General features: G+C 50.1%; 2 protein-coding genes and 1 pseudogene across 4 annotated transcripts in view; 1 reads left to right on the forward strand and 2 right to left on the reverse strand.

The window, feature by feature from the left end:
• The window catches only part of LOC144097326 (tubulin beta-4 chain-like), an 11,523-nt gene extending 10,128 nt beyond the window's left edge, over positions 1 to 1,395 (reverse strand). Inside the window, exons 1-2 of one of the 2 annotated variants that reach the window (XM_077630063.1) lie at positions 1,096 to 1,395; positions 239 to 347 (exon numbers count right to left, since the gene is read on the reverse strand). In XM_077630063.1, the coding sequence (XP_077486189.1) occupies positions 239 to 347; positions 1,096 to 1,152 (166 nt within the window). In that variant the 5' untranslated portion in view covers positions 1,153 to 1,395. The remainder of the gene's footprint in view (positions 1 to 238; positions 348 to 1,095) is intronic. The other variant, XM_077630062.1, reaches the window with a different exon arrangement.
• A 6,333-nt stretch (positions 1,396 to 7,728) lies between these two features.
• LOC144097327 (tubulin beta-4 chain-like) lies at positions 7,729 to 23,042 on the reverse strand. 2 transcript variants are annotated; one of them, XM_077630065.1, is made up of 7 exons: positions 22,679 to 23,042; positions 21,823 to 21,931; positions 20,294 to 20,401; positions 12,286 to 12,530; positions 11,728 to 11,927; positions 8,103 to 8,539; positions 7,729 to 7,967 (listed from the first exon to the last, which is right to left on the reverse strand). In XM_077630065.1, the coding sequence occupies exons 1-7, from the start codon at positions 22,733 to 22,735 to the stop codon at positions 7,795 to 7,797; spliced, it is 1,329 nt and encodes a 442-aa protein (XP_077486191.1). In that variant the 5' UTR covers positions 22,736 to 23,042; the 3' UTR covers positions 7,729 to 7,794. The 2 variants fall into 2 exon arrangements, with proteins under 2 accessions (XP_077486191.1, XP_077486190.1); XM_077630064.1 differs by having other exon boundaries at positions 20,294 to 20,404.
• A 13,961-nt stretch (positions 23,043 to 37,003) lies between these two features.
• LOC144099584 (U2 spliceosomal RNA) lies at positions 37,004 to 37,153 on the forward strand (annotated as a pseudogene).
• The last annotated feature ends 34,000 nt before the right edge of the window (positions 37,154 to 71,153 follow it).

Consider the following 71,153-nt stretch of genomic DNA (forward strand, 5'->3'; position numbering starts at 1 on the left):
TCCAGATAACAGCTTAACACCACAAACAGCGCTGTTAAGACAGGACCGAGAATATGAGACACCCATACACACAGCATTCGGTATTGTCTTTCGCTTGCTGTTTTTGTTGAAGTCATCTGCCAACCAGCCCGGCAAATTTCCGTAATGCTTAGCAGCGCGAAACAGCCGCAAGGCAAGTTCAACGCGACGGGCAAGCTTCAAAGTGAAATTATCAACCGAAATACTGCCAGACGCGTACCGGAGGCCTCATTGTAGTAGACATTGATGCGCTCCAACTGGAGGTCCGAATCGCCATGGTACGCCCCGGTTGGATCGATGCCGTGCTCATCAGAAATCACTTCCCAAAACTGCAGACGGGAAAAGATACCAGTAATTAATCAGAGTGGCGTCACATCGCGCAGAGGCGACAGTCAAAGCATATTTACAGGCTGGAATTCACAGCGAAAGCAACATAACTGCTACAGTTACACTTGTCAACTGGTGTTTGTAGTCAACTCGTCATCTGCCATCGATTCCCACACATCATGTGTTTTGCTGATGGCGGAAAGCCGGCAGGACCTAAGACCACTTGAGGCCTTTGAATTACGTCATACGCAAAAACTAGGTCATACGAAAAAAAAATTCCGGCAAAGAATCTTCGCCGATCGCTTTGCGGCAGTCATTTGCCATGACACTTCCATGTCACCTCTCCGCCGAGACCGATTGCCTGGAATTTTCTTACAACCGGGAATAACGTCTGAGCTATATGACATAAAACAACAAAAATATTATAACGCTCTCAAAGTGCGAGCAGTAATTAAAAGGTCAGAGCGAGAACAGCGGTCAGGAATAAGAGATTCGATGCGCATTAGGGCACATTATTGTCCCACGCAAAGAGGCCACAACAAAGAACGAAAGCAGTACGTCTGCTAAAAGCCGCGACGGCTTCACAGGTAATTACTTTGGCCCGTATCCTGAAACGAGATTCTATAACGCGGCGTTTAGGACGAAACGTAATCGCCAACGTAAAACGCGCCGGGACAGGCACTGGGACCGAATGGCTATCGCGATCCTTTGAGCCGTGAAATAACCCACAAGATGGTAGAGGTGGCTTACCTTCGCCCCAATCTGGTTGCCACACTGGCCTGTCTGGATGTGTACTATCTCGCGCATGTTTGATGCCACTCCGAGACTCGGCTGTCAAGATGCCGACTGGCTGCCCGGGTCAAGGGTCCACTTATTCGTTGCCTTGCGCCGCATCAACGCTCACTTCTTCCTCAACAGTACATGCTCCTATGTGTACGCGTGTCAACTCAATAACTCCTAAGAAAGTGCCGCAGCCTGTTGCTGCCATAGTAAATGCGTTTCTGAGCTCATGTATAAGACCTTCAGTTCACGTACCGGATGCCGTGCAAAGGATATGCGCCGTACAACGCGTACTATTTCTCGTTTCGGAAGGCATCCGACCGAACGGGGTTCTCTCAACTGGCTGCAGGGGCAAACTCGACTACTTCTGCTTTCTTTTCTCGGTGCTCGAAATTAGTTTCACTCGAAGGAACCCCGCGTGCATTCTTGAGCATCTTTTTCCATTTTTGTAACTTTTCGACTCGTGCACGTGCGGTCGGTTCTAAAATTTGAATCAAACCGAAAGATTGCAAGACTTTGATTCATCATCATCATCATCATCAGCAGCAGCAGCAGCAGCAGCAGCCTGACTGGAGCCCCCAGAGGTTGGAGACCTTAGTCCATGGCCTTATTAGCTTTTCCAATCGGGTTTGCCTCGTCGATCAGTCTGCGCTGGTCATCCTGGTGTGTGCTCTCGTAACAGTGGCTTCCCATTAGGAGGGAGGGGTTGGGTGTGGGTATGGGAGGTTGGGTTGGGGGTTTGGGTGGGTCATTATCATCATCGTCGTCATCAGCCTGACTACACCCACTGCAAGGCAAAGGCTTCTCCCATGCCTCTCCTATTATCCCTGTCCTTTGCCAGCTGCTCCCACCTTATGCCTGCAAACTTAATCTCATTCGCCCACCTAACCTTCTGCCAAACGTTGCCAGGTTGAGACTGGGTGGTTATGTGCCAATATATGCCTGGTGAACTGCAAGCTATTTACACAGAAAATTTGCGCAGAATTTGTTCATTCTGGCAGTGATTTTACTAGGTATAATGTTCGATACTTTTGAAGGATCATGGAATGCTTTAGTAAATGAGGATTCACAATACGGGCCTCTTGCCGTTCCTTGGTCCGGGCGGCGTTCTGCTTTCGGTGCGTTAGGTATGCACACTGCCCGCAGAAAATTGTCTGATGTTGGTGAACGTAGCACGGCGACAGGCCGTGCGTATGCCTAATCCACTTACAGCAGCTTGCTCCGACCTCCAGCATCACAGGTGCTGATAACAGGATTAGACATGCGCATGACCTTTCACTGTGCGACGTTCACCAACATGGCAGCCAAAGATCCGGGGACCGCCGTCAGATAAAAGGATATCGGAATTTCTGCTGGTGCCCCGCCGCGGTGGCTCAGTGGTTAGGGCGCTCGACTACTGATCCAGAGTTCCCGGGTTCGAACCCGACCGCGGCGGCTGCGTTTTTATGAAGGAAAAACGCTAAGGCGCCCGTGTGCTGTGCGATGTCAGTGCACGTTAAAGATCCCCAGGTGGTCGAAATTATTCCGGAGCCCTCCTCTACGGCACCTCTCTCTTCCTTTCTTCTTTCACTCCCTCCTTTTACCCTTCCCTTACTGCGCGGTTCAATCGTTAGGGCGCTCGGCTACTGATCTGAAGTTCCCGGCTTCGAACCCGACCGCGGCGGCTGCGTTTTTATGGAGGCAAAACGCTAAGGCACTCGTGTGCTGTGCGATGTCGGTGCACGTTAAAGATCCCCAGGTGGTCAAAATTATTCCAGAGCCGTCCACTACGGCACCTATCACTTCCTTTCTTCTTTCACTCCCTCCTTTATCCCTTACGGCGCAGTTCAGATGTCCCAGATATGTGAAACAGATACTGCGCCATTTCCTTTCCCCAAAAACAAATTTTTAATTTTTGAAGCGAGAAGCTTCTCTGCGCCTGCTTTTCGAGCCGTCAGGAGGGGCCGCAAGTTTGACCTTTAATGTAGCTAGAGGTCACGGTGGCCGCAAGTTTCACCTTGAATGTAGGTAGAGGTCAAACCATGAGCATAACTGGTGGTAGCCAGGTTCGACACATGACCTCGGCTACAGCAGCGACACCAGCGGCTGCCACACCATCTATCTCGACTTTAACCTTTGACGTTGACCTCTGGTCCAGCGGGAAAAACGTCTGCCAGCATCGCATGCGCAGGTCATGAAAGTGGGTTCTGCAGATACGGCGAACTCGCCGCGGTGGCTCAATGGCTAGGGCGCTCGGCTACTGATCCGGAGTTCCCGAGTTCGAACCCGACCGCGGCGGCTGCGTTTTTATGGAGGCAAAACGCTAAGGCGCCCGTGTGCTGCGCGATGTCAGTGCACGTTAAAGATCCCCGGGTGGTCGAAATTATTCCGGAGCCCTTCACTTCGGCACCTTTCTTCCTTCCTTCTTTCACTCCCTCCTATTTCCCTTCCCTTAAGGCGCCGTTCAGGTGTCGAACGATATATGAGACAGATGCTGCTTCATTTCCTTTCCCCAAAAAACAATTATTATTATTATATTATACTGCGTCATTTTCATTCCCAAAAAAACAATTATTGTTATTATTAAAACGGCGGTGCACTTTGATGCGTTCAGGGGAACGCTAGGTGGGATGGATGCGACGCCTGCCGTGGAGACCGACACCAGAACCGCGCCCGTAAGGAAAGGAAAATTAAATAAAGGTGGCTTTAAGGAAACGAAATTATTCCTTTCTCACATATCTCAGTGGACGCCCGAACAGCGCCCGTAAAGGAAGGAAAATGGAATAAAGTTGGTTGAAGGAAACGAAATGACGCCTGTTTCACATATCTCGGTGGACACCCGAACCGCGCCGTAAGCGAATGAAGGTTGGCTTTAAGGAGCAGGTGCTGTAGTGTTTCCACTGCACCGCATCCGTCACACACATTAGGCCCCATTCTAACAGCCGGTTTTTCACTTCCTCCGTCACCTCCGTCGCCGCCGGAGCCGACGGAGGGGGGTGAATTTGCACCGGTTTCTCACCCAAACGGGCGACCGGTGCCGCTGGGCCCTGCTCTACGTTTCCGTCGAGCGGCGGCGACGGAGCCCCGCCCCACAAAAAACGCGCCAGTGACAGCCCGAGCTCGCCTCACAGGATCCACGGCTTGCTTGCTGCGAGCGAGAGATGGCGCTGGCGAGCGTCGCGGCTTCGGCGGCGGCAATGCGTTGGTGCGCGTGCTCCCCCAGGCTGAGCAAGCCATCGCCACAGGCTGGGCTGTCATCGTCATGAGCCTCCGGGACTTGAACGTTTCAGTGCAGTGGGGCCGTGCGGGGGCCCAAGGACCTGCGTATCCTAAGCTCATCTGTGTCTATTGAAGTTTTCACCGCCACCACCACCTCACTTTCAAGGAAGCGCGTACGGCCACAGTGCGCGCTCCTGAAGCGCTATTAAAATAAGAGGCACAAATATGTCACACGCCATAGCAGACGACACGGTTGTCTCCACACCAGGAGAGGGCGCGCGCATCGAGGCACCCTAAAGTGGACACCTGAACCGCGCCGCGAGAGGAGAGGGAGAGTTTTTTTATTCGTCCAACAGAAGGGCTATCTCGCGGTTCATGGGTTAGACCCCGAAGGCTGTGGCAGTCGCCTAAATCACAAGCCGGTAGCTCTTGGACCAAGCCGGAGTCTTTAGCCAGTCGAACGATTTCTTGTTGGGCACTTGAGTCCCAGCTTCGCAGAAGGGTCGAACAGTCGTTGCGGAGCGGAAGCGTCCCCGTCTCGCATGCCGCGAAAGGAAAATGAGCCGACGCTGAGGCAGCGATCGAACGCTAACACACCTAAAATAGGTCGTAGGCTCGAGTTTCATAGCTCATAGTGAACTAATTAGGGATATCTATACCGGGTCGACAGAGCTCAGTTTCATATTGTGGTGCTTGGGCATCACGCCGGCGCCTATTGTCTTTCCATTACGTAACCAATTTCCAACAAACAGCCTTGAGCCTCCCTTTCTAAATAAACAGCTCATTCGTTTATTATTTAACCACCTCGGTTACCACCTCGGTTACTGGGTTACGATCTGCGCTACGATCTGCGCTATAACGCATAACGCTGGCACCCGAAACGCGAAAAGCAGAGGCGAAACGCTAAGGCGCCCGTGTGCTGTGCGATGTCAGTGCACGTTCACTATCCCCAGGTGGTCGAAACTATTCCCGAGCCCTCCACTACGTACCTCTTTCTTAATTTCTTCTTTCACTCTCTCCTTTATACCGTTTGCTTAAGGCACAGTTCAGGTGACCGCCAATATTTGAGACAGATAATGCGCCATTTCCTTCCCCCCCTCAAAAAAATTTTTAAAAAACCAGTTAACGCTCTAAAACGCCATTGCTATGGAATCTGTTATTTTGGATTCTATCCGTGGAATCAGCATAGCTCGGAGGATCTAAAGCGCTCTAAAAGACAAGAAAACAAGCTTTAGTGAGCGTTTGTTTTTCCCACAGCGCGGTTGGTGTGTCCACCGGCAAACTCAGCCAGTTATGAATAATAATAATAATTGGTTTTTGGGGAAAGGAAATGGCGCAGTATGTCTCATATATCTTTGGACACCTGAACCGCGCCCTAAGGGAAGGGAGAAAGGAGGGAGTGAAAGAAAGGAAGAATAGGTGCCGTAGTGGAGGGCTCCGGAATAATTTCGACCACCTGGGGATCTTTAACATGCACTGACATCGCACAGCACACGGGCGCCTTAGCGTTTTTCCTCCATAAAAACGCAGCCGCCGCAGTCGGGTTCGAACCCGGGAACTCCGGATCAGTAGTCGAGCGCCCTGAACACAATAAAAATAAAACAAAAATAGCTATTTATATAACCCTGAGGCCTGTGAATATTAAAGTATATGGTATTTTTTTCATTCGTAGCTATTCACTTCTGTCATCGTTGCGTTCATAGATTTACAGTCCGGCTCTATGGTAGAAACGTTTGGAGACCCCTGATCTACATCACTGGGAGTCGGATCGCCAAAGCGGTTCACGGTTCTCAGTGCGCCATTGCTGCTTAGGAAACATGACTCAACGGCACTAGTTTCCCGCACAAGACATCGGCAGTCCTTAATTCTAAGGGCGGCTGAGAGCAATGGCTTCTTTATGCCATCTGTGACCCCGTTTGTCGCAAGGTAATTACGCTTCCACTTTCGCAAGGTGAGCTGGCCCGATATGTTTCTCTTCGCCGAAGTGATTGGTGGTCCATGATATCTGGTCGTCGCTAGTACACCTGCCGCTGCTGTAGTCATGTGCTCGATTGTTCTTTTGATTCAATTGATTGCTCGTCGTCGTTGCTATGAGTTCGTGGCCAGTGGCCGCACCGTTAAGATAGTATGCCCGGCAGCGTTTACAGGAAAATGAGACGGTCACCATTGGCCTGAGAATGTGTAGCAGAGGAGGCGTGGCAAAAAGAAGGGAGTTCAGCATGTGACGTGGGCAGTACTCGGGTTTTCCATATAACCCGGTTATCAGTAAGCAATGCTGCGTAGAAGCCGCGCACAGGTTGTGAGAGACTCCGTAGGGGAAGACCCCGGATCAATTTCAGAAAGGCGTCTCTGCGGGCAAGAAATCATATTGTTCCTCATAGAGTAACAAAACCCGCCGCTAGACGGCGTCATCAATCGCAAAGACATGCCGCGATAATGAAACATAGGGTATTTGAGAGGGGGGGGGAGGGGGGGGGAGGTACAACAAGGATGAAGTACTAAGAGGTATTCGCAAAAAAAAATGGTGCCAGAGCTTATTTTCGTGAATGCGGTTCTGAGCTTAAGAGCAGAAGTTCACTCGGGGCTAGAGATATATCAGAGACGTATTGGAAGATTATCACCAAGTGCCACTACAAACGAGGCAGTACAGGGGGATATGGGCTGGGCACCTTTCGAAATACGGGAAGCTCAAAGTAAAATAATATATGAATAACGCCTGACGAAATTGGACGATAACAGGTGGGCAGCTAAGGTATTTAAACATCTATACGGAAAGAGCGTTGCCGCACAATGGCGGCAGAGAACTAGGTATATTGCCACAGTAGAATCCATCCTGTGGCGCCATAGCGCGGCCGAACTGTTTTAGCTGGGACTTGCCGTGCCTTGGGTATTCGAGGGGCTAGAGGTTTGCCATCTTCCTCGCCCGAGATTCCTCCTGTCTTAAACGCCCAGCGCGCCTAATTAAACCCGTTCTCTGTGCTTCAACCTTTTATCGGTGACATCTTTGGTGGAGCAGCTGGGTAGCGTCCCATGTACTCTGACTACGAAGACACTCTTGACCCCTGTTCTCCACGCGTGCACTCAACACCCGTCCACAAGGCGAGCCGCCGTCTGCGAGGCCTACCACCGCAGTTCTGCCAACTGACAGCGCCGGCAAGGGCCATGACATCCACCACGGCTAGCCAGACAACTCAGCACCGGGAATGCCCCGCCATTCGTCCTTCACGCACCTCGGTCGCCGCCACGGTTCCACGGGGACAGGTTCGAGGGCGTTGAAGACTGGTTGGCGAGCTTTGACCGAGTGGCGGGTTTCAATGAGTGGGACGGCGAGCGCAAATTGCGCAACGTCTACTTTGGGCTATACAGGACTCAGCCAGACGTGCTTTGAGAAACACAAAAGAAGGATCCATGACAAACAAAAATTTATTCCACAGCGAATTAAAAAGCACTGTCTGCACACACAAAAAAAAACTAGGCCTCGGCCTCGGTCTCTTCGAACTCTCCCTCATCATCAGCTGTGGCCTCCTGGTACTGTTGGTATTCGGACACCAGGTCGTTCATGTTGCACTCTGCCTCTGTGAACTCCAACTCGTCCATGCCCTCTCCGGTGTACCAGTGCAGAAAGGCCTTGCGGCGGAACATAGCTGCGAAAAAAATATATGTATCAAGCAGGCGTGGTCACACTACATTCAATACGTCGATCCATACAATAGGCACAAACGGGCTTTAATAAAACGATTTGCTTTTGAGAACCACCTTCAAATCAAAGACGTAGTTACCGGTAAACTGTTCGGAGATTCGCTTGAAAAGCTCTTGAATGGCTGTGCTGTTCCCAATGAAAGTAGCCGACATCTTCAGACCTCGAGGCGGTATGTCACAGACTGCAGTCTTGACGTTGTTCGGTATCCATTCGACGAACGAGCCAGAGTGCTTGTTCTGGATGTGTAGCATCTGGTCATCCACTTCCCGCATGCTCATTCGGCCTCTGAAGACTGCAGCCACTGTCAAGTAACGGCCGTGACGGGGGTCGCAAGCAGCCATCATGTTTTTGGCATCGAACATCTGTTGCGTCAGTTCCGGCACCGTCAGAGCCCGGTACTGGAGGCCGCCCCGGGAAGTGAGCGGAGCAAAGCCAGGCATAAAGAAGTGGAGGCGCGGGAAGGGCACCATGTTCACGGCCAATTTGCGAAGATCAGCATTCAGCTGTCCAGGAAACCTGAAATAGCAGTGAAGAGGCTTTAAAATGTGTACATAAATGCATACATAGGAGAATTCCGATTGCGTAAGTAGGCCGAGATATATATTCGCATATTATAAAAGTCATTAAGAGGTTGATGCTCGTGCAGCAACATAACCATATAAAATGGCTTGATGTTGCACAGCGGGTTTTTTTAGAATACTGCATGGAATATTGCGGTATTCCGGTATTCAGAAATTTCGTGCAAACGATTTGGATGTGCTCGAGACCTATCACAAAAAATTGCACTGATTTTCTGCCTGTTCGGAGTCTATAGAATACTGGTCGGCCAATTATTCAATTATCCCGACAACACTGCTCAATTTAGGAGCTACTTCAACTGACTTTAAAGCTGCTTACGAGGCGCGAATGTCTTGAACCAAATTGCCTTAGACCACAGTCGCAATTTCATTTAATTTTTTTCCTTGACTTTTCCAAAGCGTTCGAGCGGGTTTCGCACCAGAAATTTATATACAAACAAAAGGATTTAATTGGCGATGGTCCCGTCCCACAATGGATCAGCAGTTTTTTGTCTGAACGTTACCAATTTGTCCAATTCGACGGAAATACCTCCGACATTATTCCCGTTTTATCTGGTGTCCCCCAAGGATCTGTACTGGCGCCTATTTTATTTTTGCTATTTATTAATGATATAACTAACGAAAATTAAGTACAAATGAGACTGTTTGTAGACGATTGCGTTCTTTATCATAAAATTAAACTTCAGTCTGACCATATCAAACTAAATAGCGCTTTGCATGAAGTTTTTCAGTGGTGCCATGATTGGAGTATTGTCATTAACCAAGACAAGACTGTTTCTATGTCCATCACAAAGAAAAAAATTCCGCTTAAGTTCACTTATGGTTCTGAGCACTGCGCTACGAACTGTTAGGGAATACCGATATCTGGGCATCCTTATCTCATCCGACCTGAAGTGGACAACGGACGTTCAGTATGTAGCAAATAAGGCAATGAACAAACTGCTTTTCCTCAAAGGTGCCTTGGAAAACTCCCGAAATAAAGCTTCTGGCATACACTACACTTATCCGCCCGCTATTAGAATATGCTAACATTACACAGTTCCCTTATACAAGTACTACTGTAGCCGCACTGGAAAGTGAGCAGCGAAAAGCTGCGCGATTTATCTATAACCAGTAAAGACGCACAGATTCACCTACTGAACTTTTGCATCGCGCAGGACTTCAGCCTTTATCTATCCGATCGAAACTGCACCGCTTGAAATTCTTCTAGTTTCCTCTGCACAATTCACTTAAGCTTAACTCTGAAGACTTCGTCAATATAAGCCACTCCAGAATCACCCGCCGTAAACATCCTGTCACACGTGATGATTTTTTTTTGTTGCAATAACACATTCTATTTTTCTTTTTTTCCGCGAGAAGTGCGCGAATGGAATGCACTTTACGCTTCAAATTGTAATGCAGCCAACAGTCCTCAAATTTTTGGAGCTTGCCGAGCTGTGTATATTGCCACAAAACTGACTAAATATTGTTAAAATGTTTGTGATATAAACTTTGTTCTGCATAACTGTTTACCTCGAATTTGTTAGTTCTTGTCTTGCTTTAACTAGACCCATCCTTTTCATTGTACAACTGCTTACTGTTCTATAAATGTTTTATCTGGAAGCTATGCATTTTTTGAAGTCCGCTCACCCCTGTAAAAACCCCGCTTGGCGTTGACAGTATATCGAAATAAAATAAAAATAAAAAATAAAATATAGATTATGACAAAGTGCAGTTTGAGCCATTTAAATTAATAAGAAAAGAACCACACCGGCACCACTACTGTATCGCGGGTATCAGTTAAAACGGCAAAAATAAGATGCGAAGCCATTCAGGCAACTGCGGATGCCTTCACGCGGCTGATGGGCGCCAACGCGGTCGCTCAACAACATAGCTAAGTTCCCCCCTTACCATCGAGGGGATCCAGCCTAGTTCGTCCACTTCCTGCATATATACGGCGTCTTTTAGAAAAATTCGCACCTTACGCGACAACCTGCCTTGTAGTCGTTGCTGCAAACCTTCGAAAATAAATGGCAAGCCCCTCACGATGTGTGAACCGTATGTCTCCTCGCATTATGCGCACGCGCTCTGCCACGCTGCTTTCTGAAAAAAAAAAATACTGTTCGACAACGATGCAGAACTCTTGCTGAAAACCCAACAGAATTTAGTGTAAGTGAATTATCAAGCAGATTTCTCGAATTCATTTGGAATGGACCAGCATAGTCCCTTCCAACCGTCGACATCCGATGAGATGACTGCGGCAACTTCATTGACCCTCTGCCCTGTAGCGTAGTACCCCATGGCAACGAAGTTAATAGTCGGAAAGACCCTTCTACGATTATAACTCCATGAATTGTAATCATAGGCATAGATACTGGATTTACGGCAGACCTTGCTAAAGTAATCTTGTACTACAATAATACCAGCCACGGTACGACAACTGCCTGCCGTCCACAGGCCAGCATACTGACGCAACGCTTACAACATAATCGTCAGCATGCTAGCCTTCTACGCTGACACTGAAGCACCTGTATAGATCTGTGCAGGTGTGCAAGATATGTAACACCATCGTGCTGCCCTTCGCCACGCGGAGTGATCGTACGGATGTAACGCTGCCAGGTTCCCGGTCATGCCGTAGTTTTCCTACTAGAAATTTGGTTATTTTACTGTCCAAAAAACAACTCGCTTTTCGGAGAATCTGCGTGCTTGCTAGCCTGACTACCGCCTCGCGGAGAACTGTAGTGAAGGGGTGTGCGCCTGTCCTGAGACATGCACGACTTACATAGTTGTCCCCATAACAGACTCTGGGTCTGTACACCTATGCAGCGGTTTGTTTTCGAATTTTGGACCGATGATAATATTGCGCTTGTGCTGCCGCAATGGCACAGTGGTTATGGCGCTCGGCTGCTGGGACGAAAGACGCGGATCTGATCCCGGCCGCGGAAGTCGAATTTCGATGGAGGCGAAATTCTGGAGGCCCGTGTGCTGCGCGATGTCAGTGCACGTCAAAGAACCCCAGGTGGTCGAAATTTCCGGAACCCTTCACTACGGCGTCTCTCGTAGCCTGAGTTGTTTTGGGACGTTAAACCCTCATTAACCAAACCAAACCATATTGCGCTTGTATACACGCGGAAGCTGAGCACTCACCGAAGGCATGTGGTCACACCAGACATAGTTGCGGAGACCAAGTGGTTGAGGTCTCCGTACGTTGGAGTAGTGAGCTTCAGCGTCCGGAAGCAGATGTCATAGAGCGCCTCGTTGTCGATGCAGAAGGTCTCGTCGGTGTTCTCCACAAGCTGATGCACAGAAAGGGTAGCATTGTAGGGCTCGACGACGGTGTCCGAAACCTACAGAAAACGGCAGAAGAACCGCGATTACCAGGTGCAGGCAAGCATTATTTCAAACTCTACGAAAACAAAAAGCAAAAAGATAACACATTTGATGTAAAGCTTCGGTCACCGTTACCGTGAACACGCGAGCGAATTCTGTTCGATGTTATTCTTATACTTTCTTGCGCGATTCGAGCGATCTTCACCGCTGTTAAGAAAACGAAAGTAGCACATGACGCGATACAACAACACGCGCCGCGAAAGCGTGTAAATGACGTGGTGCACAGGAAGGACATGAACCCCTGTTCGTGTTGACGCCGATCAGCGCTGTAGCACAACGACGACTAAATTTGTTCTGATGGGTATTGTCACACACCTTTGGAGAGGGCACTACACTGTAGGTGTTCATGATGCGATCGGGGTACTCTTCACGGATCTTCGAGATGAGCAGTGTGCCCATGCCAGATCCAGTACCTCCGCCCAGGGAGTGGGTCAGCTGGAATCCCTGCAGGCAGTCGCAGGACTCCGCTTCCTTGCGCACGACGTCGAGCACCGAGTCCACCAGTTCGGCCCCCTCGGTGTAGTGGCCCTTAGCCCAGTTGTTGCCCGCACCTCCCTGACCTGAACGGGGAACATTGTCAGAGGCGTACACTCGTGCAAACTCTATTATGAAGGAAATCAGTACTAGAATATGCAATTAAGGAAAGCCATGCACTGGGCGAAATGCACACAGCAGCCTGGAACGCGGAAATAACTAGACTTATGCTTTGTGGTGGACGTAGTGAGTAGAGGGATAAGCAACGCACAACACAGTTGAAGTTAACAGTTTGCGCAAGTTTACGATAATGTGGCGTGTGAAAGAGGTTGAAAATATATGTTCACGTCTGCAAACAATTCAACAAATCATGGCTTGTATTGTACTCGGCTACAGAACCCAATCTCTCCAGCGAGTCACTATGTAAACGGGTGGCAAATGACATGAACACCGGGGCGGGAGAACCGCCTCCTGTAATCATATCCTGTATTATATCTGTCTCTAATCTTTTGTTTTATGCCGGATTGTCCCCGCAGAGGGCCACCTCCCTTCCTTGTGTAATGCGCCACCTATCCGTTCTGCTGAGTGATGTGATGTTGTGTCAAAGGCGGATGGAAGCTTTTCTAGCGATTGCTACGCTAGGGTATAGCCGGCCCATTTCGGGTAAGCATGTCTAGTCACTATTGCTAATGAGCCACTAGTTGCACCGAGCCATAGGTGTTCCGCCGCTGCGCCGCTCCGCACCTTTCCTAAAAATTCGATTTTCAAGTTGCTCTTTCTGTTTTTCTTCTTTCCATCCCTCCTTTATCCCTTCCATTATGGGCCGGTTCTAGTGTCCACCGAGACATATGAGACAGTTACTGCGCCATTTCTTTTATTTATTTATTTTTTTTTATTTATCAATACTGCAATCCCCTCTGGGGATTTTAGCAGGGTGGGATACAATAAATACATAATGAAAACAATAACACAGACAAAGCATATAATACAAATTAGATCCATGGAGCGTATAAACAGTTAAAGACAACACATTTCTAAACAATACCTGAAATAAATGCCGTAGTGATGATTTTGAAATTTGATCATTGGTTAGTAGATTCCATTCAGTTACTGTTCGGGGAAAGAAAGAATACTTAAAACAGTTATTATGGGTGCTAAAGGCGGTTATTGTGCGACTGTGTCTCTGCCTTGTAGAATACCCAGATGAAAAACTAATTATTCCCGTGAGGTCGGTTTTATAATGACCGTTAATAAGTTGAAAGAGGAATTTTAGTCGTGATACACGGTTTCTTTGCGTTAATGGTGGCAGGTTTGCTTTCATTAGTAGTTCGGTTACTGATGTACGTCCAAAGCTATTATATATGAAGCGAACTGCTTTTCTTTGCACCATTTCCATCTTGGTGATGTTAGTCTTGGTGAAAGGGTCCCAAATTACACATGCATAGTCTAGTATCGGCAGAATTACACTTTTGTATGCGAGCAGACGGACAGAAGGGGTGGAAAGTCTCAAAGCCCTCCTCAAGAATAATAATTTGCGGTTAGCATTAGCTACTACATATTCAAGGTGCTTAGTCCAAGTGAGATCATTAGTGATCCAGAGTCCTAGATACTTGTAGTGTGTTACTTCGGAGAGAAATATGTCGTTAGTAGCATATGGATATTTAAGTTTGTGTTTCTTGCGTGTAATGGTCATAAAAACAGTTTTTTGAAAATTAATTGACATTTGCCAAGATATGCACCAGGCAACAACTTGTCCTAAGGCATTGTTCAGCAGTTCCTGGTCAGCGGCATTCTCTATTTCCGAGTACAATACACAGTCGTCAGCATAAAGTTTAACCTTAACGGGAATACCATGCAGTACATCATTAATAAACAAAAGAAACAAAAGAGGCCCAAGCACCGAGCCCTGCGGGACGCCAGAGCCAACTGAAAGTCGTTCTGAATGGTGGTCATTAAAAACCACAAATTGTTCTCTGTTTTTAAGATAAGCCGCAAGCCAATTAATTAGTTGAGAATTTTTCAGTATTGCGCCTAATTTGTGAAGTAACTTTTTATGAGACACCTTGTCGAAAGCCTTTGAAAAATCCATAAAAACAGCGTCTATTTGTTTCCCATTGTTAATTGCTTCAGCAAAGTCATGCACTGTTAGAACCAATTGGGTATTTGTAGAGTAGCCTTTTCGAAAACCATGTTGATGCTTCGTAAGTATATTATGTTTCTCCAAGAACTCTGAGATATGATTATGAATTATGTGTTCCAAAAGTTTACATACCGTAGATGTTAAAGAAATTGGGCGGTAATTTTGAATGCACTGTTTTTTTCCTGCCTTATGTAGTGGTTTCACTGTGGCAGTCCTCCAGTCGCTCGGCACTTGTCCCTCGCACAATTATCTCGTGAACAGAACGTGCAGGTATTTTGAGGTCCATTCTGCATACCGCTTTAAAAATGTGTTTGGAATGTTGTCCGGACCGCAAGACTTTTTAATGTCCAGATTTAAAAGCATGTTTAGTATTCCTGTTTCACTTATTTTAACATCGGGTATAGGTGACGTAGGTAATTCGAAAGACGGCATTACGCCATTATCTTTAGTAAAGACGGACTTAAAATGTTTATTAAATGCATTTGCTATTTCCTTGTCATCGCACACATCTTTACCATCAACATGAAACACATCACATTCCTTGGAAGTCGGAGAAATAGAACGCCAAAACTTTTCTGGAGCTGTAGTTATGAAACTGGGCAGTGATTCACCATAGTAGCGTTGTTTATCGGCATATACTTTATTTTTAAGGCGGGAGGAAATTTCGTCAATCTTGTTTTTGACCGCCTGTGCAGCATGGATTTTCAATCTTTTCTTAAGACGCTTCAATTGCCTTTGGAGTCGTAACGTCTCACGGGAGATCCAGGGGTTCCTGCCGTTTTTCTTTTTAGTTATCAGCGGGACAAAACGGTCAATGCACTCTTTTACTAATTTTTTAAACCTGCACCAAAGCGAATGCACATCATCTGTGCTATCTGAAAAGGCATCGAAGTTAAGCGAAAGTATGTCAATGATTGATACATCATCGGCTCGAGAAAAGTTTGAGTAAGATGGATATTTAGGCTTGCTATCCAAGACGGCACCAGCAATGGTGAGTAGGACAGCTTCGTGGTCTGAAATTCCAGGTACTATTTTGTAATTTGTGTCTGCGCCTATTGATCCGCTGACAAAAAAATAGGTCAAGGACTGACAGAGAACTGCCCTGAATTCTTGTGCTTTGTTCCACAATCTGCAATAAATCAAAGGAAAAAGCAATGTCCAACATTGCTTCACCTAAAGCGTCATGTTTTTCAAGTGAGAACGTCGACCAGTCTATATTAGGTAAATTAAAATCACCTGACAATATAATACGATCACCAAGTTTGACATTCGTGTACAAATATTGTTTGAGATCGTCTAGAACGGAAACGGTAGAACTAGGGGGCCTATACATTGCTGCAATAACATATCTAACATTTCCATAGTATGTTTTACAAAAAATACGCTCTACATTGGGTATATCAGACATTGGGAAAATTCGCAAGGTTGACTTAAAGAGTATGCTAACGCCTCCACCTCTACCATCACGGTCTTTTCTGTACGAACTGTAGCCAGTGGGTACAAACTCACTGTCAAATACTGTGTCGTTAAGCCAAGTCTCAGTCAAAACCGCAATTTCTGGATCGTGCAAAAGCAGAAGAGCCTCCAACTCAGCAGTCTTGCTTAGAACACTCCTACAATTAACATTTAATATTTTCAGGGTCCGAGGTTTATTGGTGAGAAGTCAGTTTGATTTCTTTCTAAGCCTGAAGCGAGAACCTTTCGCTTCGTCCCAACCAAATAGGACGTTATCAACGCTTAGTTTATCGAATAATAACTTTGCTTTGGCTCCTTCGTCTCTCTCTTCTTTACAGCTTTTCCATAACTGTTTACGTATTTCTCGAACTCGTTTTGAATAATCCTCAGCTATTGATATGCCGGAGTCTTTGAGCTTGTGACATGATTGTAATATGGACATTTTTTTCACGGAAATCGAGCAGTTTTAAAATGACAGGTCGCACCTTGCTTGCTTCCTTTTTACCCATTCTATGGCATCTTTCGACGCCACTTACCGTTAAACCCAGCTTTTCCTGAAAAACGCCGTTTGTTACTTTCTCTTCCAGTTCATGGTTAGACTCAATGCTGTCCTCCTCTATACCGTAAATGATAAGGTTATTTCTTCTACCTCTGTTTTCTAAGTCATCCATCTGGTTTCTAACTAAAGTAAGCTGCCCCTGAAGTTCTGATATGGTAGATTCCATATCTTTCACCTTCGTGGCTAAGACATTTAGGCCGGATAACTGTCTCTCAATACCGTCAATCCGCTCAGTTAAAGAGGAAAGCTTGTCTTCTATCTTGTTTTGTGATGCCTGTAGGCCCTCCATTGTTGAAGTAATCTTACCCTGGCCTGCTAGTAACTCCGATAGCATCTCTTTTTCAGTTGGACCAGGATTTGCTTCAATATCGCCACAAGACAACAGATCTTTCGATAATGTAATAACACAAGACAGAAAGCACTCAACGCTCAGTGGGCAGGGCAGCAGCACCAAAACCAAACAAAACAAGTGAGCCGCCGGCGCTCATTTGGTTCATTGGTGTTTACAACGTAGAAGCCGTTCATTTTTACGAAAGGAAACGCGCACAAGTGGCTCCCTGGGTCAGTGGACACCTCACTTTCGCTTTCTTGTAACGTGGCGGTGGCATCCAAGTGCAAAAACTTAGTTTGGATTAGTTCAGTTAATCCAGGGTATACAAAGCGAAAGGTGTCGGAGTTCACTGTGTTCTTCGGCGTTGACAATTTTCAAGACGGCATTGGCTTTGAACAAAGGAAGGGCGCATAACTGGCTGCCTGGGTATGCGGACGCCGCATTCGTGCTTTGACGCATGTGGCAGTGGTTAGAGAGAGATGTGGCCTGAATGCAATAGTGCTGACAGCGTTGTGTCTGACATGAGGCAGTGAAGCAATGGCTAGGCCGCAGCGTTCGTTTGGTTATCAATATCTCGCGATCAACCATTAATTCCATGCCACCTCCCAGGGTGACAAGGAGGGCGCGCTGCCTATACACTGTGGGGAACGCAATCAAAGCAGTCTTTTGCAGTAGACACCAACGCCACGTACATGAAAGCGAGATTTAGGTCTCCACTAACCCACGGAGCCGGTTGTGCGCCGCGGTGGCTCAGGGGTTAGGGCGCTCGGCTACTGATCCGGAGCTCTGGAGCACTAGGGCATATAATCAGGCTTGCGATGATTATATGCCCACTAGATGCATGCGAATGTCCGGACCCCGTAGAGTGTCTGTTACGGGTCCAAATGGACTTATTTTTGGAAATGTGGCGAAGAGTTTGAAGGATGCATCCCTCCCGCCATCGGTTGGCCCGGTATTGCACTATCTCCGGGATAAGCCTTGTCTTTAGCGCGTCTTTACTATCCTGTCTTTCTATACCATCTTTCAACTCTCCTACTATCTGCACGTGGTTACGATTGTGGCTCGGCTAGAGCCAGTGAGCAGGCCTGTGCGCTTTCATTTTCTTTCTTCCTGGCAACAACAGACAGACAGACAGACAGATCCGGAGCTCCTGGTTTAAACCCGACCGCGGCGGCTGCGTTTTTTATGGTAGAAAAACGCTAAGGCGTCCGTGTGCTGTGCGAGGTCAGTGCAAGTTAAAGATCCCCAGGAGGTCGAAATTATTCCGTAGCCCTCCACTACGGCACCTTTTTCTTCATTTCTTCTTTCACTCCCTCGTTTATTCCTTCCCTTACGACGCTGTTCAGGTCTCCAACGATATACGAGACGGATACTGCGCTATTTTCTTTCCCAAAAACCAATTATTATTTTATTATTACGCCTATCCTTTCGTGAAAATGAACGGCCTTTTCAAAGTGGTCAACGCCAATGAACTATGAACACCGTCGGCTGACTAGTTTTGTTTGGTTTATGAGGAAAGGAATTGGCTCAGTATCCGTCTCGCATATCTCGGTGGACACCCGAACCGCGCCGTAAAGGAAGGGGTAAAGGAGACAGGGAAAGAAGAAAGAGAAAACTCAAAATTGAAAGTTGGATTTTGAGGAAAGGCGTGGCACTGCGCAGCGGCGCAACACATGTGGCTCGGTGCTACTAGTGGCGCAAGCACAGTAGTGACTAGGGAGCGAAAGAGAGAGAGAAATATACGCGGTGTGGCGCGCGTTCTGGCGTTATGTGCTTCCTCGGAGCCCCGCCACGGCGAAATCGCAAGTTTGCGGCCAGTAAAGCTTTCGTTTTAAAACCCCCTTTGATTGTCTTCCGCACTTTGTAAATGCAGCGCGTCCACCCTGCCTCTGTCTCAGGTGGCAGTAGATGATCGCGAGAGGCTGATCGCCCAATGAACGCTGCGGCCTATTGCTGCAGTGCCGCGTGTCTACCACGAAGTTTTCAGTGCTAGTGTATGCAGCCCACTTCTCCACCATCGTCATGTACCTCGAAGGGCAAGCGAAGCCTCCACTGACCCGGGGAGCCAGTTTACGCACTTCCTTAAGCGTCTATAACGGTGTCCACGCCAATGAACACATTGAACGCAGACAGCTGCCCCGCCGCGGTGGCTCAGTGGTTAGGGCGCTCGACTACTGATCCGGAGTTCCCGGGTTCGAACCCGACCGCGGCGGCTGCGTTTTTATGGAGGAAAAACGTTAAGGCGCCCGTGTGCTGTGCGATGTCAGTGCACGTTAAAGATCCCCAGGTGGTCGAAATTATTCCGGAGCCCTCCACTACGGCACCTCTCTCTTCCTTTCTTCTTTCACTCCCTCCTTTATCCCTTCCCTTACGGCGCGGTTCAGGTGTCCAATGATATATGAGACAGATACTGCGCCATTTCCTTTCCCCAAAAACCAATTATTTAATTATTATTAGACAGCTTTTGCATTGTATATCCTCGATTAATGGAGCTAGCAATAATTGGTTTTTGGGGAAAGGAAATGGCGCAGTATCTGTCTCATATATCGGCGGACACCTGAACTGCGCCGTAAGGGAAGGTATAAAGGCAGGAGTGAAAGAAGAAAGGAAGAAAGAGGTGCCGTGATGGAGGGCTCCGGAATAATTTCGATCACCTGGGGATCTTTAACGTGCACTGACATCGCAAAGCGGCAGTGCGAGAAAAAAGAGAGGCTTCCTTCATGACTTTCAAGGATTGGCTACAAGTGCTACTTAATGAGTTACCAGTAAATCTGGAAAAAATAACATGTTCCATAGCTGTACATATATACAAGCTATCCTCAATTTGTTTACCTCAATACCGCACCTGTGGCCTAGTGGTTTGAGCAACCGCCTCGCATGCGGGGCCAGGGTTCGGTCCCCAGTGCCGCTGGGTACCCACCAGTGATATAATAGGCACAATCTTCCCCTTGCCTGATGCTCAGATTTTTTAGAGTGAAATGCTTCGGAAATCGGTCTCTGACCCCATCTTACGTTTTATTTTCATTTTATTTTTGAAATGGCGCATGTGTTGCCTCTGTCGTTGTATGCTCTTTTCACGGCGCACTATATTCTTGATGAACCGCCAAGCTTGCGTCTCAATCTTGGTGGACTAGGTTTCGCAAGGAATTGATGAGAATGCCCATAGATCAAACTCGAAGTACTTGATTCCGTGGCTGTATTAAACTGACTGCCACTCGGACTGGATTATAATCAGCGAGGATTCGCAGTGCGTACAGAGATGTGCATACAAATTTAGCCAGTTGTGCGCTTTTATGATTAGTCTATACTGTGCGCTCTTGTGGGTGTGTTTATGTAGTAGGTTTTAAGCCGAGCAGCCCCTTACCGAACACAAAGTTGTCCGGCCGGAAGAGTTGTCCAAAGGGTCCCGAGCGGACGGCGTCTATGGTTCCCGGCTCCAGGTCAACCAGGATGGCCCGAGGCACGTATTTACCTCCTCAAACAAAAAACAAATATCACTTAGGGGCAACAAACATACCGTACAGTTATTAAAAGTACCTGCGTCACAACAAAGCCAGTTAAAGAAGCAATGAAAATAGAGCGCGCCAACTGAAGATGTCAAAGCAAAATAAAAGCGGCACTACTAGGACCTTGCGCCACCTCACGGTTTTTAAATAGCAGATCCAATTATGTTTAATCAAAGATATCAATAACTTTCAGCAGAAAAACAGAAGGTGAAATGTTGATAGATAATTTGAGATGGATGAATAAGATGTTTCTACATTAACGTCCTGTTGCAACTCCTGTTGCGATTCTGTTCCGTATTAAGAAACTTACAGTGTAGTATATGGGATTAACTTTCCGAATACTGTACATGGGCTGTGATCAACGCAGTAGTGCAGGCCTCTGGATAAATTTTCACCACCTGGGATTGATTTACGCGCAATAAGATCGCAGAACACACGGCTCTTTAGAATCTCGCCTCCATAGAAATGCGTCTACCGAATCATGGATTTCATGATCGAGCCCCTTCCAAATGAAGCACAGCGGTGGTAATATTAGCAAACATAGAGTTAAAAACGCCTTACAAACTCACTGCAGCAAGAGGAAACGTTGGAGAGGGGAGACTTACTATGTCCTCGTCAAACCTGACGAGGGAATTCAGAACTCGGGTTCGAACCCGACCGCGGCGGTTGCGTTTTTATGGAGGCAAAACGCTAAGGCGCCTGTGTACTGTGCGATATCATTGCACGTTAAAGATCAACAGGTGGTCGAAATTCTTTGGAGCCCTCTACTACGGCACCTCTCTCTTCCTTTCTTCTTTCACTCCCTCCTTTATCCCTTCCCTTACGGCGCGGTTCAGGTGTCCGCCGATATATGAGACACACTGCGCCATTTCCTTTCCCCAAAAACCAATTATTATTATTCAGAACTCATTCTCGTTGTTAACATTCATTGCCTATGAGAAAAAAAGCCTTTGATAAAGATCCTTCAAACTAATCCCTGCGGGAATTCTGGCAATGCAACCTGAAAAGCTGCAATGGCCTAACATAACATGCCGCAAGCAGAAGAGGCCACTAGACGTTGCACTGTGATCTAACTAAAAATGCGCGATAGGTTGTACAATTTAAAGCTCAAACATCAAAGGCCTGCCGTTGAAGAAGCTCCATTGAGAATCCAGATAAGAGCTTAACACCACAAACAGCGCTGTTAAGACAGGAGCGAGAATATGAGACACCCATACACACAGCATTCGGTTTTGTCTTTCGCTTGCTGTTTTTGTTGAAGTCATCTGCCAACCAGCCCGGCAAATTTCCGTAATGCTTAGCAGCGCGAAACAGCCGCAAGGCAAGTTCAACGCGACGGGCAAGCTTCAAAGTGAAATTATCAACCGAAATACTGCAAGACGCGTACCGGAGGCCTCATTGTAGTAGACATTGATGCGCTCCAACTGGAGGTCCAAATCGCCATGGTACGCCCCGCTTGGATCGATGCCGTGCTCATCAGAAATCACTTCCCAAAACTGAAGACGGGAAAAGATACCAGTAATTAATCAGAGTGGCGTCACATCGCGCAGAGGCGACAGTCAAAGCATATTTACAGGCTGGAATTCACAGCGAAAGCAACATAACTGCTACAGTTACACTTGTCAACTGGTGTTTGTAGTCAACTCGTCATCTTCCATCGATTCCCACACATCATGTGTTTTGCTGATGGCGGAAAGCCGGCAGGACCTAAGACCACTTGAGGCCTTTGAATTACGTCATACGCAAAAACTAGGTCATACGAAAAAAAATTCCGGCAAAGAATCTTCGCCGATCGCTTTGCGGCAGTCATTTGCCATGACACTTCCATGTCACCTCTCCGCCGAGACCGATTGCCTGGAATTTTCTTACAACCGGGAATAACGTCTGAGCTATATGACATAAAACAACAAAAATATTATAACGCTCTCAAAGTGCGAGCAGTAATTAAAAGGTCAGAGCGAGAACAGCGGTCAGGAATAAGAGATTCGATGCGCATTAGGGCACATTATTGTCCCACGCAAAGAGGCCACAACAAAGAACGAAAGCAGTACGTCTGCTAAAAGCCGCGACTGCTTCACAGGTAATTACTTTCGCCCGTATCCTGAAACGAGATTCTATAACGCGGCGTTTAGGACGAAACGTAATCGCCAACGTAAAACGCGCCGGGACAGGCACTGGGACCGAATGGCTATCGCGATCCTTTGAGCCGTGAAATAACCCACAAGGTGGTAGAGGTGGCTTACCTTCGCCCCAATCTGGTTGCCACACTGGCCTGTCTGGATGTGTACTATCTCGCGCATGTTTGATGCCACTCCGAGACTCGGCTGTCAAGATGCCGACTGGCTGCCCGGGTCAAGGGTCCACTTATTCGTTGCCTTGCGCCGCATCAACGCTCACTTCTTCCTCAACAGTACATGCTCCTATGTGTACGCGTGTCAACTCAATAACTCCTAAGAAAGTGCCACAGCCTGTTGCTGCCATAGTAAATGCGTTTCTGAGCTCATATATAAGACCTTCAGTTCACGTACCGGATGCCGTGCAAAGGATATGCGCCGTACAACGCGTACTATTTCTCGTTTCGGAAGGCATCCGACCGAACGGGGTTCTCTCAACTGGCTGCAGGGGCAAACTCGGCTTCTTCTGCTTTCTTTTCTCGGTGCTCGAAATTAGTTTCACTCGAAGGAACCCCGCGTGCATTCTTGAGCATCTTTTTCCATTTTTGTAACTTTTCGACTCGTGCACGTGCGGTCGGTTCTAAAATTTGAATCAAACCGAAAGATTGCAAGACTTTGATTCATCATCATCAGCAGCAGCAGCAGCAGCAGCAGCAGCAGCAGCAGCAGCAGCAGCAGCAGCCTGACTGGAGCCCCCAGAGGTTGGAGACCTTAGTCCATGGCCTCATTAGCTTTTCCAATCGGGTTTGCCTCGTCGATCAGTCTGCGCTGGTCATCCTGGTGTGTGCTCTCGTAACAGCGGCTTCCCATTAGGAGGGAGGGGTTGGGTGTGGGTATGGGAGGTTGGGTTGGGGGTTTAGGTGGGTCATTATCATCATCGTCGTCATCAGCCTGACTACGCCCACTGCAAGGCAAAGGCTTCTCCCATGCCTCTCCAATTATCCCTGTCCTTTGCCAGCTGCTCCCACCTTATGCCTGCAAACTTAATCTCATTCGCCCACCTAACCTTCTGCCAAACGTTGCCAGGTTGAGACTGGGTGGTTATGTGCCAATATATGCCTGGTGAACTGCAAGCTATTTACACAGAAAATTTGCGCAGAATTTGTTCATTCTGGCAGTGATTTTACTAGGTATAATGTTCGATACTTTTGATGGATCATGGAATGCTTTAGTAAATGTGGATTCACAATACGGGCCTCCTGCCGTTCCTTGGTCCGGGCGGCGTTCTGCTTTCGGTGCGTTAGGTATGCACACTGCCCGCAGAAAATTGTCTGATGTTGGTGAACGTAGCACGGCGACAGGCCGTGCGTATGCCTAATCCACTTACACCAGCTTGCTCCGACCTCCAGCATCACAGGTGCTGATAACAGGATTAGACATGCGCATGACCTTTCACTGTGCGACGTTCACCAACATGGCAGCCAAAGATCCGGGGACCGCCGTCAGAAAAAAGGATATCGGAATTTCTGCTGGTGCCCCGCCGCGGTGGCTCAGTGGTTAGGGCGCTCGACTACTGATCCGGAGTTCCCAGGTTCGAATCCGACCGCGGCGGCTGCGTTTTTATGGAGGAAAAACGCTAAGGCGCCCGTGTGCTGTGCGATGTCAGTGCACGTTAAAGATCCCCAGGTGGTCGAAATTATTCCGGAGCCCTCCTCTACGGCACCTCTCTCTTCCTTTCTTCTTTCACTCCCTCCTTTTACCCTTCCCTTACTGCGCGGTTCAATCGTTAGGGCGCTCGGCTACTGATCTGAAGTTCCCGGCTTCGAACCCGACCGCGGCGGCTGCGTTTTTATGGAGGCAAAACGCTAAGGCACTCGTGTGCTGTGCGATGTCGGTGCACGTTAAAGATCCCCAGGTGGTCAAAATTATTCCAGAGCCGTCCACTACGGCACCTATCACTTCCTTTCTTCTTTCACTCCCTCCTTTATCCCTTACGGCGCAGTTCAGATGTCCCAGATATGTGAAACAGATACTGCGCCATTTCCTTTCCCCAAAAACAAATTTTCAATTTTTGAAGCGAGAAGCTTCTCTGCGCCTGCTTTTCGAGCCGTCAGGAGGGGCCGCAAGTTTGACCTTTAATGTAGCTAGAGGTCACGGTGGCCGCAAGTTTCACCTTGAATGTAGGTAGAGGTCAAACCATGAGCATAACTGGTGGTAGCCAGGTTCGACACATGACCTCGGCTACAGCAGCGACACCAGCGGCTGCCACACCATCTATCTCGACTTTAACCTTTGACGTTGACCTCTGGTCCAGCGGGAAAAACGTCTGCCAGCATCGCATGCGCAGGTCATGAAAGTGGGTTCTGCAGATACGGCGAACTCGCCGCGGTGGCTCAATGGCTAGGGCGCTCGGCTACTGATCCGGAGTTCCCGAGTTCGAACCCGACCGAGGCGGCTGCGTTTTTATGGAGGCAAAACGCTAAGGCGCCCGTATGCTGTGTGATGTCAGTGCACGTTAAAGATCCCCGGGTGGTCGAAATTATTCCGGAGCCCTTCACTTCGGCACCTTTCTTCCTTCCTTCTTTCACTCCCTCCTATTTCCCTTCCCTTAAGGCGCCGTTCAGGTGTCGAACGATATATGAGACAGATGCTGCTTCATTTCCTTTCCCCAAAAAACAATTATTATTATTATATTATACTGCGTCATTTTCATTCCCAAAAACCAATTATTGTTATTAAAACGGCGGTGCACCTTGATGCGTTCAGGGGAACGCTAGGTGGGATGGATGCGACGCCTGCCGTGGAGACAGACACCAGAACCGCGCCCGTAAGGAAAGGAAAATAAATAAAGGTGGCTTTAAGGAAACGAAATTATTCCTTTCTCACATATCTCAGGGACGCCCGAACAGCGCCCGTAAAGGAAGGAAAATGGAATAAAGTTGGTTTAAGGAAACGAAATGACGCCTGTTTCACATATCTCGGTGGACACCCGAACCGCGCCGTAAGCGAATGAAGGATGGCTTTAAGGAGCAGGTGCTGTAGTGTTTCCACTGCACCGCATCCGTCACACACATTAGGCCCCATTCTCACAGCCGGTTTTTCACTTCCTCTGTCACCTCCGTCGCCGCCGGAGCCGACGGAGGGGGAGCCGATGGAGGGGGATGAATTTGCACCGGTTTCTCACCCAAACGGGTGACCGGTGCCGCTGGGCCCTGCTCTACGTTTCCGTCGAGCGGCGGCGACGGAGCCCCGCCCCACAAAAAACGCGCCAGTGACAGCCCGAGCTCGCCTCACAGGATCCACGGCTTGCTTGCTGCGAGCGAGAGATGGCGCTGGCGAACGTCGCGGCTTCGGCGGCGGCAATGCGTTGGTGCGCGTGCTCCCCCTGGCTGAGCAAGCCATCGCCACAGGCTGGGCTGTCATCGTCATGAGCCTCCGGGACTTGAACGTTTCAGTGCAGTGGGGCCGTGCGGGGGCCCAAGGACCTGCGTATCCTAAGCTCACCTGTGTCTATTGAAGTTTTCACCGCCACCACCACCTTACTTTCAAGGAAGCGCGTACGGCCATAGTGCGCGCTCCTGAAGCGCGATTAAAATAAGAGGCACAAATATGTCACACGCCGTAGCAGACGACACGTTTGTTTCCACACCAGGAGAGGGCGCGCGCATCGAAGCACCCTAAAGTGGACACCTGAACCGCACCGCGAGAGGAGAGGGAGAGTTTTTTTATTCGTCCAACAGAAGGGCTATCTCGCGGTTCATGGGTTAGACCCCGAAGGCTGTGGCAGCCGCCTAAATTACAAGCCGGTAGCTCTTGGACCAAGCCGGAGTCTTTAGCCAGTCGAACGATTTCTTGTTGGGCACTTGAGTCCCAGCTTCGCAGAAGGGTCGAACAGTCGTTGCGGAGCGGAAGCGTCCCCGTCTCGCATGCCGCGAAAGGAAAATGAGCCGACGCTGAGGCAGCGATCGAACGCTAACACACCTAAAATAGGTCGTAGGCTCGAGTTTCATAGCTCATAGTGAACTAATTAGGGATATCTATACCGGGTCGACAGAGCTCAGTTTCATATTGTGGTGCTTGGGCATCACGCCGGCGCCTATTGTCTTTCCATTACGTAACCAATTTCCAACAAACAGCCTTGAGCCTCCCTTTCTAAATAAACAGCTCATTCGTTCATTATTTAACCACCTCGGTTACCACCTCGGTTACTGGGTTACGATCTGCGCTACGATCTGCGCTATAACGCATAACGCTGGCACCCGAAACGCGGAAAAGCAGAGGCGAAACGCTAAGGCGCCCGTGTGCTGTGCGATGTCAGAGCACGTTAACTATCCCCAGGTGGTCGAAACTTCTCCCGAGCCGTCCACTACGTACCTCTTTCTTAATTCTCTTCTTTCACTCTCCTTTATACCGTTTGCTTAAGGCACAGTTCAGGTGACCGCCAATATTTGAGACAGATAATGCGCCATTGTCCTTCCCCCCCTCAAAAAAATTTTAAAAAAACCAGTTAACGCTCTAAAACGCCATTGCTATGGAATCTGTTATTTTGGATTCTATCCGTGGAATCAGCATAGCTCGGAGGATCTAAAGCGCTCTAAAAGACAAGGAAACAAGCTATAGTGAGCGTTTGTTTTTCCCACAGCGCGGTTGGTGTGTCCACCGGCAAACTCAGCCAGTTATGAATAATAATAATAATTGGTTTTTGGGGAAAGGAAATGGCGCAGTATCTGTCTCATATATCTTTGGACACCTGAAACCGCGCCCCGTAAGGAAGGGATAAAGGAGGGAGTGAAAGAAAGGAAGAAATAGGGTGCCGTAGTGGAGGGCTCCGGAATAATTTCGACCACCTGGGGATCTTTAACGTGCACTGACATTGCACAGCACACGGGCGCCTTAGCGTTTTTCCTCCATAAAAACGCAGCCGCCGCGGTCGGGTTCGAACCCGGGAACTCCGGATCAGTAGTCGAGCGCCCTAACCACTGAGCCACCGCGGCGGGGGCCCAGTTATGAAATTGAAAATTGGTTGTGGGAGACATTAAATGGCGGAGTATCTGTATCACATAACGGCCGATACCTCAGCCGCGCAGTGAGGGAAGGGATAAAGGACGAGAGTGAAAGAAGAAAGGCAGGAAAACAGTTATGCGTCTTTCTTCAAATTCAGGGTAGCGTCTAGAATGCGAATAAGGCTAGAGGAGGACCCTTATTCGCGGTCTAATCTCTCACTCGTTTTTTTAGGCAACGAAATTCGCATTCCTGGCTAATATAAAAAAGTTAAATCGAAAATATTTTTTTGTCCGCATTAGATGTGCAGAGAACCCCAGGCCACTGACTCATTAACGGTATCACGTCACCTTTAAAGCTGAGCTTAACTTCACGCCGCCGCGGTGGCTAAGTGGTTAGGGCGCTCGGCTACTCATGCGGAGTTCCCGAGTTCGAACCTGACCGCGGCGGCTGATTTTCGATGGAGGCGAAACGCTAAGTCGCCCGTATGCTGTGCGATGTCAGTGCACGTTAAAGATCCCCATTTGGTCGAAATTATTCCGGAGACCTCCACTACGGCACCTCTTTCTTCTTTCACTCCCTCCTTTGTCCCTTCCTTTACGGCGCGGTTCTGGTGTCCGCCGATGTGAGACATACTCGGCCATTTCCTTTCCCCAACAACCAATTATGAATTATCATTTACGCACATGCTTTGTCGACTACTGATCCGGAGTTCCCGGGTTCGAACCCGACCCGCGGCGGCTGCGTTTTTATGGAGGAAAAACGCTAAGGCACCCGTATGCTGTGCGATGTCAGTGCACGTTAAAGATACCCATTTGGTCGAAATTATTCCTGAGACCTCCACTACGGCACCTCTTTCTTCTTTCACTCCTCCTTTGTCCCTTCCTCTACGGCGCGGTTCTGGTGTCCGCCGATGTGAGACAGATACTCGGCCATTTCCTTTCCCCAACAACCAATTATGAATTATCATTTACGCATCTGCTTTGTCGAACCGCAAACTGTCGTTTCATGTATGCAAAGCTTAAAGCGTAGGGGTTGGAAGGTGTGAATTTGGACGCTGTCTCTCGCCGATAAGTCGCAAGCTACCGCTCTGAAAGATGGTCCGAACATACACAGATACGAATATTTTTATTCAAACCACGCCGCTGACTCCAGCCACTGCTGTAAAAGCAAACTCTGGCGTGGTATCCAATCATTACACACTGAAGCGCTGGCCTATTTCCAAATGGGACAGCTCGGATGCTTGAATCGACGCCGACGGGCGTGCTTTAGGTGGAGTGCTCGTCCGGTCGCTCGTGTGCGCGAACAGCTTCTCGCAGAAGGCCGCGCACGAAGTCTCCTCCCGCACTGCGGAAGCGCCATAGAGCGGCGGCTGCACTGGCGGATTCAGCACTGAACTTCAGAGCTGCTCCTTGTTGTGAGTACCAATGTGCAGGGCCATTGTTGTTCTGCTCTTGCACGGTTGCTGGCGCACGCAGCATACCGGGATGGAGAAGAGGGAGGCGTCGTAGCTATCATTCTCGTACCCTTCGTGGGCTACGGGCCTGGTCGGAAGTTGGAAGTCGACTCGGCAATCCCAGCATTCGTCGATGGTCTGCACCCCAGGCGGCAGGACGTCCTGGAGCCGCCTTCTGCGCCGGGACATGTGGAGTTGCTGCATGGATAAGGAAGGGGAGTTGAACGGTATGCACGGAATAGGTTCGCGTTCACTCGTAGTTACTGTTCCCATGTCAAATGTGCGATGATCCAGTGCTGCATGTTCCGAGCGCGGACATTGTTCCAAAGGTCCCATCCTTCATTAAGAGGCAATGCTCCCGCTCACTCATAATGTTCTTTGCAAAAAAAAATGTGTGTGGTTTCACGTGCCTTGACCTACTCTTACGAGCGAAAGCTCTCCAGTGAAAAATTTTAAAAAATGAAAAATGAAAATTGCTTTTTTGGGAAAGGAAATCGAGCAGTATCTCACATATCGGCGGACATCTGAACCGCGCCGTAAGGAAGGGATAAAAGAGGGAGTGAAAGAAAAGAGGAAACAAGAGGTGACGTAGTGGAGGGCTCCGGAATAATTTCGACCACCTGGGGATCTTTAACGTGCACTTACATCGCACAGCCAGCACGCGGTCGCCTTTGCGTTTCGCCTCCATCGAAACGCGGCCGCCCGCGGTCGGGTTTGAACCCGGGAACTCCAGATCAATACCCGAGCGCCCTAAACAACTGAGCCACCGCGACGGTCCAGTCTGAAATCAAATGTCATCGTAATCAAAGGCCGAGGTCAGGTACCCAACGGTCATAGCCATATGGTCACTTGGTCACACTACCATACTTTAGGCCATAACACCGCGCATTTACGTTCGGTTTGACCTTGTAAGGCATTGAAGGTGATTGAAGAAAAGTTGAGCTCTCGCTCTAAAACCATTCTTAAAGTTCTAAAATCTTTATTAGAGCTAATCTATCACTGGAATGGTGTGCCAGAATATGAGGTGATCAGTATTGTTCATGAAAACTCGCCGAAAATTGTGTACAAGCGTTTAGCATTGAGCACTGGCTCAGCTCAGCGGTCAAAGCTACAGCCGTTTGCAACCCAGCTAAGAGCTCTGTAAATGACATTGATCAGTTACGCGTTACATCAAAATATACAAACGGTAGCGCAAAATAAGACACAAGAACGGTGGATAGGACAACGCGCTTGGGAACAGGAAGCGCGTTGTTCTGTCCACCGTTCTTGAAATTGTGTCTTATTATGCGCTAAACGATTGTACATAGAACTATGCACCGAATAGCCCAGCGACAAGTTCTACTTGAGTACATCAAAATAAATTGTCAAAAGACCAGGGGCCGGATTGCGCAACTGTCAATAAGCAAAGTTGTCAAAAACTTGTCAAAAATGTGTCAATTAGCCTCCCTCCTATTGGTCGGTCATGGCCGGCAGCCTTATTGCTTTTTTGCGTCATGGGCGGCTGCAGGTTACGTCACGGATGTGGCAGAAGTGGTGACGTTGAACACCTAATTATGAAGACGCTAGTTCACTGTTCTTTGTGACAATCTCGAGGCAGTCAATTTGACCGTTGCGTTTTTGACAGAAAATGGCGGCGTACATACGTGGCGATACGACTGAGCCAGCTGCGCCAGCGCGAGCAACGGCGAAGAAGGCCGCACGAAGACGCGTTTGTCTACGTTTGATTTGCCAGACGAGCTGTTTCGACGCCTTTTTCGACTGGAGAAGCAGACGGTGGAGTGGCTATGCGACGAAGTCGCCGATGAACTGGGAGGTGCTCGTGTGAGCGCGTTGTCGGTGCTATGTGTACTGCGGTTCTTTGCTACCGGCAGCTTTCAAGCTGCCGTTGATAATGAGGTGTAAGTCTGCATCGGACAACCGACGGTGAGCAAATGCGTACAGCGGGTGTTGGAGGTAATTTGTAAAGTTAGTGCGCAGAAGGGGTGGGTTCCGTCGTCACCTCTGTGACACACAGCTACGTATAAATAAGACACGCTTACGCTGGCAAAGTACTTTATTTTTCCCAGCAAATGGCACTTCGTGGTCGTCTTCTGTTTCCCAAGGGTAAAGAAACAAACAACCACTCGTCACATACTACAACACCTCACCTTTTGGCATTTTTGTCATCGATCGAAAGAGCCGAACAACACAGACTTCAAGAAGTTGTCTTCGTCGATTTCGTTCCGTGCGCTCCTTGCAGGTTCGCTCGGCAGGCACGTAGCCTTCACTGCATTCGTTCACATTTTTCTGCGCACTTAGGTCAACCGCACAGTAGCTTCATTTCTGGCGCCACGTAAAAAAAAATAACACGTCGTGGAATCGGCTGTATTCGTGCAAAGCGGCTTCACCTTTTACCGCTGTCAGCGCTCCCCCGCGGCAGCAGAAGTTACCTACCAGCCAATTCATTAGCACAACTTCGAGCGCTTTTTGTTTTGCTTCATATTTTTAACTTTGAACACAATGTTTTGGCAAAATAAAATATCGGTTATTTTGATCGCTGCGTATGTCATAGGTATTTTTACAAAAATTTAGCAGACGGCCCCTCGCAGTGCAAATAAATGCTCTAGGGGCGCGATAACCCTCGGCTGCCGCTAGAGCTACGAAGATAGTCACACAAGATCAGGTAGTCTACAGTGACGCCACTCTGTACCCGTGGACTCGTAGCCAAAGCATCAAGAAAACGGTATCGGTGGTCACAGCAAAGGAGGGTGGCCTCATCAGCGGCACATCCACGAGAGATGGGACGATAACTGAGGCAGAGGAGATCGCCGTAGCTTTAGCGGCAGCCGAGGGTTATCGCACCAACAAATCTCTCACAATCATAACAGATTCCCAAGAAGCGTGCAGACGCTACATGGTAGGAAGAATCAACAAGAAAGAACTAAGGATTCTCTTGAAAACGCAGCGAACGAACGAAAAGATCCAACATAGGATCTACTGGGTACCAGGACACGCCGGAGTCGAAGGCAATCTGAAGGCGGACAAGCTAGCTCGCGAGCTTACTATCCGAGCTGGTGCGTCAAACGCCTCGGACGGCCCGGAGATAAAGGTAGAGCTCACGTACGCAGCTATCCTCAACCTCATCAAAGGCAGAATACGCAAATATCCCCAGCCGCATCTTCTGCTAATACAATATGAAGCGACATGGAGAAGACTCCAAACAGGAGCCTTCCACAACCTTCACATTCTACATAAGATGTATCCGGAGCAGTATAGGGATACATGTCCGTGGTGCGGGGCAACCCCCACGCTGTATGATATCACATGGGAATGCATACACAATGTAGCTTTCCGAGGTAACAAAGAGCCAAATGCGGAGCAGTGGCAGGACCGGCTAACCAGCAGCCAGCTCAAGGTACAAAAAGACCTAGTGAGCCACGCATGCCGGATAACAGTGGTGCCTTGGACTAGAGCCCCCAACCACGGTCAGCCTGGAATACATCGGCAATCTTCGGGCAAGCAGCAAGACTCCTTTATTAGAGCACTAAAGCTTATTCACTCACTCACTCTAGCGGCGCCGCCCTGCTGTAGGCTAATTGGCTGATTCCTCGTTGCGGCACGCGGTGACGTCTCATCGTTTCGTCATTTTGACTTCAATGTCAATACCTTTCGGCAGAATTTGTGACAGTTGCGTAATACGGCCCCAGGAATGGCGGTACAAAAATTTGCTGCGATTTAGCTACTGCATGAACCTGGTTGGAGAACGAGAGGTGGGGTGTATCGGGCAAGTAGACGCGATTAGGTGTCTGTAACGTTGAGCGCGTTCCGCACAGTAGATGGGCAGCACGCCCACCTTGCCACCTGCAGGGGGCAGCTAAATTAATGGTTGATCACGAGAGATTGGTCACCCAGTAAACGCCGCGGCCTATTGCTGCAGGGCCGCGTATCTATATGCCACAACGTTGTCAGCGCAAATGCATTCAGCCCACATCTCTCTCACCACCGTCATGTACCTCAAAGCGAGATTGAGGCATCCACTGACCCATGGAGCCAGTTATGCGCCCTTCCGTTCCTCAAAATCATCGGTGTAGAACGTTGTCAACGCCAACGCCAATGAACACTGAACGCAGACAGCCTATAGAAACACAGGCGCGGCTGAATGACGTTATAGCTATCACGTGGTTTTTCTGTTGAACGTGAAATTTGCGCAGACAGCGAAGAAGCTACGAAATGAAATGAATCTGCTGCACATGTAGTAGGAACGCCGGTACTATAATCTGTCGCGGGGTAATGACGCCCATTAGACCCACATTGGACGCTGCTCGAGCAAAGAGCAGGGTGGTCGGCCAAGACGTTCTGTTCCGAAGGCTTCTGCGCTTATCGCCTAACACCTCATTTCAGTGTTATCTATGCAAGCCCCTTCGTAGCTTGGCTTCGTATCATAGGTCAAACTGCGATAACGGCCAGCCGAAATTTTCCCTGAGCATACCATCGTTTGCCCCGCCGCGGTGGCTCAGTGGTTGGGCGCTCGACTACTGATCCGGAGTTCCCGGGTTCGAACCCGACCGCGGCGGCTGCGTTTTTATGGAGGAAAAACGCTAAGGCGCTCGTGTGCTGTGCGATGTCAGTGCACGTTAAAGATCCCCAGGTGGTCGAAATTATTCCGGAGCCCACCACTACGGCACCTCTCTCTTCCTTTCTTCTTTCACTCCCTCCTTTATCCCTTCCCTTACGGCGCGGTTCAGGTGTCCAACGATATATGAAACAGATACTGCGCCATTTCCTTTCCCCCAAAACCAATTATTATCATTATTATTCATACCATCGTGAATGAACAGCTCAGCCTGCGAGCGCTATCTGGGCCGGCACACCTATTCATGAAAATGAAAATTGGTTTTGGGGAAAGGAAATGGCGCAGTATCTGTCTCACATATCTGCGGACACCTGAAAACTGCCGTAATAGAAGCGATAAAGGAGGGAGCGAAAGAAGAAAGGAAAAAACAGGTGCTGTAGTGGTGGGCTCCAGAATAATTTCGACCACCTGGGGATCTTTAACGTGCACTGACATAGCACAGCACACGGGCGCCTTTGCATTTCGCCTCCATCGAAACGCTGCAGCCGCGGTCCGCTTCATCGTAGTTCTAGAATATTTGTAAGAAAATAGCTTTGGTCCTGCCTCTGTTCTTATCTTACACAATTAATCATGATACGCTAAATAGGCCGTGCATACATGACAACGGAGCGTGGGCATTTATGCGTCTACACTCTGTTCAGCTGCTCTTTCTGAGAAATGAAAGCTGCAGTCGTCAATGAGACAACTACGACCTGTGCTTCGTGCGGAACGACTGCAGACTATCCGCGCTCGCGATGGATCTGGCACGACTGCCTTCGGACTTCGTCGCCTGAGGCTAATACACGCCGGGCGACCGGCAGGCGCTTTCGCGTCCGGTGGAATTGTCTACGGTTATCGGAAGAATGTCGGGGCTTACCTCTACAAAGGACAAGCCGGAGTCGAAGCTGTCCGCAGTCTGCCCGTGTCTCGCTTCAGTCTCCGCTATGGAAGGATGCCTGGTGGAAACGTGGGAACGGGTGAGCAGCGTGCCCATGTCACCGGTATTCTTGGAACAGTTGGGACCCGGCACCCCTGCGTCGCTGATGACGGTAGAACGACCTAGGTGGCAGCGGTCAGCGAGAATGGTAGGCTGGACGAGCGGCTACGAGCGCTGGGTCGAGGCACCCGGCAAATGGAGGCACGAGCACGACACGAGTAGACGCCGGTGATGGTGATGAACACGTGAACGGTATGGCGTAATTCGCGAGCGATGCAATGGAGAAGAAATGCCACGTAGGCGAAGAGGAGGAGGCAGAGCTAAAAAAAAGGTCATTAATGAAATGGCCATTACAGTCGTTTTTGCTATTAACAAAAATAAAATTGAAAACTGGTTCTCAAGAGAAGGAAATGGCGGAGTAATAATAATATTAATTAGATTTTTGGGAAAGGAAATAGCGCAGTATCTGTCTCACATATCGTTGCACACCTGAACCGCGCCGTAAGGGAAGGGATAAAGGAGGGAGTGAAAGAAGAAAGGAAGAAAGAGGTGCCGCAGTGGAGGACTCCAGAATAATTTCGACCACCTGGGGATTTTTAACGCGCACTGACATTGCACAGCACACGGGCGCCTTAGAGTTTTGCCTCCATAAAAACAGCCCCCGCGGTCGGGCTCGAACACGGGAACTCCGGATCAGTAGTCGAGCGCCCTAACCACTGAGCCACCGCGGCGGGTAAAATGCCGGAGTAATTGTCTGACATCTCGGTGGACACCCGAACCATGCCGTAGTGGAAGGGAGGAAGGTGGGCAGAAAGAAGAAAGAAATATGTGCCATAGTGGAATGAAGGAGGAAAAACAATTTGAGAAAGAAATTCGTACTGATCCGGAGTTCCCGTGTTCGAACCCGACCACGGCGGCTGCGTTTTTATGGAGGGAAAACGTTAAGGCGTCCGTGAGATGTGCGATGTCAGTGCACTTTAAAGATCCCCAGGTGGTCGAAATTATTCCGGAGCCCTCCACTACGGCACCTCTCTTTTCCTTTCTTCTTTCACTCCCTTCCGTATCCCTTCCCTTACGGCGCGGTTCAGGTGTCCAACGATATATGAGACAGATACTGCGCCATTTCCTTTCCCCCAAAAAAACCAATTATTATATTATTATTATTAACGATATATGAGACAGATACTGCGCCATTTCCTTTCCCCAAAAACCAATTATAAGAAATTCGGGGCTAGCCCTGGCTCGCCCCTGAAAAAAATGAAAATTTGTTTTTGAGGAAAGGAAACGGCACAGTATCTGTCTCAGCTCTTGGTGGACACCCGAAGCGCAGCATTAAGGAAGGCATAAGGAAAGGAGTAAAAGAAAAAAATTTGGCAGTGGCTTAGCACAACTATTCCAGGATATACGTAGCCAGAGCTGCAGTTCCCCTCTGGTCTGATGGTAGTTAGTAAGGGGGTTTTTACTAAAATAATGATAAAAGGAAGGAAAAGATTTTTGCTAGCCCCGGCTACTGCCATCGATACTGAAGCACCTGAGCTGGGGCAGCGGAAATAAAGGATAGCAGGCAGAATGGAGAAATGAAATGAAAGAGGTGAGGGGACAGGAAGAGAGGATAGGTAATATACACAAACTACACTATAATCATGCAGTGGTCCGTGTACTTCTGTGTGTGCGTGGTTGGTTTAGGTTCGTTTATGGGGTTTGACGTTCCAAAGTAGCTCAGACTATGGGGGACGCCGTAGTACAGGGCTCTGTATAATTTCGACCACCTGGGGATCTCTCGCGTGCACTGACGTCGCACAGCACAGGGGCGCCTTTTGCCTCCGAAGATATGACGGCGCGAACACGACGGAAATGAACAAAGAGTACGCGGCTTCGCTGGTTAGGATCGAGCCTGCTTCTTCCTTGTGATCGAGCGCTTTGAACAGGCTGCACCTACCGGTATCATTGTGCACGCAACACGATCGCGTTATTGATGGTAGGAGAGATTATCCGATAAGTTTGAATCACATCAGACAGATAAGTTTCATTGTTATGTGAATCACATTTGACATCATATGCGTGTGGTTTACAAACTCACGACCTGGTATGTAACACGTGAAGAAGAAGAGCGTGTAAGCATTCAGCACGCCTCTGCTACCGGCGCAGCTTTTATACCCCTCAGCCACCGATGGCTGCGCCCTCTGCGTCTCGCGCATATCTCGTCACGTGACCGCTCAGGCGCAGTAGGTTTCGGCGGGGCCTCGTTGCACTGCTACAGGCGGAGCAGTAAGAACACAACTAAGGATTTGCGTGGGCTATTGGCTATTGCTGATTAATGCTCTGCCGCTTCTTCCGCGCCCAGGCAGCAATGTTTCTCTTTAACAGAATGCGCTCTTCATTTCGAAGCATCAGCTCCTCTCAATGCGATATCTATCTAGTCCGATTTCTAAGTCTCGTTTTCGTGCAATGAGCGCTTCGTGTTGTACTTTCTTTTCCCCTTGTCCGGACCCCGTAGAGTATCTGTTACGGGTCCAATTGGACTTATTTTTGGAAATGTGGAGGAAAGTTTGAAGGATGCTTCACTCCCGCCACCGGTTGGCCCGGTATTGCACTACCTCCGGGGTCGGCCTTGTCTTTAGCGCGTCTTTTCTATCCCATCTTTCAACTCTCCTACTTTCTGCACGTGGTAGCGATTGTGGTTCGTCTTGAGCCAGTGAGCAGGCCTGTGCATTTTCGTTTTCTTTCTTCCTGGCAACAGACAGACAGACAGACAGACAGACAGACACAGACAGACAGACAGACAGACAGACAGTGCTGCAAGACGTACATTAGGAAAACGATAGCACAGACAGACAGACTTCCTTTCAGCAACTTCAGTCAGTAAGAGCATCGGAACCCACCTTAATTAGCGCTTTTCCGTGCATTCGCCTAGTGGCAGTTGATCGTCTAAAAGTCCCATGTACTTTGGTCTCTATTTGGTGGAGACCACTTCGTATACTGCTGCTGGCAAAGAAAAAAAAGTTTGCTGCGGGCTGAACCTGGTTAGCGAGAGAAAGCTGGGATGTATCGGCAAGTAGACGCGGCTTGGCCTCTGACCTTGAGTGCGTTCCGCGCACTGCATTTGCAACGCGCCCACCCTGGCAGGTAGCGGTTAAATTAATGGTTGATAGCGAGAGATTGGTCAGCCAATGAACGCTGTGGCTTACCGCTGCAGTGGCGCGTTGCTCCCACAACGTTGCCTCTGCCACAATGTTGTCAGCGCAAATGCATGCAGCCCACATCTCTCTCACCACCGGCACGTACCTCAAAGCGTGATGGAGGCGTCCACTGCCCCAGGGGGCCAGTCCTTTCCTCTTAATCATCGAATTCTAGAGCGGTGTCAACGCCAACGCCAATGAACACAAAGAACGCCGAGGGTCTATAGCTTCCGTGCCGCGTTTCTGCTACAACATTGTGAACGCCAACGCATGCAGCGCACGTCTGACTACCGAGCGCGACTGAGGTTTCCGCCGTCCCAGGGGGCCAGTTATGCGCCTTTCCTTTGCTTTCGAAGAAAACTGAAATTTGTTTTGTTGCGAAAACAGCACTACGCCAGCCAGGCAGCCAGCTCGGCTCGTCGCGTGGTCGCACTTCAGCCGTCTGCAGTGGCCCACGAACGACCTTAAGCCACCATTGCCTATAGCAACGCCGCAGCCGCGCTCCAACGGATGGTGCCGCTCGCTCCACCAGATGTGCTCCCCTGGGGTAGAGGGAGAGGAGGTGTCGCCTCGCGGGGTATATATGAGCTTCGCCTCAGTGGATTCGCTCAGGCCTCTCCCCATTAAAACGTAGCAATCCACCATGATATCTGACAATATATGCTGCGGGTCCTTAGACCAGAGATGAACTTATTTTCGGGAGAGAGAGAGAGAGAAACAACTTTATTGATTCGAGCTCGACGTCTGCTTAGACGCCGTCGATGGGAGTGGTTCCCTCTTCACGGGACCCATATGCTTCCCTAGCCGCCTGGCCCCTGGAGATCAGGACGAGCTGGTCTTCCACGGCGGGGCTGGTTAGCAAGGTCTCCCATCGCCCGGTAATGGAGGGTGAGGGATGGGGTGGGGTAGTGGGGCAGGTAAGAGGTGGGGGGATTTCCTTTTTGAAGTTACATACTCCAATGACATGTTGGAGCAGGCCTAACCGTGCCTTGCAGAAATCACATTCCTTCTCGTACCTTTCCGGGTACATCTTGTTTTGAAGGTAAGGGTGCGGGAAGGATCCTGCCTGTATCTGCCTGTAGATCGCTTGCTGTTCTCTGGTAAGCGATTTGTGAGGATCGGGGTAACGTCGCCTCTCCGTCTTGTAATAGATCGTAATGTCCTTATAAGTAATAATGGACTGTGGCTCACCTTCCTCTGCCCGGTATTCCATCTCTCGGGCGAACTGGTGGGCAAGTTGGTTGCCCTCCAGCCCAGAGTGAGCCGGTGTCCATATCAACTCAACTTTCCTTTCAGGAACGTCGCGTTTACTTTTGCGAATTCCTAGTGCTGCAAGGGACACCCACCCCTTTCTGTAACTGTTATACGCCTTTTGCGAGTCAGTGACAATTCTTCCCACTTTGGGCTGCACGAGTGCTATCGCTATCGCGGCCTCTTCTGCCACCTCTGGAAAAGACGTCTCAATAGAGGCGCAGGTTACGAGCATATCCCGCGTCGTAACTGCCAGCGTGGCTTTCGATGAAAACTTGGGTAATGAAGCGTCTGTGAAGAGAGTGACGCCCTGTTCTTCTATTTGATCTAACGTCTCCGTCAAAGCTGCTATACGAGCCGCTCTGCGGCCGTCGTTACGACCCGGCCTCATGTTTCGAGGCAGCGGTTTACTCTAGATTTTATGCGCCCACAACCTGGGTAACGGTCCCGTTTCCTTCCGGTCTGCCTCTTGCCAGCGCAACTTGGCAAGAACGCGACGTCCCGCCGAAGTTTGACTGAGCCGGACTCTTTGATTAGACAGATGAGCTTCTATTAACTCTTCAACGTTGTTGTGCTTGGCCATGCCGAGAAGCTTGTCGGTCGAGGAATGCGTCGGTATGCCCAGCGCCATCTTGGTTGCCTTGCGTATAATAACGTTCAACTGGTCCTGGTCTCTCTTGAGTAACATCAGGTACGGCGCCGCGTAAACGATGCGCGACGTCACGAAGGCCTGGACGAGCGTCAGTGCATCGTCCTCCTTGAATCCTCTTTTTCTGTTCGTTACTCTTCTGATCATGTGCGAAATTTGTTCCGTTGAAACCTTGATCTTGTCTATCGACGCCCCCGCCTTGCCGTTGTTCTGGAAGATGACACCCAGAATACGTGCTTGCGTGGTTGGCGTTATGTTCGCCCCATCGATGGTGATGCGGATGTTCTCTTGGTCTCCTTGCTTTCTTCTGGGCTTGATGACGAGTAACTCCGACTTCTGGGGCGAGCAACTGAGGCCGCACGATTGAGCGAACTCGTGCACGGTCTTTTCCACTCTCTGAAGGGTCTCCTCCATCCAACTATCCGACCCTGCCCTCGACGTCCACACGGTGATATCGTCTGCGTAAAGAGCGTGATCTGTGCCCCATATGTCTTGAAGCAAAGTCGGGAGAGGGAGGAGTGCCAGGTTGAAGAGAAGCGGCGAAAGAACCGACCCTTGCGGGGTGCCTCTGTCTCCCAGGGCTATTGGTTTCGACTTCTCTCCAATTTTGATTGTTGCCGTTCTGTTGGTTACGAAATCCTGCACATACTTGAAGGTGCGCTTCCCGCACCCCGTTTGGCGCAGGTTACGGAGGATACTTTCGTGTGTGACGTTATCGAAGGCCCCCTTTAGATCGATCGCCAGGATAGCTCTTGGTGTATGAGGCTTCGCTTGCTTGATAACTAGCTCGTGTAGTTGCACCAAGACGTCTTGCGTGCTCAGGTGCCTCCGGAATCCGTACATAGTCGGTGGTAGCTGATCAGTGACGTCCAAATGTCTCTGTAGTCTCTTGAAAACCATACGCTCGACCACCTTCCCCACACACGACGTGAGATAATAATAATAATAATAATTGGGGCGCAGGTTGTCGACGTGCGGTGGTTTCCCCGGCTTGGGAATGAAACGCACCTCCGCTTTTTTCCATTCTTTTGGTAACGAACCCTTCTCCCAGGACGCGTTGGCGAGGTTTAGCAGGAATATCGCGGAATGCTTGGCTTGAAGCACTCTGGCACGGGTCGGCCCGGTATTGCACTGCCTCCGGGATTGGCCTGGGGCATAACAGCGCGCGCCTTGTCTTTGTATCTTTGCTCTCCTATCCTTTAACTCTCCTTTTTTATGCGAAGCATACTAGCCGCACAACCGAGCTCTTCCTTGCTGCGCCGCGCGCGGCCGCGTAGCTACCACTGGACCTACATCGGCGCACCATGTGATATTACGTCACAACAGCTGTGAAAGCTGGGGCTCAACTCGTGCGCTCGCTTGCGGACGCACAGCCTCCGCCGGCGGCCTAACTCCCGCTCCTACCGCTAGGAGATACTGACGTCACACAATTGTATAAAAGGCGACGCACTCGTTGAGTCAGTTGAGCAGCGAGATGTCGGCCAGGGAGAGGGCAGCTCGCCAGACCGAAAGGCGCAAGTTACAAACAGCCACGGAAACGGGAGAAGAACGAGAAGTACGGCTTGCCAAGCACGTATGCTTCGCATCCTAGGCTTAACCATAAGCTAAGCCAGGCCATTTTTCTCTCCTACTTTCAGCACGCGGCAGCGAGCTTGGTTCGGCTTGAGCCAGTAGGCAGGCTCATGCACTTTCCTTTTCTTTCATCCTATCAGCTACAGCAGCAGTAGTCAGTGGATTCTAGTCGTTATGGAGAGCGCGAAAGAGAGACAACAACGAAAGAACGAAGCCAGGAAGAGACAACGCGCTCAAGAGACGGCAGAAGAACGCGCCGCACAACTCGAGAAGCGCCGTAACAAAGATGCGGCTAGAAGTCGTGCCACGTCCCGGAGTGACTCTACAACTGCGGAAGAGACCGGTCTGAGTTATCGAGAGCGTCAGAATGAGACGCTGCGTAGACGACGTGCCCAGGAAACGAAGCTTTCGCAATTCAACTAGGGTTAACCAGACCTAACCACACCCAATTTTTTAAAATTGATTTTGAAGAAGGAAACGCGGCGGCCGCGTTTCGATGGAGGCGAAACGCTAAGGCACTCGTGTGCTGTGCGATGTCGGTGCACATTAAAGATCCCCATGTGGTCGAAATTTTTCCAGTGCCCTCCACTACGGCACCTCTTTCCTACTTTATCCCTTACGGCGCAGTTCAGTTGTCCCCGATATGTGAAACAGATACTGCTGCCCCATTTCCTTTTCCCAAGAACAAATTTTCAATTTTTGAAGCGAGAAGCTTGTCTACGCCTGCTTTTCCAGCCGTCAGAAGGGGCCGCAAGTTTCACCTTGAATGTAGGTAGAGGTCAAACCATGAGCATAACTGGTGGTAGCCAGTTTCGACCCATGACGTCGGCTACAGCAGCGACACCAGCGGCTGTCACACCGTCTACCTCGACTTTGACCTTTGACCTTGACCTCCGGTCAAGCGGGAAACCGTCTCCCAGCATCGCATGCGCAGGTCATGACAGTGGGTTCTGCAGATACTGCGAACCCACCGCGGTGGCTCAATGGTTAGGGCTGTTACGTCTCGCCTACGACGCGCGGTATAGCCGGCGCGGATGCAACGGACGCCGCGGCTTCGTTCAAAGCGGCGGTCATTTGGACCCGTTCAGTGCTGCCGTAACGCCTCCCGCCAAGCGCGTCCAGGCAGGTTTCAGTGCCACGTGTCGTCGTGCGTGCGTGTGTGTGTGTGTGTGTGCATGTTGGTGCCCACGCTTGTCAAAGCGCGGCAGCCGGGGAGAGGAGCTCCCCAACTGGGAGGCGAGGAGGTCTGACCGGCGCCGGCCCGGCGGACGCGCACGTCACGCCTGAACATGTCTGAGCGTCGCCGTATCGGACACCTCTTTCCCAAGCCGTTCCCTCTTGCCCTCGACTCCGAGGGTATAAAACGCCGCTGCCCCGGACGCCGAGAGAGAGACTGATTTTCTTCCTTCGAGTAACGTGGTCGCCCTGACCGGCTGCTCTTTTGCGATGCCAGAATAAACAAGTTGTTCTGTTGCCAGTCGACTCATCCTTTGCCGGGACCTTCGGATGTTTCCAGCTTTGCCCCAGGCCGCCAGGCCAACGCTACCCTTGGGGCGTGCAACCAAATGCAACAACTGGTTGCCAGCGGTGAGATCCCGACAACGGAGGCCAGTAGCGAAGATATGCGGTCAACTGTATGCTGAGCAGCACAACGACCATCCGGGAGCAGTGCAACGAGCCCTCTGTGATGACTGGTTGCCTGCAGCGGAACGACTGCGCTGAATTCTTGGCTGCGAGGTTTGGTGAGTGCGGGACTTTCTTCTTCTGAGTTTTGCCAGGCTTTTGTTAGTGTCAGAAACAGAGCTGGTAATTGTGTTGTCGTTGCTGCCGGGTTAGTTTGCGGCAAGACAATAGTAGGCAGTAGAGAAAGCAGCATTCGGAGCAGCCATGGATTTGAAGTCGTTGCGCAAACCGAAATTGCTGGAGCTTGCAAGAGTTGGGTTTGGATGTCTCAGACAAACTCAGAAAACCAGAACTGCTAAGGGCTATTCTTGAGTTGGAGGCTGAGGATGACGAGCTGTCGGAATGCCTTGAGACAATTGAGGAGAGGGAGCAAAAAGACGAGCGCGAACGTAAAGAACAAAAAGAGAAAGACGAGCGTGAACGTAAAGAACAAAAAGAAAAAGAGAAAGACGAGCGCGAACGTAAAGAGCAAAAAGAGGAGCGCGAAAGTAGAGAGCAAAAAGAGAAAGAAGAGCGCGACCACGCTTTAGAAATGAAGCGTCTCGAGGTAGAGATGGAACGCGCTCGTAATGGAAGTCAGGCACACGGTGCAGGAGAACGGGTATCGTTCAAAATGACTGACCTGATGCGGCCGTTTAAGCTTGGAGAGGACATTGGTTTGTTCCTGGTTAACTTTGAGCGAACGTGCGAGAAGCAGGGGTTCTCTCGGGAAACGTGGCCACAGCGCTTGCTCACTTTGTTACCCGGCGAGGCGGCCGACGTAGTCGCTCGCTTGAAGAGAGAGGAGGCAGAGGATTTCGACCAAGTGAAATCGAGTCTGCTAAAAAAGTACAGGCTGTCAGCGGAGGCGTTCCGTCGGAAGTTTCGGGAAAATGAAAAAGGCAGAAGTGAGTCATATACAGAGTTTGCCTACAGGCTTATGTCAAACATGCAGGAGTGGCTCAAAGAAGAGAAAGCGTTTGGTGACCACGAGAAAATTCTGCAGTGTTTCGGGCTAGAACAGTTTTATAGTCGGTTACCTGAGAACGTGCGGTACTGGGTCTTGGATAGGCCAGACGTTAGTACAGTGGCTAAAGCCGCCGAGCTAGCCGAGGAGTTTGTGACGCGTCGGGCTCGCGGAGCTAAGGACGGTCAAAAGGGTGAATTTGGCTCCAAGTCTGAGAGGCCGAAGTTCACACCCATGAGAGCAAGGGGGGACACGCGTAGTGCGGATGCGAGTGAAAGCAGTCCGACCGAACGTAAGGAAACGGCGGCAGCCGAAGCCGAACGCAGAAAGCGGTTCGAGAGGAGGCAAGCGCGCGTGTGTTATACGTGCCAGAAGCCGGGTCACTTTTCGGCGCAGTGTCCAGAAACAAAAAGAGAAGTCGTGTGTTTGTCATTATGTAGCACTGACGAGAACATGAAGCTTCTCGAGCCTTACATGCGAGACTTCCTCGTGAACGGGAAAGAGTGCCGAGTGCTTCGTGATTCCGCAGCTACAATGGATGTAGTTCACCCCTCTTACGTAGAACCCGATATGTTCACGGGCGAGTGCGCATCGATCAAGCAAGCCGTGGAAGCTCACAGCGTGTGTCTGCCCGTAGCAAAAGTGCTTATTGAAGGACCTTTCGGAGCACTTGAGACGGAGGCCGTAGTGTCATCTATGCTGCCCCCCCAGTACCCGTACCTATTTTCGAACAGGTCCGATCACCTCCTGCGCGAGAAGGGGCTTTTGTTTGGTGAGGCTGGCGTTCAGGCCTTAACCAGATCGAGAGTTCAGGAGCTCGCTGCAAAGGCGGTAGTTGCGGGGCCGACGTTGTCGAACAATGAAAAAGGGTCGGAGGCGCAGCAAGCTGATATTCAGAGCACGTCCGAACTGAATAACATTGAGCCTGTACCGTTGAAGGCACCAGGTACTGGAGAGGAAATGCCCGACACGGGAAAGTTAGAAGAGCTTCCGGTCGAGCTTCCGGGACTAGGCTCAGTGACGAACAGGGAAGACACTGATCAGGTCATTAGTGACTTAATCATTAAAGCAACGCTGTCGGCTGAGCAGAAAACCGAACTACACCAACTCTTACAAGAGTTTCAAGGTCAGTTCTCTGAGAGGCCTGGTAGGACTTCTGTCCTTACTCATGATATAGAACTTACCTCGCCAGAGCCAGTACGATCCAAGGCGTACCGGGTGTCACCCCGCCAGCGCGATATTATGGAGGCTGAGGTAAAGAAAATGCTACAGCTCGGTGTTATTGAGGCGGGTGAGAGTTATTATACCTCCCCTTTGATTTTAGTTGAGGTACCGGGCAAGGAACCTCGTCCTTGCGTCGACTACCGCAGGCTTAATTCCATCACTAAGGATCAAATTTATCCGATCCCTAACATCGAGGAGCGCCTTGAGAAAGTTAGTAGCGCTCAGTTTATTTCCACCCTAGATCTTGTCAGGGGTTATTGGCAGGTTCCACTTACAGAAGAGGCTAGTAGGTATGCGGCGTTCATTTCACCAATGGGAACATTCCGTCCTAAAGTTTTGAGTTTCGGTTTGAAGAACGCGCCATACTGCTTTTCAAGCCTCATGGACAAAGTGTTGCGGGGACAGGAAGAATTCGCTTTACCGTATTTAGACGACGTAGCGATATTCTCCGCATCCTGGTCTGAGCATATGGCACACTTGCGGGCAGTGCTAACCCGCCTGCGCGAAGCGGGCTTGACAGTAAAGGCTCCCAAGTGCCAATTAGCACAGGCCGAGGTTGTCTACCTCGGTCACGTGATTGGACAGGGTCGTCGCCGGCCCTCTGAAATAAAGGTGGCCGCTGTGCGAGACTTCCCGCAACCGCGTACGAAGACCGATATTCGGTCGTTCTTAGGTGTCGCCGGCTACTATCAGAGGTACATCCCCAGGTACTCCGATATCGCGGCTCCCCTGACGGATGCTCTAAGAAAAACAGAGCCCCAAACAGTCGTCTGGAGCGAGACAAAGGAAAGAGCTTTCAGCGCCCTAAAGAGCGCCCTAACAAGCCAGCCTGTGCTACGATCGCCAGACTACACGAAAGGGTTCGTTGTTCAGTGCGATGCTAGTGAGCGAGGCATGGGCGTTGTACTGTGCCAAAGGGAAAATGGAGAAGTGGAACACCCCGTCCTGTATGCTAGTCGTAAGCTGACCTGTCGTGAGCAGGCGTACAGCGCCACCGAGAAAGAGTGTGCGTGTCTCGTGTGGGCCGTTCAGAAATTGTCATGCTACCTAGCCGGCTCGAGGTTTGTCATTGAGACGGATCACTGCCCTCTCCAATGGCTGCAGACCATCTCTCCCAAAAATGGCCGCCTCCTGCGCTCGAGCCTCGCTTTGCAACAATATTCCTTTGAGGTGCGTTACAAAAAGGGGAGTCTCAACGGTAACGCCGATGGCTTAAGTCGAAGCCCCTAACGTAGGAATCCGCCTCGAAGTTGTTTGTTACTGATGTTTTCTTCCTGAGGCAGGATTTTTAACATATTGCTTTTGTTTAGTGTTTCTAAGTGATTATGTGTTTCTTGTGCAATTTTCCAATTTGTGGACGCTTTCTGAGTGCTGCTTGACTACTGTAAGGAACTAGGCAGTAGTATAAAAGGGGAAAGAGCCTGGCAGAGCTTAGTGAGGGTTGTCTCGTGCTTGCTGACTGAGCGGTTGCGTTTCGGCGTAGTTCTAACGCTTGCTGGGAACGAGCACAAAAATGGCAACTCTCCCGAAGTCACTTTGCAGTGTCCTGTGTGATCCTGAACCTGAGAACGAGGCCTTCTCTGTGCGCTGCGCTCAAGCAACGTCGAGGGACGATCGGTTTCGATTACGAGCATCATCGAGCGACATCCCTCTGGACAGCGGATGCAGTCCCCTGACCATCGGGATCTCCTTCTCCCGGCGGGGCGGTCTGTTACGTCTCGCCTACGACGCGCGGTATAGCCGGCGCGGATGCAACGGACGCCGCGGCTTCGTTCAAAGCGGCGGTCATTTGGACCCGTTCAGTGCTGCCGTAACGCCTCCCGCCAAGCGCGTCCAGGCAGGTTTCAGTGCCACGTGTCGTCGTGCGTGCGTGTGTGTGTGTGTGTGTGCATGTTGGTGCCCACGCTTGTCAAAGCGCGGCAGCCGGGGAGAGGAGCTCCCCAACTGGGAGGCGAGGAGGTCTGACCGGCGCCGGCCCGGCGGACGCGCACGTCACGCCTGAACATGTCTGAGCGTCGCCGTATCGGACGCCTCTTCCCAAGCCGTTCCCTCTTGCTCTCGACTCCGAGGGTATAAAACGCCGCTGCCCCGGACGCCGAGAGAGAGACTTCGATTTTCTTCCTTCGAGTAACGTGGTCGCCCTGACCGGCTGCTCTTTTGCGATGCCAGAATAAACAAGTTGTTCTGTTGCCAGTCGACTCATCCTTTGCCGGGACCTTCGGATGTTTCCAGCTTTGCCCCAGGCCGCCAGGCCAACGCTACCCTTGGGGCGTGCAACCCAAATGCAACAGGGCGCTCGGCTACTGATCCAGATTTCCCGGGTTCGAACCCGACCGCGGCGGCTGCGTTTTTATGAAGGCAAAACGCTAAGGCGCCCGTGTTCTGTGCGATGTCAGTGCACGTTAAAGATCCCCAGGTGGTCGAAATTATCCCGGAGCCCTCCACTACGGCACCTCTTTCTTCCTTTCTTCTTTCACTCCCTCCTTTCTCCCTTCCCTTACGGCGCGGTTCAGGTGCCCGATATATGAGACGAATACGCCATTTCCTTTCCCCGGAAAAACAATTATTATTATATTATACTGCGTCATTTCCTTTCCCAAAAAACCAATTATTATTATTAGAGAGTTTTAGTTTCACGTACGTAGAGGCTTCACGTACGTAGAGCTCTTACGGGTGACCAGTGCGCATGCGCAGAACGCAAAGGGTATGCGCGAGTCTCACGTACGTACGTGAGATTCGGATTTTTACGTTGCGGTCTCTGCGTTGCTTGCGTACGTAGCGTTGACAAACATGGCAGCACCCTGCCCGCCCGCTTCACAGCGATAACAGCTTCGTCGCTAATCCCTCGAGTCGATATGGTGTTCTAAACTGTTGTATTCGCCTTCGATTTGCCCATTCTTACCCTCGCATAAGGTTTCAAGCGACAAACGGCTTTTGTTTTTCAGACAGAAGGGCGATTTTTCAGCTGTTAAGCCTGACGAAGTAGCGTTGGTCGTCGTCATAGCAACCGTCTCGCTATGGATGGCTTGGCTTAAAGACTTGTCTTGGATGATTTAGGCTACAACCAGTGTCTGTGTTTCTTAGTAGATGGCGCTAGGCGTAACTCGCGGCGTGTTTCGCGTACGTGTAACTATAAGGGTTTCAAACGACCTTCGTGCAAGCTACGTAGACTTCTCACGTTTGCGTACGTGAACCCTCTACGTACGTGAAACTAAAACTCTCTATTAAAACGGCGGTGCACTCTGATGCGTTCAGGGGAACGCTAGGTGGGATGGATGCGACGCCTGCTGCAGAGAGCGACACAAGAACCGCGCCCGTAAGGGAAGGAAAATAAAATAAAGGTGGTTTTAAGGAAACGAAATGATTCCTTTCTCATATATCTCAGTGTACACCCGAACAGCACCCGTAAAGGAAGGAAAATGAAATAAAGTTGGTTTTAAGGAAACGAAATGTCTGTTTCACATATCTCGGTGGACACCTGAACCGCGCCGTAAGCAAATGAAGGTTGGCTTTAAGGATAGGATAGGATAGGAAAACTTTTAATATCCAACAGAAAGAGGGTAGCCAGAGGGCTACCCGCCTAGACGACGGCCGAAAGGTCTTGACTCTCGGCGGCGGCTTCGGCCAGTCGGACGAGTTGTAACTGAGTCGCCGGGTCGGAGCTCAGTAGTAAGGTCTCCCATTGATCTTTTGTGTTAATACCTCGTCCCTTCCGGGGAGCATGAGGACATTCCCATAGTATGTGGTCCAAGGTGGCCCTAAGTTCGCAGTTCGCGCATTTTTCTGAAAATTGCCCTGGGTACATAAGACTCCAGAGGGCCGGGTTTGTAAATGTGTAAGTTTGTAACCGGCGCCAGTTGATGGCATGGTATCTGGACAAGGATCTATCCGCTGGAGGAAGTCTAGCTCGTTGCAAACGATAGTGTTGTGTAATTTGTCTGTAGGTCACCATGCGATCCCTGTCTGTAAAGACCACCTCGCCCGGGTCCGCCCGGAAAGAAAAGCCTCGGGCGAACTCGCGGGCCGTCTCATTACCAGGCAGGGATGCATGTGCTGGTGTCCAGACTAGCGTAATTTTCCGGTCTATTACATGACGGCTTAGAAATGTATTCGTTAGAAGGGAGACCCGGCCCCTGCTGAAATTTAGTATGGCAACTTTGGAGTCACTGATGATGTATCTCGCTTTTGTGCCTACACAAGCCAGTGCTATGGCAGCTTCCTCTGCAGTCTCTGGGTTACCCGAGAGTATGGAGGCACTTATTTTGAGGAGTTGTTTATTATTGACGACCGCGACGGTCATCGTGTTCTTACCATACTCAGCGGCATCCACGTAGACCACGTCCTCGTCTTTGTAGGAGCGGAAGCGTTTCTCTAGCGCCTCTGCCCGCTTGGCCCGGCGCACTGAGTGATGAATAGGATGCATATTCCTGGGTAATGGGGGTACAACTATATTGTCTCGAATTTTTCCGAGCATGTCAACTTTGGCGGTTGTTCTGTTATCTCGGCTAAGATTTTTTCTAGAATGGCCCTGCCGGTTGTGGTCCCGGCTAAGCGTTCGATTTGGGACGTTCTCACTGCTTCCGTAATTTCTTCCAGGGTATTATGCATTCCCAGCTCTAGGAGGCGGTGAGTGGATGTACGGATGGGCAATCCTAGAGCTTGTTTCGTGCATCGCCTGATAATTCCATTTATCTTTTCCTTTTCTGAAACTTTAAGATCAAGGAAGGGGGCAGCATACGAGATACGGCTTACTACGAACGCCTGTACCAGCCGTAGGAGATTCTGCTCTTTCATGCCGTGTCTTCTGTTGGCAATCCGCTGTATGAGCCGCATAGTTTGTTGCGCGCAGTTTTCCATCTTAGTTATTGCATCACCGTTATACCCGTTGCTTTGTATAATCATTCCTAAAATTCTGATTTTGTCAACATGAGGAATCTCCGCCCCTTGAGTTTGTAATTTGATGTTAGGGATGGTTCTAGTTTGTCTTTGATGCAGAGGTCTATAAAAAAGAAGTTCAGACTTCTGCGGCGAGCATTGCACGCCCCTACGGCTGACATAGTTTTCGACCTCATTTATGGCCTTCTGTAGCGTACTTTCGATGTGCGCGCCGTGGCCACGGGTCATCCACATGGTGATATCGTCCGCATACATGCAGAAATTCAAGCCATCTATCCCCTCCAGTCTCTTCGTGAGCCGTATCATGGCCACGTTGAAGAGAATAGGGGAAAGTACGGAACCCTGAGGAGTGCCTATGCTGCCCAAGTGTATGTCTTGAGACTGACTTTCACCAAAGTGGATGCGCGCTATCCTGTCCGAAAGGAAATTGGCAATGTAGTTGTATGTGCGCTCCTTGACGTTTTAAACAGCCAGGTTTTCTAGTATCGCCTCGTGTTTTACATTATCGAAAGCTTTAGTGAGATCAAGTCCCACTATTACTTTCGCATCCAGCGACTTAGTGTCTAATATGTCATGTGTGAGCTGTATCATGACATCTTGCGTGGACAAATGCGATCTAAAACCTTTCATCGAATGGGGGTATAAGTCGTTGTCTTCCATGAAATTGGTTAGTCGCGTTTGTATGACATGTTCCATCAGTTTTCCAACGCAAGAGGTGAGGGATATAGGCATTAGATTTTCTATATTGAGCGGTTTCCCTGGCTTAGGTATGAAAATTACCTTAGCGGTTTTCCATTGTTGGGGAATCTCGCCCTTCTCCCAGCATTCTTGCATGAAATTGGTCAGCGCCGTTATAGATTTGTCATCTAGGTTTCTAAGCATTTTGTTGGTTACACCATCGGGTCCGGGGGCTGATTTGGTTTTCAGTTTTAGTATTTCTGCTCGAACCTCGAATTCGTGAATAGGGGCGTCTAGTTCGCTGTTGGATTTACCCTCATAGCACGGTAAGGTAGTTTTGGTGGCGGAGCCTATATATTGACAACGAATTGAATCGAGGAGTTCCTGCTCCGAACCTTCAAATTTATAACCTAATTTCTGTAAATTTTGTCGCTGTGTTAATTTGCTACCTTCTGGATCGAGGAGGTGCCGATGGAGGTTCCATGTTTTGGCGAGGCCGATATTGCTCTCAAGCTGGTCGCACATTGTTTCCCAGTTCTGATCGCAGAGTCTAAGTGCATATGCCTCAATCTCTTTGTTGTGGCGCGCTAGGCGTCTTCTGAGATTGCGATTCCACTTTTGTCTCTTTAATCGCTTTTCCATACTAGCTTTGGCCTCCCACATATGAAGAAGGCGGCTGTCTAGTACTTCAAGTTCCGCGTTGTCGTCGAGCGTTTTAGTCGCATTCTTGGCGTCCCTGCGGAGTTCCTCCGCGCATTGTTCTATGTTTGTGATTTCTGCCTTTCTCCCGTCCTGGTTACGAGCGTCGCGGAAAGCGTCCCATTCGATAATATGCGGGGAGCGCGTTTGGCGCTTGGCAGGGCCAACGTCAGTTTCCGTTACAAGTATGTAATGGTCACTGCCTAGGTTTAGCAAGGAGTTGGACCAATTAGCTGTACCCGCATTCTTCCCCAGGGTGAGGTCTGGGGACGTGTCAGCGCACACGCTGTTACCCATTCTTGTGGGGGTAAGAGGATCCGTGAGCAGGGTGAAGCCCATTTGCTGTATGTCTAGCCATAGCTCTCTCCCCTTCGTACAGGGCCGCGGGTAGCCCCACGCAGGGTGGTGGGCATTGAAGTCACATAGAATAACCAGTGCGTGCTTGTTGCCGATACGCATCACTTTCCTGAAGAGGGAGTCGAATTTAACTTTCTTTTGACTTGGAGTGCTATAAATATTCAGAATAAAAAGACTGCGTTGAGTCTTTGTGGCCGGAATAAGTTCGACGAGGACGTGCTCTATGTGGCGGATGCCCGTGTCATGTTCAGTGGCCGTAATGTTCCTTCTAACGAATGTGGTAACATTAGGTTTGTCGCCTGTGGCGTTAAAAGCTTGATAACCAATTACTTTTGACGCGCCTCCAGTCTCCTGGAGGGCGATAACCTCTGGGTGAACCTTCAGAGACGCAAGGAGCTGCTGGAGGATCGGCCTTTTCCGCCGATACCCTTTAAGGAGCAGGTGCTCTGGTGTTTCCAGTGCACCGCATCCGTCACACACATCACTCGTCGCGATTCCGGGACGCTCCCGTCGTTCCCCGGGCCACACGTAGCCAATGCACGCGTGGAAGGTCATTGCACGTTGCGACCGCGTAAGTGTGCGACAGCCGTTGATGCTGTCGATGCGCTCAGCACCTACGATGCGTGGGTCGGGGTGCTGCTTTCGGAGATGGTCGTGGATGACCGCACGCACGTCCTCCAGTACAAGGGGCAGATCACTGAGAGGAAGTTGATGTGCGGCGGTCGTGGTCTAATCGCTTGGTCAGTTTTACGACGAGCCTTTACATCCTTCGCTTCAGTAGTTGATGATAATGTTGTTGCCACATCTTCATCTTGATTTTCTTGCGAAGGAACCATGCGAGCTGCTATGCGCCGCTTGTTACGCTCCGCCTCTTGGCGTCTCCGCTTCGCAAGATGTTCTCTTTCCTCAGACATCTCCGCCAATCGTTTAGCTTTCTGATGTTCATCCTTTCTCTTCAGAGTGACCAAGTGCCAAGCGACGACTTCTGGGTCCGAAGAACTGATCTTCTGACGATACCGCCGCATAGCGGTGGTTGGAGTCTCCTTTTCGTCACCCATACGAAGCGATTGTGAAACACCTAGTCGTATCACAAGTCAGCACAGGATATACTTCTGCAGCTCCACCACGACATTTTAGATCCTGTCGAATGTCCCCACAACGACAAGGTGGTCCTGGCCATGGATCTTAAAGGCGCATTCGACGTCAAACATGCAGTAATCCTGGACCACCTCAGTAACACCAACTGTGGCCACAAAACATTCCATTACATTAGTCAATTTCTTACAGACCGTCAAGCCTATATACGCATACAAGATGCGGAACACGGGCCATACACCATCGGCTCGAGGGGAACACCTCAAGGCGCGGTCCTGTCTCCCCTGCTCTTCAATTTGGCAATGCTTCGCCTTCCCTCAAAATTGTCTTCTCTGCCCGGGATACATCACGCTCTTTATGCGGATGACATTACAATCTGGGCCACGCAAGGCAACCTGGGCCACATGGAGTCCTGCCTGCAAGCAGCAGCGACCCTAGTCGACGACTACGCGGCCTACTGCGGACTCCAGTGCGCCCCAGCTAAATCAGAATTTGTGCACTTACGTCCCTCCCCCCGGGACACAACTCCGCTTCGCATCAGTCTCCCCTCGGGACCGATCCGGGAGGCCAAGGAGATCCGCGTCCTTGGCCTCTTCATACACCACCAACGCAGAGTCGACACCACCATAGCCAAACTTCGCACGGTGGGAGACCAGGTGGGCCGAATGGTCCGCCGGGTCTCAAACAAGCGGGGCGGATTACCAAGCAAGGATGCACTGCGGCTTGCCCATGCTTTCGTAACGAGTAGAATCCTCTACTCAACTCCCTACTTGCACCTGCGCAAACATGATGATGACCAACTGGAGGTCATCCTGCGGAAAGTCATCAAGCGGGCTCTCGATCTTCCGATCACCACGTCCAACCAGAGGCTTCTGGCCTTGGGCGTGGTGAACACATTTCGGGAGCTTCGAGAGGCCCACTTATGCAACCAATACACGCGTCTTGCACAGACCACGTCCGGTCGCCGCCTCTTGGACCGGCTACACATCAAACACGACTACCACATTGAGGAAAGGGAGAGAGTGCCAGAACCCTGGAGACGCGCCCTCCGTGTCCGACCCCTTCCCCGCAACATGTCCAGTGAAGACCATAGCAGTCGTCGCCAGGCGCGCGCGGAAGCGTTGGCGCGATACTATGGTAACCAAGAACATGTGTATTACGTAGACGTTGCCGGCCCACACCACGGGGGGTGGTGGTACACGGCCGCAGTCGTACACAACACAAACACAGTTAACGGGCTCACTTTCAAAGCCTACAGCGCAACACACGCGGAGGAGATTGCCATTGCTCTGGCTCTCACGAATCCCAAGTCAAAACACATCATCACCGACTCGCGAGGGGCCTGTCGGAACTTCGAGTTGGGCTGGGCTCCCCCGCTTGCCTGGCGCATAATGGAATATAGCTGTCGATCTGAAGATCCAACTCCACGCAACCTGATTTGGGCCCCCAGTCACCAGGGCCTCCAGGGAAACGAACAGGCCGATCAGGCCGCCCGCGCACTCTCTCCCCGGGCTATCTCCCTGTCCTTGGAAGGGTACTCCCAATCAGACAATCTGGCCATTACATTCAAACAAATCACCGATTACTACAAGGAGGAGCACCGGCGCTACCCGGCCCCTTGTAAGGGTCTGGATCGCGCTGACGAGCGCCTCCTCATCAAAATTCTCACTAACACTGTACTGTGCCCGGCGGTGCTTAAACACTTTAATACATCCTTTGATGGCACGTGCCAGTTCTGTGGGGAGGTGTCTGACACCTTCCACATGGTTTGGGCGTGTCAATCTAACCCATCTATCCCCCCCAACCCCACCAGAGAGGACTGGGAGGCGGCCCTGCTCGGCTGTCAAGACCTGAAGAGCCAAAAGGCCTTGGTTCAACGGACGCGGGCGGCGTTGCTTGCCAATGGGGCCCCGGAATAGGGGCTCCACCTAGTATTGTGAGGGGAAAGGGCCAATAGGGTCCTACCCCAATCACCTTTCTGTAAAATATTTCATTGCTTATAAATGTTTTTCACCACCACCACCTACAACGTTGTGAATGCCAACGCATGCAGCGCACGCCTGTCACTACAGAGCGCGACTGAGGTTTCTGCCGCCCCAGGGGGCCAGTTATGCGCCTTTCCTTTGCTTTCGAAGAAAATTGAAATTTGTTTTGTTGCGAAAGCAACACTACGCCAGCCAGGCAGCCAGCTCGGCTCGTCGCGTGGTCGCACTTCACCGTCTGCAGTGGCCCACGAACGACCTTCAGCCGCCATTGCCTATAGCAACGCCGCCGCCGCGCTCCAACAGATGGTGCCGCTCACTCCACCAGATGTGCTCCCCTGGGGTAGAGGGAGAGGAGATGTCGCCTCTCGGGGTATATATATATATATATATATATATATATATATATATATATATATATATATATATATATATATATATATATATATATACATACATATACATGAGCTTCGAGTCAGTGGATTCGCTCAGGCCTCTCCCCATTAAAACGTAGCAATCCACCATGATATCTGACAATATATGCTGCGGGTCCTTAGACCTAAGATATTGAACTAATTTTCGGAATATCGCGGAATGCTAGGCTTGAACCACTCTGTCACTGGACGGCCCGGTATTGCACTGCCTCCAGGATCGGCCTGGGGCATAACAGCGCGCGCCTTGTCCTTTGTATCTTTGCTCTCCTATCCTTTAACTCTCCTACTTTCAGCACGCGGCAGCGAGCGTGGTTCGGCTTGAGCCAGTAGGCAGGCTCATGCACTTTCCTTTTCTTTCTTCCTATCAGCTACAGCAGCAGTAGTCAGTGGATTCTAGTCTTTATGGAGAGCGCGAAAGAGAGACAACAACGAAAGAACGAAGCCAGGAAGAGAACACGCGCTCAAGAGACGGCAGAAGAACGCGCCGCACAACTCGAGAAGCGCCGTAACAAAGATGCGGCTAGCAGAAGTCGTGCCACGTCCCGAAGTGACTCTTCAACTGCGGAAGAGACCGGACTGAGTTATCGAGAGCATCGGACTGAAATGCTGCGTAAACGACGTGCTGAGGAAACGCGGCGCCCGCGTTCCGATGGAGGCGAAACGCTAAGGCACTCGTGTGCTGTGCGATGTCGGTGCACGTTAAAGATCCCCAGGTGGTCAAAATTATTTACGGGCGCCAATACTCTCTGGAGGACATGCTTCCGATGTGCTTCGCAGAGAAACCGCAAGTGCTGACTTGGAAGAGCGATTCTGAGGGGTCCTAGTTCGCGTCAACTCTAAGAAGAAGATGGCCTTTGTCTCACCCATTTCAGTGCAATGATATCCCCACGATTTGGAGGGCAGGCATACGAGTGACGGGTCATCGAACAACATATTGTAAGGTTTCTGGAGACAGCCGGTGGTCTGATTCAGCTGCGTATTCGGCCAGGACACCTGCAACCGGGGTCACTGCACGGCGATAGGCATTTTGGTTCCCACGGCCGGACCTCGCGAGGTTTATTGGATTCGAGACGGAGGATTCCACTGCCGTTTGAAAACAACGTTGTTCGCGGAAGATCGTGCGGCCCGGAGCACCCCTTCAACTATGCCTGCTCGCCGGCGTCTCGCCTATTCGGACTTCCCGGAAGACGTGGCCGGCTGGAACGTGAAAACTGTCGTTCGGACGCGTAGACAACACCCTCTCTGGTGGGGGGGGGGGGGCGATTGTCCAGCGGCACCCTCTTTCTCCGGCGAGGCATGTGACGGGGCGCGTCCCTATGTAAAGTGCTGTGTGTGTGTGTGTGTGTGTGTGTGTGTGTGTGTGTGTGTGTGTGTGTGTGTGTGTGTGTGTGTGTGTGTGTGTGTGTGTGTGTGTGTGTGTGTGTGTGTGTGTGTGTGTGTGTGTGTGTGTGTTATGAAAGCCTAGACAAAATCATTGAGTGTTTTTGCCTTGAGCAATTTTACCGAAGCATTCCCCAAGTGGTGAAACTGGGTTCGAGACAGGGAAAAAGTCGACACAGTTGAAAGGGCCGCTGAGCTAGCAGAGGAGTACGTTTCGCGCAGAAGGTTGAGCACTGAAGAGGGTGCGTCACACGCTCGAAACACGATGCGAGATAAAGGGCCTAGCAGAAAGACGCGAAGTGCTTGAAGTTCGGAGCAATCAGAGGCAACGAAGGTAGCGCCAGAAAAGCGTGAAGAACAGGCGAAGAGACAGGGAGCAGACAAAGCCGCGCGCGCGCGTGTGTGTGTGTGTGTGTGTGTGTGTGTGTGTGTGTGTGTGTGTGTGTGTGTGTGTGTGTGTGTGTGTGTGTGTGTGTGTGTGTGTGTGTGTGTGTGTGTGTGTGTGTGTGTGTGTGTGTGTGTGTGTGTGTGTGTGTGTGTGTGTGTGTGTGTGCGTGCGTGTGTGCGTGCGTGCGTGTGTGTGTGTGTGTGTGTGTGTGTGTGTACGACAGCGCAAGTTAGGCCACGCCCAACCTGGCGAAGACATTCTCGGACCTGGGGAATCCTAGGGACCGGACCCTTTTAAAACCGGACGACGAGTGCCGTGAGAAGGAATCCTCGATCATCCTCAGATCTTCTCAGACCCTCCGACCTTCCCCCATCACCCTCCAATGGGTTCCAAAATCTTGTAAATAATGTAAAATAAACCCCCTGTACAGTTTCCTTCATAACCAAATCCGACAACGTCATTCGGAGAAGGGACATGCGGCGCCGAGTCAGCTCACTCAAGGACCCCTCGTCCCCAACAACTGGTTGGCAGCAGCTGGGATGGACCGTGCGACATCGTGATTTCTCAACCGGTAAGCGTTTCGGCATTTTGCTATAGGATTCGCCAGGCTTCAGATTTTGAGAGAATAATCTAGAATCACTGGGAAGTGTATGTCAATTGAGAAAGGGTAATCTCACGACATTTTGAAGATAGCATTGCCAAAGCGGAGAAGGCGTTGTCATGGACCTTATGAAATTGTCAAAGTCGGACTTGCTGTTGTTATGCGAGGAACTGTCAATAGAAGTACAGGTCAAAATTACAAAACTTGAAATATGCAAGACAATTGAAAAGCACGTAGATGACGATCAGCTGGTAGATACGTGGAATTTGGTACAGGAAGAAAAAAGAAAAAGGGAAGCGGAATGGGAAAAAGAGAAAGAACGGCAAAAGTGGGAAGCTGAAAAAGAAGAAAGAAATCTAAAGCGATTACAGCATGAAAGCGAAAATCGAAAAAAAGGCGACAGTACGAGAGCCGGGTCTCCTGAAAGAGCAAGCGATGTACAATCATATAGAATGAACAGATTCATGCAGCGCTATGAAAGTGGAAGGGACATAGGATTGTACCTGGGAAACTTTGAGAGAACTTGCGAAAGAGAGAACTTTGCTCGCAGTACATGGCCGCAACGGCTTCTGACACTCTTGCGATGTGAAGTAGCTGAAGTCATAGCGAGACTTAGCACACAAGACGCAGCTGACTACGAAAAAGTCAAAGCCAGCCTGCTAAAAAGGTACCGGCTGTCAGCCGGAGCTTTCCGACAGCGCTTCAGGAACGCAATGAAAAACGATAGCGAGGGCTATCCGGATTTGGCGTATGGACTAAAGACGAATCTGCTAGAGTGGCTAAAAGGAGCCGAGGTTTATGAAAGCCGAGACAAAATCGTTGAGTGTTTTTGCCTTGAGCAATTTTACCGAAGCATTCCCCAAGTGGTGAAACTGTGGGTTCAAGACAGGGAACAAGTCGACACAGTTGAAAGGGCCGCTGAGCTAGCAGAGGAGTACGTTTCGCGCAGAAGGTTGAGCACTGAAGAGGGTGCGTCACACGCTCGAAACACGATGCGAGATAAAGGGCCTAGCAGAAAGACGCGAAGTGCTAGAAGTTCGGAGCAATCAGAGGCAACGAAGGTAGCGCCAGAAAAGCGTGAAGAACAGGCGAAGAGACAGGGAGCAGACAAAGCCGCGAAAAAAGAGTTTGAGGCTAGTAGGCCATTTCGTTGCTACAACTGCAATGGTGTCGGGCATTTTGCAGCCAAGTGTACAAAGCAACGTTTGGTGTTCTCGTGCGTCGAGGATAACGCCGAGAATCTTGAGCTCCTTAAGCCATACCTGCACGAGCTGCACGTTAACGGGAAACCGTGCAGGGTGCTTCGTGATAGCGCCGCGACGATGGACGTTGTCCACCCGTCTTACGTGTCAGTGGACGATTTTACGGGAGAAGTCTCGTGGATAAAACAGGCAGTAGAAGAACACAGTGTATGCCTTCCCATAGCTAAAGTGATAATTTGTGGACCGTTTGGAGAGCTAATCACTGAGGCCGCAGTTTCGAAGGCCGTGCCACTTCAATATCCTTACCTCTTCTCGAATCGATCAGACCAATTGCTACGCGAGAGAGGCCAGAAACTCGGAAGCGGGGTGATACAAGCTTTGACAAGATCGAAAACTCGTCAGCTCGCATCTCAACTAAGTCAGATTCCCGAACCTCAGGTAGCCAGAGACGCACCAGCCAGCATATCGATGCAATCAAATGAGGAGGGAAGGGAACCAACGAGGAATGAAAGCCAGACAGCTGACCGAGCAAATGAGCGACGAGGGACTTCAACCACTAAGTCGGTAGAGGAATCAGAAAACGCTGAAGGATCCGTTTTATCCCCAACATCGCGTAGTTTTGATCGCCTTCTGCAGGTGAACAGGGAGTCCCTAACAAAAGAACAGAAGCAGGATCCCACTTTGGAAAGACTGCACTTTACAGCTAAAGAGGGCATCGCGAGACGCAACATAACGATGCATGAGAAGGGAGGCTTACTATACCGACACTATCAGGACAGAAAAGGCAAAACATTTGATCAGCTGGTCGTGCCCGAAAAATACAGAGCGGACATTCTGAGTCTCTGCCACGGAAATGGCTGGGCAGGACATCTGGGAATCAATAAAACAAAGGAGCGCCTATTAATGAAATATTATTGGCCGGGTTCTTTCAAAGATGCAGAACGCTACGTATAATCATGCGATGCGTGCCAGCGCGTGGGCAAGCCGGGAGAGACATGGAAGGCTCCACTGAAAATTGTTCCATTGATCTCGGAACCTTTCCGCCGGCTTGTAATAGACACAGTAGGCCCTTTGCCTAACACGAAATCAGGCTATAAGTACTTGCTTACTGTGCTATGTCCCGCCACAAAATTTCCCGAAGCAATTCCGTTGAAGGACTTGAGCTCCACAGAAATAGTTGTTGCCCTTTTGTTAGTGTTCGCGAGAATAGGATTTCCGGCCGAAATCCAAGCCGATCAGGCGACGGTCTTTACAAGCGCCTTGACGACCACATTCCTAGAAAGATGCGGAATAAAACTGTTGCACAGCTCGGTGTATCATCCGCAGTCCAACAGTGTAGAGAAATGGCATTCGGTGCTGAAGCGGGTGCTACGCGCTCTTTGTTATGAGCATAAAGCAGACTGGGAGGATTGTCTGCCAGCCACACTTTTCACTTTACGAACAGTCCCCCACGAAGCTACGGGGTTTACGCCAGCAGAACTCGTGTACGGAAGAGCCCTCCGCTCTCCCCTCCGAATGCTGAGAGAAATGTGGGAAGGGACAGGAGTGAACCAGACAGTGGTTGAGTACGTGCTTAAGCTACTGGACCGCCTTAACAACACGAGGGAATTAGTAAATCGAAATATGAAAGCTGCCCAGGAGGCCGCCAAGGTCTATTATGACAGAAACGCTCGTCTTCGAGGCTTCACCGCGGGCGATCGCGTGATGATCCTCCAACCATCGAGAAAAAACAAGCTGGAAGTTCACTGGGATGGTCCAGTAGAAGTGTTGCAAAAACTTTCGGAGACAAATTACGCGCTAAGGGTTCCAGGCAGGGGGAAGCAGGTGAGAATCTATCATTGCAATCTGATGAAGCCGTTCGTGGAACGCAGCGGGATCGTCAATCTGACTCTAAATGAACCAGAAGAGCTGGACAGCGAGAGTCAGGGTTGGAAGGCAGGTGCGGACGCTAGTGACAACGTGGAAAACATTTTGGCTCACTCCGTGAATGCAGATTTCCTAAGCGGGACACAGGTCGACACGCTAAAGCAGTTGTTGAGCGAATTCACTGACCTATTTAGCAGTCGCCCGGGAAAGACACACCTCCTGACACACGAAATCGAGCTCACCTCTAATGAGCCGGTACGGTGGAAACCCTACAGGGTATCACCGCGGCAAAAAGAAATAATGGACGCGGAAATTCAGCGCATGTTGGAGTTAGGGGTTGTAGAGCCAGCGGAAAGTGACTATACCTCACCGCTAATTCTTGTTGAGGCACCAGGGAAAGATCCTCGTCCCTGCGTGGATTATAGAAAGCTTAATGCAATTACCAGGGATCAGCTATACCCGATTCCCAACATAGAGGAAAGGATAGAAAGGGTGAGCGGAGCGAAATTCATTTCCACCCTCGATCTCGTACGGGGATATTGGCAAGTTCCCCTCTCAGAAAGCGCGAGCAGGTATGCCGCTTTCATCTCCCCAGCGGGCACCTTTCGACCCTTAATGCTTAGTTTTGGGTTGAAGAATGCCCCCTACAGCTTCTCGAAACTCATGGACATCGTACTGAAGGACATGCAGTGCTTTGCACTCCCTTATTTAGACGATGTGGCAATTTTTTCGGAAACCTGGCAAGAGCATCTAGAACACCTAAAGACCGTGTTTTCCAGTTTACGACAGGCTGGACTGACACTGAAGGCAGAAAAGTGTAGATTTGGTTGCGCACAGGTGACGTACTTGGGCCACGTTGTAGGCCAGGGAACTAGGAGCCCATCCGAGTTAAAGATTGCCCCGATCGCAGCATTTCCGCAACCACGGACGAAAACGGCCATTCGCTCATTTTTGGGATTAGTTGTGTACTACCAGCAATATATTCCTAACTACTCACAGCGGGCTAGTCCCTTAACTGACGCCTTGCGAAAGGGAGCACCTACTAACGTAAGTTGGGATAACCAAAAAGAAAACGCCTTCAAAAGCCTGAAGGAAGCACTCGTGTCCCGACCCTTGCTCAGGACCCCTGACTATGGGAAAGAGTTCATAGTCCAGTGTGATGCCAGTGATAGAGGGCTGGGTGCTGTCTTAAGCCAAGTTGCCTACGACCATGAAGAACACCCAGTTCTGTACATCAGCCGCAAACTGACCAGTAGAGAGGAAGCGTACAGCGCTTCCGAAAAAGAGTGCGCGTGTTTAGTTTGGGCAGCGCAGAAGTTGTCGTGTTACCTGTACGGAGCAAAGTTTGTATTTGAGACTGACCATTGTCCTTTAACGTGGCTGCGACAGATGTGCCCCAAAAATGGTCGCTTGCTCAGATGGAGTCTGACTCTCCAACAGTACAATTTCTCGGTGCGTTATAAGAAGGGGAAACTGCACGGAAATGCTGATGGCTTGAGCAGACTGATGTAAGCGGGAGAACTAAGAGGAATCGCCTCCTGTGTGAGTGTTTTTTTTTTACTTTGTTCCGAGTAATCCGGCTGTGGCAGTTTCAAAAGATGTTTCGCCCTGAGTCGGCACCACATTAACCCAAATTTGAACCCAATTTTTTAAAAGTGTATTGTTGTCAATGGAAGAAGCCTGGTGATTCTTTGGCGAAGTCCGAGCGCTTGCGGGTGGGGCAGTGCTTTGCTGTTTGGAACGTCCCACCTGCGCTTTCCTTTGTTGGTGGTGCTTTGGCTTCTGCCTTGGGGGCGATGATATTGCAATCCAGGGGACCAACACGGACGCCATCTCATCTCTTCCTGCCCAGCGGTCGTCAACGCTGGACATTCGAGATTTTTCGGGCCGCGGAGGAGCTGTAAGGTTTCTGGCGACAGCCGGTGGTCTGATTCAGCTGCGTATTCGTCCAGGACACCTGCAACCGGGGTCACTGCACGGCGATAGGCATTTTGGTTCCCACAGCTGGACCTCGCGAGGTTAATTGGATTCGAGACGGAGGATTCCACTGCCGTTTGAAAACAACATTGTTCGCGGAAGATCGTGCGGCCCGGAGCACCCCTTCAACTATGCCTGCTCGCCGGCGTCTCGCCTATTCGGACTTCCCGGAAGACGTGGCCGGCTGGAACGTGAGAACTGTCGTTCGGACGCGAAGACAACACTCTCTCTGGTGTGGGGGGGGGGGGGGGGCGATTGTCCAGCGGCACCCTCTTTCTCCGGCGAGGCATGTGACGGGGCGCGTCCCTATGTGAAGTGCTGTGTGTGTGTGTGTGTGTGTGTGTGTGTGTGTGTGTGTGTGTGTGTGTGTGTGTGTGTGTGTGTGTGTGTGTGTGTGTGTGTGTGTGTGTGTGTGTGCGTGCGTGCGTGCGTGCGTGCGTGCGTGTGCGTGCGTGTGTGTGTGTGTGTGTGTGTGTGTGTGTGTGTGTGTGTGTGTGAGAGAGAGAGAGAGAGAGAGAGTACGACAGCGCAAGATAGGCCACGCCCAACCTGGCGAAGACATTCTCTGACCTGGGGAATCCTAGGGACCGGACCCTTTTAAAACCGGACGACGAGTGCCGTGAGAAGGAATCCTCGATCATCCTCAGGTCTTCTCAGACCCTCCGACCTTCCCCCATCAGCCTCTAATGGGTTCCAAAATCTTGTAAATAATGTAAAATAAACCCCCTGTACAGTTTCCTTCATAACCAAGTCCGACAACGTCATTCGGAGAAGGGACATGCGGCGCTGAAAGAGTCAGCTCACTCAAGGACCCCTCGTCCCCAACAATATCAAAAGCTGAAGGTGCCACTGCCGCAGAAGGCCCGGCTTCCTCTTGAACTTCGGTTGCGTTCGTGCAGCCATCACCGCGCACTGGTACTGATGGCATGCAAAGATCCTGAACCTCGGCGGAATTGTCGCAACTGAAGCTGGCACACGATGGGCTGTTTTTCTTTTTCGATGGGGCGAGAAGCTGTCTCTCGGCTGGCCGCTTCCTGCTTTTCAGCATTTTAGAAAGATAAGCAGGTCAATCGGGAAACCTCGTGGGCACGGCGTCCTTTGCTAATAATGCTCGACGAGGCGTGCTTACCAGGGCGTGTCTATTGTGCTCTGCAGTCCAACTCTTTGAAACAAGGTGAGGCTCAAAATGCCGCTCACACACGTAGTCTGTCGTCTGCAGTAGACGATCCTTTCTTGGGATGGCGCGTCACCACACGTGTAATCGCTCTTCATCCTTAGGCGCTGAGAAGAGAGAGAACTTGTCGCGGCAGGACTTGTATCCCGTAGAGCAGCGGGGAACAAAACAGCTTTTGCCCATCACCACAGTGCACACGAGTGCATGACGAAAAATGTAATGGGCAAAAAAAAAAAAACACGTGGCGCAAAAGTGCAGCGATCACTGCTTCTCCACCAAATGCGGCCACCCGCGCGCTTGTGCTGCCGGCTGACCCTCTAACCTGCCAGCGCCATCTCACGGCACTCCCTGAAAACACGACCCGGTGGTCGTCAACATCGCCCGCTGGAAAGGCGCCGCCGTTCAGGCACCTAGCCTATTCTTCCACCGTGCCCCGGACAGTCCGCCAGACACGAGACATGGGCTTGCTGGCATCCAAGTGCTGACAGAAGCTCTTCCAGCGCTGGTCCGCCAGCCTGTCCATTCTTCGCTTGATTTTTTTCTGCATGCGTCTAACCTCTATTAGATCATCTAAGCACCTGGTTCGTTTGTATCGCCTATCAGCTCGCCGCCGAAGACGTCGTAGTCGTTGTACCTCGATATCAAAGTTGCTGCGTATTCTCGATGACGTGACGTGACTTCTTGTAACACTCCTAGCCTTAGCCTGCCAGTGAGGGCCTTTTTGCACGCCTCCTTCATATGCTTTCAAAATGTCGCCCAGTCGATGTGCACGAGTTTATCTGGGGCGGGCGCACCAAATTCATTTATTTTGAAGTAACTATAAATGTGGTCACTACCAGGTGTCTCCACATCACAAAACAAGCGCAGACTCGCGTGCAAGTACCTTAAAACTAATGTCAGGTCCTGGCAACTTCTGTAGGAAGAGTCGGGCAGGTAAGTCGGGCTGCCGTCATTCATTACCTAAAGATCATTGTCGGAAGAAAATAATGCCAGATTCAGTCCTTTGACATTAATTCTGGCACTTCCCCGCAGTAAATGGCGGGCCAATGACAGCGCGTCGGCGTGGTTGTGATTGGAAGCAACTTTTCTGGACTTCAAGCGTCGGTCATATCTTCGGCGAAAAATAGCAGCGGCTTCGCGGCGCGTCGAGTTGTCACGGACTATTTGCCTGAGGACAGCACGCTCTTCTTTTAGCCGCGGGAAATCTCTAGTTGAGACGTCATGGGGACCGTAGCAGGTTGAGTACCTTAGAAATTGTGCCGTGCATGTCATAGCGCCATGAGTTTCGGCAAAACGCTTGCAGCACACACTGGCGTTGCCGCAGGCTCCACTAACATGGCCCTGTTTCATGCATATCTTGCATTAGGGGCTTAGGTACAAATGGCCTTACAGCGTGACAAAAATGGCCTACCTTCACGTGTGACGCAAGGCTGCCGCCTTTGAAGACGAATTTCACACAGCGAGGTTTGCCTAGACGTGATATTTGGATCATTACGGTGCGTGCATTTCCTGGCTTCACGTGCAAAGGCAGGTCTTAATTCGTGATAGCCTCATCGATGTCGCAGATGACGCCAGAAGAAACTTCCTCGCCGTGCGGCATAACTTTATGAACTGACATGTGTCCGAGTTCAGTGATGGCCCGCAGTGATTCGAGCGCAGACGATTGATGTACGTCAACTCCAACGACGTTCTTGCGCGAGTCCACGCGAACGTCTTTACTTCATTTGGCACAAGGGCCTCAAGTTGCTAAGAGACATGTTGCCTGTTGATCAGCATCATGTTGTGAGATCGATGCGCAGGCAGGGGGAGGATTGCGTGCTTCTGTGCTTGGCCATTTTTCTTCACCCTGGACTGGCTCGATTACGAGCTAGCTGTTAATGGTTTTCTATTGGTCCTGCGGCTGAGGTACGCGTCAAATTCGTCTTTGCTGTTCCCTTCTCTCAAGGACGGCATCGTACATCCTCGCTGTCGGGGTCACTCGGAAGGCTGCAACGCTTCCTCAAAGAACTCGAGGAGGGAGCCGCCAATCTGGTCGGATGCCCAGGAGGATCCAGATGTACTATTCGCGGAGGGGACTCTCATCCCCACTGCTGTCTGCGCATGCGCAGCGTTGCTGTAGCGACGGAGGCGCGCCCGGGCGCGTCGTCTGCTTCCCACGGCGTCAAGTCCCCAAACTCTTTCGGGGCGCTAGGGAACGCTGCAATTTCCAGGCACATGCTTGAGCACTCTGCTTGAGCACTCCGCTTGAGCAGCGCTTCCTCGGCGGCATTAACTGAATTTTTACGTAGTTGGTGACCCCTGCCCGTTCAAACGAATGGCTTTGCGAACACAACAGGAGTGACAATGGTCTACGTAGACTCCTCCCCGCTCCACACATCCTCGGCGAGTTCAGCGCGGGTATTGGTTTCGTTGTGAAGCCCTCAGCTTTCGCTCAACTAAGCTTCTGAGCCGCGCTCCGTGCGAATACAGACAGCAACTACATCAATAAAACTTTTAATTTAAACAGCACCAAAAGAAGAAATTAAACTTGGCCGCTCTGAGCTCCCCTTCTACGTCTGTGGCGACCCTCCTCCTCGTTCGTGAGAACTGGTCTGGATGGCGGAAGACGGCGTACCGCATACATCGCGGGCGGTGAAGGAAAGAGTCGAGGCGGTGCCTCGAGCTGAGCGGCGGCGCCCTCAGCGCCGGCTGAACATCCTCTCGAATGGCGCCGGTGAGGGAATGCACTTGACAAGCCCCGAAAAGTTTCTGCAGTTCCTCGCGGGCCACAGAAAGGACGCGGTCGCGAGTGGAGCTCGTAGCCCTTCCGGAGGCAGTATCCAGGGGTTAAAGCACTTAAACAGGGCTCGACTGGTTGCACCGCTGCTGCAGCATCCTCTGCATGACCACAGTTTCTGCGCTGTAAACAAAAATCAAAGCAAATTTGAGTGTAGTCGGTTGGCGCCACCCTTTGTACTCCATATGCGGAAACATTTACTCCGTAATAATGGAGTAAAAATGTTCTAAAAGACCTATTTTACTCAATGCTCTCAATAATGAGGTATAAAGGAGGGTTCCCCTCCTTATAACTCCCATTTTTAAATGGAGTTTATAGGTCTCAATGCGCCCCAAGTCCCCAAAGGAGTAAAAAACACCACTTTGCGCCATCCGCCCCACCACCTAGCGCCTCGTCTGCTTGCGGTCAGTCGTCTGATCATGGCGGTGAGTGACGACCCCTTAGTTACCGTCGTCGCTGGACGTCTGCTCACTTCTGCTCCTTCACGGGCGCCTGCCGCCGTACAAGATTTCGGCTTGTCACCGTTCCGCTATCGTAAGGTGCATAATTCAACTTCTCTTGTGAAGCTTACAGAGTTCTAACCATATCTGACCTTCCTTTTTTAGTGCCACCACCTCGTTAGAGAGCCCCTTAGGCCTAATTCTCACAGCTTTTTTCAGTGTGGTTCTCGCGATGTGTCGCAACAGAATATAGTGCATTCTATAACACATAACCCTGATAGAATATAATTTCAACGCTGCGCTCTTCATTGAGCTGATGCGGCTACATCTTCCTGAGTCTTATTGAAATGTCAAGCCTTAAAGAAGTGAATACGAAACCAAACACTGCCAAACCAAACTGCCTTCAGGGATGTTTTCATTTTCATCTTATTCTGCTCTGGTATTTAGTCAAATATTGGGTGATGCATGACCGTGAAAACTACTCCGCGACTCTTTTTCAGTTTTGAACTATTTATTCTAATGGTATATACCTTTAACTACCAACGTAGCCAAACAAACAACCTCGTACAGCAAAAATAGACGGCAAGCACAAAACTGCCGCATTCGGCTACGGCGCCGCTGGGCTTGCAGACGGTGAAAAGAACGCGCGACGTGAGGTCACATTGGGGCAGCGAAGCTTCCCAAGTTGAATTGCGGCTGCCCCGCAGCTACTGCCCGCTTCCGCCACTGGCACTGCTGTAAGAATGAGTCTGAATGAGGATAAATAAACACGACGCAGTTTTTGGGCTCCATGTATGTGAGTAGTATATTACTTCATTGTACTCCTAAGTGCCTCCCTTGTATAAAGGAGTAAATCAAACACTCCGTTTGTATGGAGTAAATAAAACTTATTTTTGGGTGTGCCCAAGAGTACGAGCCATTTACTCCTATTTCGGTGTATTTTTGTTAATAGTGTGATACCCCTGTTACACGGGCACTTCCAACGGCCGTTAACGCAAACGGCAGTTGAACGCCGTAACGGCCGTGGGAACGGAACGGGGGTGGCTGCGCTCACACGGCACTTTCCATGTTCGGTCGGTTCCTTTCCATTTCGACGATTTATCACGTGACTCTTGAACTTTTTACCTCGCCAACTCAAAAAAGATTTTGTTTCTCTAATTATTTTTAATGAGGGAGTAATTACTGCGCTACCTGCTCTACAGGGTATTTTTTAACTATTTGCAAGAGTTGTTTGCAAAACAAGCGGAGAAGCTCATTTAGCCAATCCAATCCGATCCATGGCGCTGCAAAATGGCTGCGTTTGTTGTGGTACAGTGGCTAGTTGTGGTTTCAATGTAGTGAAGCGTCCCATTTCACGTTCCATCGCGTGTGCTAACCACAGCACCACTGTGCATTTCCTTTTTTCTTTCGTACCGCGAGTGACCGTCTGCGCAATTCAGCAGGTGCAGTGTTGAACATGGTACGACTTTGCGACGCGCACACGAGAACAGCCGTGGAATGGCGCTTAGCCGGCCGCTTTATGAATGCGACCGTGATCGCCCACCCGATTCGCTTCTTCTCCTGGTTGCGCACTACGAGGCCTTGTTGTCTGCAAAAAGGGCTGAACTGCAAGCTGTGCGCATTCAGAAAGCGTCGATCAAGAAGAAGCGGAAGGCGGCCGAAAGGCGATGTCGCAGCCTCGCTGCACTCGCTGTTGTGATGTCTGCCAGGCAAAGGAGCGTGTGGACGCTTTCCAGACCCCCGTCTTGGTACGACACCACCGTGCCGACGTTGTCGGATGAAGATTTCAAGGCCAACTTTCGCGTGACCCGTTCCACATTTGCGTACATCGTGAGCTCGTGTTCCTCACTAACACGGGAGGATACGAACATGCGAGTTTGCATACCCCTGCACCAGCGCGTCGCCCTCTCGCTCTACAGACTCGCCACATCGGCAGAGGAAAGGACTGTGGCGCATCTTTTCGGCGTGAGTCGGCCATCCGTGAACCTGATCTTCCGTGAGTTTTGTGACGTTGTCGTAGATGTTCTCGAGCCACAAGTTGTGCGCTTTCCGTCACTTAACAATGTTAGAGACCATGTGCGACAGTTCGAAGCCTGCACCGGCTTTCCGCAGGACTATTACAACTATAAGGGCTGGTATAGCATAATTTTGCTTGCTATTGTAGACCACAACTACAAGTTCATGTATATTAATGTAGGGTCTCCAGGGCGCAATCATGATGCAGCAGTGTACAGAGGCTCGGTACTACCGGACGTAGTCGGAACTGATGTCTTCACTCTACCAAGCCAAATTATTGACGGGATGCCAATAGGAGCGGTACTCCTCTGTGACCAGGCCTTTCCTTTGAAGCGTCACTTGATGAAGCCTTTCCCTCATATGAGTGCAAGCAACCCAACAGTGCAAACGTTCAATTACACACTCTCAAAAGTGGGGCGTGTTGTTGGGAATGCTTTTGGGAGATTGAAGGCTAGATTCAGGGTTTTGAAGGGAATCGAGTGTCAAATCTAAAATGTCAACAGCATTGTGCGAGCTTGTTGCATCCTTCACAATGTATGCGGGCACATGCGTGATCAGTGCGACACACAGTGGAGTGCTGAAGCAGCAGCCGGGCAGCTTCCGCAGCCTGTTTGTGTAAGCAACGCAGTGAGCTCGTCAGGTGAAAGTGTCCTACGAGCTTTGGCCAAGCACATCTTCTAATTGAAGCCATGACTACTTCGAAAAGCTTTGTTTTAGGCATGCAGTTGTGAGCAATAAAGAGAATGTGAAAGACTGGACAAGTCTGTGGCAATTTTTGGACCACGTTTGCTCATGGGGCTTTATTCACCGCTGTTGGAGGAGTCAGGCTGAGGCTCATGCCGGACTTCAAAGTACTGGCGAATTATGCCTACCATCTCCCGGTTTATGTTATTGGCCTCCTCCTGGAGACAGACTGTTTTCTTTGACAACTTGTATTCCTTTTTAGCCATCTTTTTGGCATGGTATTCCTGGCTTTCTAGTAGCAGCACTACTTTATCGATTGCTGATGTTGGCTGTCGCCTTTTGCGCGCACGACCTTGCTCGGCTGAGGCAGCAGGTGTCGATGCCTCACTGGACGAGGCCAGACTGGTCGACGCCTCCACGTTTCCGGCGTCTGGGCTGCTCGGCGCTTCTGATGGCGGTCCAGAAGCAATTATCTCGGCATCCTCTGGCAGCCATTCCACCATGTCCATCTTAAGAAAAGAAGAACAACGGAACATTACCGAATGTTGCTCTAAGTGTCATTACTGCGTTGCATGATGAATGGAAGTGGTACACGTAACGTGCAGAAACATTTAAATATACCAGAATTTTACACAATAGTTGCCGTTCTCTCTAAAAGTTTTGGTACACCCTAAAGCACGCGGCCTACCCTGGTACCCTTTTGTAACATGACCAGCCTTACCTATCTCGCACTATTTTCATAACTCCAAGAAAAGTAACAAGTATTGTGGCATCCAGTGTGTCGAAAATGTTAAGCAATGATTTCAACGCTACACTGACTGTGACGCTTATTAAAGTTATCTGTTCATTTTCAGTACTCTGGCACACAACAATGCCTCATGTTCATGTCATGTGCTTTAGTAAAATTAAATTCTCTAAACTTTGCTGCCACCTGTCTCCGGCGACAAACCTGGCCGGCAAAAAAACAATTTCGGTTTGTCAGTCCATTTCTCAGGTTTGCATACAACCAAAATAAACAAATGTTGCACCTGAAAGCTCTCCTGTACCAGGCTTCTGTCATTTATAGGCAGGTTTCCGAGGAACATGTGAAGCCGTCTGTAGTATGGGCACTCACTTGAAGCAGACCCAGTGCCAGCAGTGCTTGCCTTTCTGAAATAAAAACAAAGTACAGCTAAGAGTCACTTTATGCCGTAAGAGATGAACACGATTTTTTGCTGCACAAGTACAAACTGCCAAGAACAATGAACCTCCTTGTGCTGAAAGTTAAAACTGCAGGCAAAGTGGTAAACAACAAGGAGAAAGCTGTTGAATTACGATGGGAGTTCAATAGGCTTCGAACGAAATCAGCTGATAGTCAAGACACAAGTTATTAGACTACAGACAATGTCAAGACACAAGTTTCGGAGAGATTCTTGATTAGGGTATGCATTCAGCGCTTTCTGTTCTATTGAAGACGTAAAGTTCAATCAC

This window comes from Amblyomma americanum, chromosome 7 (genome assembly GCF_052857255.1).
Source record: "Amblyomma americanum isolate KBUSLIRL-KWMA chromosome 7, ASM5285725v1, whole genome shotgun sequence".
Classification (NCBI taxonomy): domain Eukaryota; kingdom Metazoa; phylum Arthropoda; class Arachnida; order Ixodida; family Ixodidae; genus Amblyomma; species Amblyomma americanum.

What these genes read in the sequence shown, in the direction of transcription:
- LOC144097327 (XM_077630064.1), bottom strand. Translation starts at nt 22,735, where the DNA reads ATGCGCGAGATAGTACACATCCAGACAGGCCAGTGTGGCAACCAGATT. An exon ending in GCAACCAGATTGGGGCGAAG is followed by an intron (nt 21,932 to 22,678) that starts GTAAGCCACCTC and finishes TCCCGTCTTCAG; the next exon opens with TTTTGGGAAGTGATTTCTGA. An exon ending in CTACTACAATGAGGCCTCCG is followed by an intron (nt 20,405 to 21,822) that starts GTACGCGTCTTG and finishes TTTTTGTTTGAG; the next exon opens with GAGGTAAATACGTGCCTCGG.